A 72,089-nucleotide genomic window follows, 5' to 3' on the forward strand; every position below is an offset into this window, starting at 1 on the left:
CCCCGCTCATCTAATTAATACTGATCTTCATAGATGTTTTTGGAATTCATTGCATATTCTCTTCTTTTTATCTTATTTGATTTTCAGTTGCTTGGGGACAAGCAACAATTTAAGTTTGGTGTTGTGATGAGCGGATAATTTGTACGCTTTTTGGCATTGTTTTTAGTATATTTTTAGCATGTTTTAGTTAGTTTTTAGTATATTTTTATTAGTTTTTATTTAAAATTCACTTTACTATGAGTTTGTGTGTTTTTCTGTGATTTCAGGTATTTTCTGGCTGAAATTGAGGGACCTGAGTAAAAATCTGATTCAGAGACTGAAAAGGACTGCAGATGCTGTTGGATTCTGACCACCCTGCACTCGAAGTGGATTTTCTGGAGCTACAGAAGCCCAATTGGCGCGCTCTTAACGGCGTTGGAAAGTAGATATCCTGGGCTTTCCAGCAATATATAATAGTCGATACTTTGATCGAGATTTGATGGCCCAAACTGGCGTTCCAAATCAGCTCAATACTGCCCGGCGTTAAACGCCAGAACTGGCACAAGAATGGGAGTTAAACGCCCAAACTGGCACAAAAGCTGGCGTTTAACTCCAAGAAGAGTCTCTACATGAAAATGCTTCAATGCTCAGCCCAAGCACATACCAAGTGGGCCCGGAAGTGGATTTTTCTGTCATTTACTCATTTCTGTAAACCTTAGGCTACTAGTTCTTTATAATAAGACCTTTTGCTATTGTATTTTATATCTTTAGATCATTTTTGAATCTTTTGATCACTTCAGATCTCTAGATCATCTTTGGACGTCTAGTTCTTAGATCATTGGGAGGCTGGCCTCACGGCCATGCCTAGACCTTGTTCTTATGTATTTTCAACGGTGGAGTTTCTACACACCATAGATTAAGGTGTGGAGCTCTGCTGTACCTCGAGTATTAATGCAATTACTATTGTTCTTCTATTCAATTCAGCTTGTTCTTATTCCAAGATATTCATTCGCACTCAAGAACTTGATGAATGTGATGATTATGTGACGCTCATCATCATTCTCACTTATGAACGAGTGCCTGACAACCACCTCCGTTCTACAAGCAAACAAGGCTTGAATGTTTATCTCTTGGATTCTTTAATCGGAATCTTCGTGGTATAAGATAGAATTGATGGCGGCATTCAAGAGAATCCGGAAGGTCTAAACCTTGTCTGTGGTATTCTGAGTAGGATTCAATGATTGAATGACTGTGACGAGCTTCAAACTCCTGAAGGCTGGGCGTTAGTGACAGACGCAAAAGAATCAATGGATTCTATTCCAACCTGATTGAGAACCGACAGATGATTAACCGTGCCGTGACAGGGTGCGTTGAACATTTTCACTGAGAGGACGAGACTGTAGCCATTGACAATGGTGATGCCCAACATACAGCTTGCCATGGAAAGGAGTAAGAAAGATTGGATGAAGACAGTAAGAAAGCAGAGAGACGGAAGGGACAAAGCATCTCCATTTGCTTATCTGAAATTCTCACCAATGAATTACATAAGTATCTCTAACTTTATTCTATGTTTTATTCATATATCATTCATAACCATTTGAATCTGCCTGACTAAGATTTACAAGGTGACCATAGCTTGCTTCATACCAACAATCTCCGTGGGATCGACCCTTACTCGCGTAAGGTTTATTACTTGGACGACCCAGTGCACTTGCTGGTTAGTTGTGCGAAGTTGTGATAAAGAGTTGAGATTGTAATGAGCGTACTATGTTGATGGCACCATTGATGATCACAATTTCGTGCACCAGTTAGATATAAAAGGAAAAAGATTCAGCCCTTTGATGAGCGGATAATTTGTACCCTTTTTGGCATTGTTTTTAGTATATTTTTGGTAGTTTTAGTTGAGTTCTTAGTATATTTTTATTAGTTTTTAGCTAAAATTCACTTTTCTGGACCTTACTATGAGTTTGTGTGTTTTTCTGTGATTTCAGGTATTTTCTGGCTGAAATTGAGGGATTTGAGCAAAAATCTGGTTCAGAGACTGAAAATGACTGCAGATGCTGTTGGATTCTGACCTCCCTGCACTCGAAGTGGATTTTCTGGAGCTACAGAAGTCCAATTGGCGCGCTCTTAACGGCGTTGGAAAGTAGACATCCTGGGCTTTCCAGCAATATATGATAGTCCATACTTTGCCCAAGATTTGATGGCCCAAACCGGCGTTCAAAGTCACCTACAGAAATTCCAGCGTTAAACGCCGGAACTGGCACCTAAATGGGAGTTAAACGCCCAAACTGACATAAAAGCTGGCGTTTAACTCCAAGAAGAGTCTCTACACGAAAATGCTTCATTGCTCAGCCCAAGCACACACCAAATGGGCCCGGAAGTAGATTGTTATGTCATTTACTCATCACTGTACACCCTAGGCTACTAGTTCTCTATATATAGGACCTTTTACTATTGTATTTTCATCTTGGTTCTTCTGGCTCCCTCTCTGGGGCCGAAACCAATGATCACTTTTGTTCTTATGTATTTTCAACGGTGGAGTTTCTACACACCATAGATTAAGGTGTGGAGCTCTGCTGTATCTCGAGTATTAATGCAATTACTATTGTTCTTCTATTCAATTCCGCTTGTTCTTTGTCCAAGATATCACTTGTTCTTCAACTTGATGAATGTGATGATCCGTGACACTCATCATCATTCTCACTCATGAACAAGGTGACTGACAACCACTCTTGTTCTACAAGCATATGAGGCTTAGTGAATATCTCTTGGATTCCTGATAACACGATGCATGGTTGATCGCCTGACAAACGAGCCAGCCATTCCGTGAGATCAGAGTCTTCGTGGTATAGGCGAGAACTGATGGCGGCATTTAAGAGAATCCGGAAGGTCTAACCTTGTCTGTGGTATTCTGAGTAGGATTCAATGAATGAATGACTGTGACGTGCTTCAAACTCCTAGCAGGCGGGGCGTTAGTGACAGACGCAAAAGGATCGATGGATTTTATTCCGGCCTGACCGAGAACTGACAGCTGATTAGCCATATGCTCTGACAGAGCATGGGAACATTTTCACTGAGAGGATGGGAGGTAGCCACTGACAACGGTGAAACCCTACATGAGCTTGCCATGGAAAGGAGTAAGAAGGATTGGATGAAGACAGTAGGAAAGCAGAGAGACGGAAGGGAAGGCATCTTCATTCGCTTATCTGAAGCTCTTACCAATGATATACATAAGTATCTCTATCTTTATCTTTATGCTTTATTCGTTTATCACTATACCCATTTGAGTCTGCCTGACTGAGATTTACAAGGTGACCATAGCTTGCTTCATAGCAACAATCTCCGTGGGATCGACGCTTACTCGCGTAAGGTTTATTACTTGGACGACCCAGTGCACTTGCTGGTTAGTTGTGCGAAGTTGTGTTTATGCCATGGTATTGAGCACCAAGTCTTTGGAGCCATTACTAGGGATTATTTCGTGTATTAAAAAAGTATTGATCACAATTTCGTGCACCATAGGCACCATGACCTTCAAGAAGGCTCTGTGTGACTTAGGGTCAAGTGTGAACCTCATGCCTCTCTCTGTAATGGAGAAGCTAGGGATCTTTGAGGTACAAGCTGCAAGAATCTCACTAGAGATGGTAGACAACTCAAGAAAACAAGCTCATGGACTTGTAGAGAATGTTTTGGTAAAAGTTGAAGACCATTACATCCCTACTGATTTCATAGTCCTAGAGACTGGGAAGTGCATGGATGAATCTATCATCCTTGGCAGACCCTTCCTAGCCACAGCAAAGGCTGTGATTGATGTTGATGGAGGTGAACTGATCATTCAAGTGAATGAAAAATCCTATATGTTTAAGGCTCAAGGATATCCCTCTATCACCATGGAGAAGAAGCATGAAGAGCTTCTCTCAAATCAGAGTCAAACAGAGCCCCCACAGTCAAACTCTAAGTTTGGTGTTGGGAGGCCACAACCAAACTCTAAGTTTGGTGTTGAACCCCCACATTCAAACTCTAAGTTTGGTGTTGGGAGGTTCCAACATTGCTCTGAGTATCTGAGAGGCTCCATGAGAGCCCTCTGTCAAGCTACTGACATTAAAGAAGCGCTTGTTGGGAGGCAACCCAATGATATATTTAATCTATTTTCCTTTGCTATTTTATGTTTTTTGTAGGTTGATGATCGTAAGAAGTCACAAAATCAATTGAAAAAGCAAAAACAGAATGAAAAACAGGAAGAAAAATAGCACACCCTGGAGGAAGAACTCACTGGCGTTTAAACGCCAATGAGGGTAGCAGTTGGGCGTTTAACGCCCAGTCTGGCACCATTCTGGGCTTTTAACGCCAGAAAGGGGCACCAGACTAGCGTTAAACGCCAGGAAAGGGCAAGAACCTGGCGTTAAACGCCAGAAATGGGCACCAGCCCGGCGTTTAACGCTAGATTTGGCACAAAACGTGATTTTGATTGCCATTTGGTGCAGGGATGACTTTTCCTTGACACCTAAGGATCTGTGGACCCCACAGGATCCCCACCAACCCCACCACCACTCTCTCTCTTCTTCACCCATTCACCAATCACCTCAATACCTCTTCCCCATAAACCCTTCTTCACTCCTTCATTTTCACACAAACTAAACACCACTTCTCCCCCTCTTGTGACCAATACTTTTTGTTTTCTGAATGTATGCTTAAACAGTGCATATGTCTTTTGAATTTGTTGTTCATGAATGTTAAAATTGTTGGCTCTTGAAAGAATGATGAAAAAGGAGACATGTTACTGAGGATCTGAAAAATCATAAAAATGATTCTTGAAGCAAGAAAAAGCAGTGAATACAAAAAAAAGGGAGGAGAAAAACGAAAAAAAAATGAAAAAAAAGGGAGAAAAAGAAAAAGAAAGAAAAAGAAAGAAATAAAGTTGTGATCCAAGGCAAAAAGAGTGTGCTTAAGAACCCTGGACACCTCTAATTGGGGACTCTAGCAAAGCTGAGTCACAATCTGAAAAGGTTCACCCAATTATGTGTCTGTGGCATGTATGTATCCGGTGGTAATACTGGAAGACAGAGTGCTTTGGGCCACAGCCAAGACTCATAAAGTAGCTGTGTTCAAGAATCATCATACTTAACTAGGAAAATCAATAACACTATCTGGATTCTGAGTTCCTAAAGAAGCCAATCATTCTAAACCTCAGAGGATAAAGTGAGATGCCAAAACTGTTTGGAGGCAAAAAGCTACTAGTCCCGCTCATCTAATTTGGAGCTAAGTTTCATTGATAATTTGGAGTCTATAGTATATTCTCTTCTTTTTATCTTATTTGATTTTCAGTTGCTTGGGGACAAGCAACAATTTAAGTTTGGTGTTGTGATGAGCGGATAATTTGTACCCTTTTTGGCATTGTTTTTAGTATGTTTTTGGTAGTTTTAGTTGAGTTCTTAGTATATTTTTATTAGTTTTTAGCTAAAATTCACTTTTCTGGATTTTACTATGAGTTTGTGTGTTTTTCTGTGATTTCAGGTATTTTCTGGCTGAAATTGAGGGATCTGAGCAAAAATCTGGTTCAGAGACTGAAAAGGACTGCAGATGCTGTTGGATTCTGACCTCCCTGCACTCGAAGTGGATTTTCTGGAGCTACAGAAGCCCAATTGGCGCGCTCTCAACGGCGTTGGAAAGTAGACATCCTGGGCTTTCCAGCAATATATGATAGTCCATACTTTTCCCAAGATTTGATGGCCCAAACCGGCGTTCAAAGTCACCTACAGAAATTCCAGCGTTAAACGCCGGAACTGGCACCTAAATGGGAGTTAAACGCCCAAACTGGCATAAAAGCTGGCGTTTAACTCCAAGAAGAGTCTCTACATGAAAATGCTTCATTGCTCAGTCCAAGCACACACCAAGTGGGCCCGGAAGTAGATTTTTATGTCATTTACTCATCACTGTACACCCTAGGCTACTAGTTTTCTATATATAGGACCTTTTACTATTGTATTTTCATCTTGGTTCTTCTGGCTCCCCCTCTGGGGCCGAAACCAATGATCACTTTTGTTCTTATGTATTTTCAACGGTGGAGTTTCTACACACCATAGATTAAGGTGTGGAGCTCTGCTGTACCTCGAGCATTAATGCAATTACTATTGTTCTTCTATTCAATTCCGCTTGTTCTTTGTCCAAGATATCACTTGTTCTTCAACTTGATGAATGTGATGATCCGTGACACTCATCATCATTCTCACTCATGAACAAGGTGACTGACAACCACTCTTGTTCTACAAGCATATGAGGCTTAGTGAATATCTCTTGAATTTCTGATAACACGATGCATGGTTGATCGCCTGACAACCGAGTGCTCGCCTGACAAACGAGCCAGCCATTCCGTGAGATCAGAGTCTTCGTGGTATAGGCGAGAACTGATGGCGGCATTCAAGAGAATCCGGAAGGTCTAACCTTGTCTGTGGTATTCTGAGTAGGATTCAATGAATGAATGACTGTGACGTGCTTCAAACTCCTAGCAGGCGGGGCGTTAGTGACAGACGCAAAAGGATCGATGGATTTTATTCCGGCCTGACCGAGAACCGACAGCTGATTAGCCATATGCTGTGACAGAGCATGGGAACATTTTCACTGAGAGGATGGGAGGTAGCCACTGACAACGGTGAAACCCTACATGAGCTTGCCATGGAAAGGAGTAAGAAGGATTGGATGAAGACAGTAGGAAAGCAGAGAGACGGAAGGGAAGGCATCTTCATTCGCTTATCTGAAGCTCTTACCAATGATATACATAAGTATCTCTATCTTTATCTTTATGCTTTATTCGTTTATCACTATACCCATTTGAGTCTGCCTGACTGAGATTTACAAGGTGACCATAGCTTGCTTCATAGCAACAATCTCCGTGGGATCGACCCTTACTCGCGTAAGGTTTATTACTTGGACGACCCAGTGCACTTGCTGGTTAGTTGTGCGAAGTTGTGTTTATGCCATGGTATTGAGCACCAAGTCTTTGGAGCCATTACTAGGGATTATTTCGTGTATTAAAAAAGTATTGATCACAATTTCGTGCACCACCCTTTGGGCTCACTCTTCTCTCTTCCGCACTTTTTACAACTTTTCTCTGCTAGGGTTTATTTTCACTCTGAGGAACTAAACCTCCATGGTTAAGGTTAGGAGCTCTATTTATTTTGATAGATTAATATTATTTGTTCTTTTACTCTTTGATTAATACATTGATTTATATTCAAAGATTGATTTCGTTCTTCATCTTAAGGATTATAGCATATTGGAAGATAACTTTTCTCTATTTGAATTCCTTTTGAATCTTGGAAAAGTTATATCACTGAAATTATAGCTTGAAATCAATTTCTCATAATTCTCTAATTATCTGGATTTAATACGATACATGACATATAATCGTCTTATTTTTAAGTTCTTAGGGTTTTGTGTGGTTTATAAACTAGGATTTGAACTTAAACCCTCTAATTAGATTAAGTGATCAAGGAATTGGCAGTTGATTGAGTTAGAAGAGGATTAAATTACCAAGGAATTGGAGTCTAATCATATAAATTTTGCTATGAATTGAATCTTTGCATGATTAAGGTAGAAGACAAGAATTGTAAATCCAGAAATTTAAATATCTCTGACACCTTAACTATATTTATCATATTTCTTTCTTAACCAATTTTAGTTTACTCTTATTTAATTCTCCGTTTTTATGTTATTCGCTATTGAAAACCCTTGATTTTGATTGTCTAACTAAGTAAATCACTCAACCATTGTTGCTTAATCCGTTAATCCTCGTGGGATCGACCCTCACTCACCTGAGGTATTACTTAGTACGACCCGGTGCACTTGCTGGTTCAGTTGTGGAAATTCGAAAAATCTGCACCATCTCCAAGGTCACATAAAGCTCTTTGAATGGTGATTTTTCCAATGGTGCAAGGAATAAAAAAGCTTTCCAAATCCTGTATTTTCTTAGGAAGATCCTGCTGAATAATGGCACTGCATTTCTTAGTAAGCACCATTGTCTCACTCTCTTTCCAATTCCTCTCATTAGTCAACAACTCCTTCATGAACTTGGCATAAAGAAAAATTTTCTCAAGGGCCTCTGCAAAAGGAATGTTGATCTGAAACTTCTTGAATACCTCTAAAAATCTGGAAAATTGCTTGTCTTTGGAGGCCTTCTGAAGTCTTTGAGGATATGGCATTTTAGGCTTGTACTCAGGTGCTTTAGGCAATGCCGGATGTGTCTCAAGATTAATCGGAAAGGGGTTGTCCGGGTGTCTAGAGGGGGCGTGCTCCTCCTTAGTCTTGTCCTCCTCCAGAGCTTCTTTTTCAATTGGCTCCTCACAAACCTTTGCTTCTGAACTTGTTATCTTACCACCTCTCATATCAATAGCCTTACATTCTTCCCTTGGATTAGGCACTGTGTCACTAGGAAGAGTATTAGGAGGCCTCTCAGGTGCTTGCTTACTCAACTGACCCACTTGAATCTCCAAGTTTCTGAGTGAAGCTATGGTCTCCTACATAAAACTATTGAGTATTCTTGGAGAGTTCTACAACTATAGATTCTAAGTCAGATGATTTTTGAGGCTGAGAAGGTGCTTGTTGTGGTTGAGAGGGTCGAAACTGACGGTTGCTGAAGTTGTTCTGATTGAAATTGCCCTGAAAATTATTGCTAAAATTCTGTTGCCTCTGTGCTTTATTTTCCCAACCAAAATTAGGATTAGTCCTCCACCCTGAATTATAAGTCTTAGAGAAAGGATCATTGTTGGGGGGTTTAGAGAAATTGTCCATATAATTGACTTGTTCGGGAGAAAATTGGCTATAATTATAACTCTTACCTTGAGAGAAGCCACCACTCATGTCATAGGATGTATCTTGAGTATTGACGGCTGAGACGTGCATTCCACTCAAGTGTTGAGTAATAATATTAATCTGTTGAGACATGGCCTTATTCTGAAAAAGAATAGCATCCAAAGCATCAATTCCATAACTCCTTTTCTCACAGAGGTCTTCTCAGAAGAATATAGATATTGGTTGTTAGTAACCATCTCAATCAAGTCAAGAGCTTTCTCAGGAGTCTTTTTCATGTGAAGAGACCCGCCTATAGAATTATCTAGAGACATTTTGGCGGCCTCAGTAACTCCATCAAAGAAAATCTATAACTGAATCCAGTCTAGAAACATGTCTGAAGGACATTTTCTGAGCATCATCTTGTACCTCTCCCAAGCTTCATAAAGAGACTTACCCTTTCTCTGCTTGAAAGTCTGAACATCAGTCCTCAGCTTAGTCAGCTTTTGAGGTGAAAAGAACTTAGTTAAGAATCTATTAACTAATTTATCCTAAGTATCCAAGCTCTCCTTGGACTGTGTATCAAGCCATTGCTTGGCTTTGTTCCATACAGCAAATGGAAAGAGAAGTAACCTACAAACATCTAGATGAACTCCATTGGTCTTCACAGTGTCACAGATTTATAGGAAAATAGAGATAAACAGGTTTGGGTCTTCCTGCAAAAGTCTATAAAACTGACAATTCTATTACACCAAAGAGATGAGCCGAGACTTCAACTCCAAATTATTAGCAGCTATAGTAGGTACAACAATGCTATTACCATAGAAGTTGAGGTTAGGAGCAGTGTATGAGCTTGGTGACCTTCTTCGTAGCTCAAGAGCATTAGAAGCATTGAGAACATGAGGATTAACAACATTGTTGTTGTTGTTTGGATCCATAGTAGCTCTGTCAGCTTCCTTCTCAAAATTATCCTTGAGATTTTCAGCGGCTTTTAAGCTCTATCCTGCTATAAATGCCTTCTCAAGGTTCTCTCAGTCTCAGGATCAAAGCCAAGAAGAGGTTTTTAATTCTTGTTTCTACTCATAAATAAACAAATAGAAAACAAGAAAAAGTGAGAATATCTACGTCAGAGTGAAGAGAATTTCTAGTGAGGTACCCTACGTAAAAGAAATAAAACAGAATAAAATAAATACTTAAAGTTGAAAATTTTGAAAATAAATTAAATAATATAGACTATGAATTTCGAAATTAACAAGGAAAATGACTAAAAAATTTCGAAACTACTAAGGGAAACAAGCAAGAAAGTTAACATAATTAAGGAAACACCAAACTTAATTTTAGAAATTAAGAGAAAACTTTTAAACAAATTAAAACTAAATTTTCGAAAACTTAAAGAGAAGAAGTAATTAAAATTAAAACAAAGAACGTCTAATCTAAGTAATCAAACAACGGATAGTTGTCAATCACAGTCAATCTCCAGCAACGGCGCTAAAAGCTTAGTGCGAAATTAGAATACCACAACTGAACTGACAAGTGCACCGGGTCGTACCAAGTAATACCTCAGGTGAGTGAGGGTCGATCCCGTGAGGATTGATGGACCAAGCAACAATTGTTGAATGATTCACTTAGTCAGACAAGCAGACAAGTGTGTTTTGGGGTTCAAAGTGCATTAAACAGTAAATAAGCATTTTAGAAAGCAAGCAGTAAATTGGATGTGAAAGTTTTGTGAGAGAACAGTTAAAGTTTCAGAGATATTTATTTTTTCGGATTAATATTTCTTACCAACTATTTTAATCATGCAAGATCTAATTCATGGCAAACCCTAATTGACTAAATCCTAATTCCTTAGTAATTTAGTCTCCTCTAACCTAATCAACCGCCAATTCCTTGGTCACTCAATATAGATTAAAGGGTTAAATCCAATTCTAGTTTATTAGACACAAATCCTAATTACCCAAATATAAGATTATATGTCACATATCCTGTTAAGTCCAGGTAATTAGTGATTCAGGAGGAATTACTTTCAAACTAGTATTCAAGTGAGTTAACTTTTCCAAGAATCAACAAGAATTTATGTAGAACAAGAGTTATTTTCTAATACACTCAAATTCATAAGATGAAGAACGAAAGTAATCCTTGAATTTAAATCAATACAATAATTAAAATAGAGTGACAATAGTATTAATCTATAGAATAAACAGAGCTCCTAACCTTAACAACGGAGGTTTAGTTGTTCATGACTAAAAAAAAACTAGGGTTCAAAAGTTTGTAGAATGTAGAATGAGGTAAAAGAGAAGAGAGCCCAAAGGGCTAAATCTTTTCCCTTTTATATCTAACCTAAATTGATTTAAAAATAAAATAGAATAATAAATTCAAATCCTAAAAGATTGTGTTTTGAAATAATAATAACCAAAAGAAAATAAAATAAAACTAATTACTAATAAAAAAATCTAAACCGACGGAGCCTTCTTTAAAAATCATATTCGCGCTACTGGCGCTAAACGCTAAACTCGGCATTTAGCGCTACTGAGGTAGAGAGGTTTCTGGTCTTGTTGTCTTCTTGGCGCTAAATGCCAGGTTCGGCATTGAGCGCCGATAGCGTGAGATTCTGGGCGCGCTTTACGAGGTCTTCCGTGCTAAATGACAAGTCGGCCTGTAACATCCCAATTAGCCTAAGCTTTACCTCGCATCGTAAAGGGAAGATTAATCAAGGATTACGACAGTTCTAAGCTCATACATATGATATATAGAAGGAATAATAGTATCTAGAAGCCTGATGAATGATAAGGTTCAAAAACAGGATTTTAAAAGTGCAAAACGAACTAACGAGCATCTAACTTAAGCACAAGGAACATATGTGATATAAACAAAATAATAGTATAATAGTGTAATATCGTGGAAAACTAGCCACGGCTTGTGGAGTTTAAGCCGGCTAGCCAAATATATAGATAAGAGAAATCTAAAGTTTAAAATGGCTTATACAAGTTTTGTTCTCTCTCAAATACAAGCCTCTAGGCCAAAATAAAAATACAAAATTGGGATATATATATATATATATATATATATATATATATATATATATATATATATATATATAACAAATAAATCAAAAGGACTCAACAGGTATCCGGATCCTCCACTTCTGTCACCAACCAAAAAACGCTCTGAGGTGGGTTGCAACCTGCATCTGAGAAACACAATAGAAATATGGTATGAGAACCAGAGGTTCTCAGTATGGTAACAATACCCATTGATGTAGGATATAAGACCCCGGGATGCCAAAGGCAATCCTAGACTTCATATCCATCACAAGATTCAATCTTAAGGCATACTAAAACAAGTAAGCATAATGTGCCAACTTTGACTTAAATAAACCAGGTGATCTATCTTAGGGGATTTCTACTCTAACCAACACCACTGTCCCACAGCCTTCACCAACTGATCCTCCATGCGATCCCATCGCCACCGCCTTCTGAACCTCCTCAATCCCAGTAGAAAACACATGTAATATACAATGCAAGTAAAGCACAAGCAGAAGCATATAAGGCAAATAATTCAGATAGCAAGTAAGCATGTTATTCAATTAGGCAAGCCATTACAAGTAAACAAAGCATACAAACAGTTAGAAAATGCATATGATGAATGCGTGCTCTACTGGCTATGATATCACATTGTTAGATCAACTGCCAACCCGATACATCTCCATGGAGCCGTCGCCCTTCGAATTTCTCTTATGGGAACCCCCGAGATATAGTATTCGGATCACTGTCCATGTAACGGCGCCTGCACGCCCTATAGATCCGAAGGGATGTGATAAACCCATTTGTAAGGTTTATCTTATGCTTCATTTAAGGGATTTTATGACCTTTTACCCACATTTATTCAATGAAATAGCATGGTTTCATGATTGTCTCCCAATTTTTGCTTAAGTGTGAAAACATGCTTTCTAAGTCCTTAATTAGATAAATTTAATTCACCTTTGATTCCACTAGATTCCTTGATGTGTTTCTAAAGTGATTTCAGGTTGAAAAGGCTAGGAATGAATCAAAGGAGTGAGAGGAAAGCATACAAAGGGGAGAAGATCATGAAAAGCCAAAGAATTGAACTCGCCCATGGACGCGCGCGAGCACCAGGCGCTTACCCGCACCTTGCGAATTACGCACGTGTACGCATCGGTGCTGGTATATGATTTTTTAATGAAAACGTGGCCAGCAAATTCAGAAGGGTTGTGGGGCCCAAAATCAACCAACTTTGGCGCCAAAAATGCTATTTAAAGCCAAGGATTGAAAAGTAAAGGGGGATTCCATCATTCACACTCATTAGGATTAGTTTATAGTTAGTTTTAGAGAGAGAAACTCTCACTTCTCTCTAGGATTAGGATTAGGATTAGGTTTAGTTCTTAGATCTAGGTTTTAATTCAAGATATCTTCTACTTCTTCTTCTCAATTCCTTGTTGTTGCAATCATCAATCTTCTATTCTTTTGTTGTAATTTCCTTTATGTTGTTCTCATACTTTGTTGTAGATCTACTCTTGTCTCTTCTACTTTCTTCCAATTTAATTTGAGGTAATTCATAATAATTGTGTTCCTTTTGATTGTTGTTGTTGATTTCTTACATTCAATTGTTGTTAGATCCTACTCTTGTTATCAATTTACTATGCTTTTCCTTTGTTCCTTCCAAGTGTTTGATAAAATGCTTGGTTGGATTTTAGTATAGATTTTGTTCCTCTTGGCCTAGGTAGAGTAATTAGTGACTCTTGAGTTATCTAATTCTTTTGTTGATTGATAATTAGAAGTTGCTAATTGATTTGAATGCCTCTAAAGCTAGTCTTTCCTTTAGGAGTTGATTAGGACTTGAGGAATCAAATTGATTCATCCACTTGACTTTCCTCCATGGTTAGAGGTTAACTAAGTGGTAGCAATGAACAATTTGTGGTCACAATTGAGGAGGATAACTAGGATAGGACTTCTAGTTCTCATATCTTGCCAAGAGCTTTGTTAGTTGTTAGTTTATTTTCTTTGCCATTTATATTTCTTGTCTAAAATCTCAAAAACCCCAAAATATCTCATAACCAATAACAAGGCACTTTATTGTAATTCCTAGGGAGAACGACCCGAGGTTTGAATACTTCGGTTTATAATTTCAGGGGTTTGTACTTGTGACAAACAATCTTTTGTATGAAAGGATTATTGTTGGTTTCGAAACCATACTTGCAACGAGAATCTATTTGTGAAATTCTAGACCACACAAAAAATCCACTCATCAGGATGCGAGCGGGATCTATTGCCACCGACCCCACATCTAAGCACAAGCGAGACGAACCACCGCCCTTACGCCGCCGCCGCTACCTCGACCAGGCAGGATCCAACCTCAGCCACTGCCCGGGCACATAGCGTCTCATAATCTCAGAAAATCATTATTCAGTGGTTTTCAAAAAGCATTTTTCAGTATATAGAGATCCATCACCTCAATCCGAGTCCCCGACTCTTCTCCACCACTGTCCATTCATAACTCAGTTTTCAATTATCAAAAGTTCATCATTTCTTCATCTCACAAATTAATCATCGTTCACCTAACGTCAAACCCTTCTCAGCACACCAGAGACCTAGGCCTCTGTTTTCTAATTTATCGTAAAATAAAGTACTTGAACCCTTAAGTTATACCCCATGTTCTAATAATCAAAAGTAGGCCCAAAAGTCTTAAAATAGTGTTAAAGAAATTTACAACCGTATTGAGAAGGTAAAATAGTTGAAAAACAAGTAAAATTTTGAGAAATAAGACGTGTGCGGCCGCACAAGGGTCTGTGCGTGCGCACACTCCTGAGAGTTTTAAAATGCGTGCGTACGCACAGGTGTAAATTTTTACAAGAATCTCTTCACTCGCACAACCTGTGCCAGCGCCCCCAACAGACATGCCTTCCCAACGTGTGCGTCCACACAGGCCTGTGCGGCCGCACAAGTTGAAGTTTTCCTTAGATATGCGCGCTCACAAGCTGTGCTAGCGCTGCAAACAGAACGCACTTCCCTGCCTGTGCATGCACATAGGTGTGTGCGTCCGCACAGATTAAAATTTTTGTAGGGTGTGCGCTCACACAAGGGTGTGCGTCCGCACATATCAGAAAACATGAAATTCTGCAACTTTACAGAATTTTATATTTTTAACACCAACTTTGAATGATCATAACTCCCTCTATAAATTTCCAAATTTCACAAACTTTATATCGATTAAAAGGATTTTCAAATATCTTTAATTTTAGACAAGTTTCATCAATTTTTGAAAACTGAGGCAAAAGTTATGATCGAATAAAGTTCACCAAAAACCCAATTTTACCAAAAGTTTCCAAATGACCAATTTCCCCAACTATCATATCTCAAAGTAACCAAAACAATACCAAACCATTCCAAACTCCCTTTTTCATCAAAACTTACCCCTTTTATTTAATATTACACTAATCATACCACAATTTCCTTCACATTTCATTATTTCCAACCTCAATTATCACATATACAATATATCCACCACACATCTTATCTCACTACCAATTCTCATAATCTACTCAACCATGCTTCCTATTCATAATTAACAATACTCATCCATCCAAATCCATTATATTTCGGATTTATCATTTAATCACAACAACACTTCAATTCATTATATCTCACCAACACAAACAATCATCAACTTACAATTTCCAAACTTTTCCTATGGGTCACTAGCCTAAGTGTCCATGAATATTATATACTACATAGAGGAAACTGAAACCATACCTTGGCCGATCCCCAATATGCACCAAAACCACAATTGAGTACAAACTAAGCTTTCTAACACAATCCAAGCCACCAAATCAACTCCAACAAGCATCAACTCAACTCCAAAGGCTTCCAAACTCACAATAATCAAGCTATGTACACACAAATTACAACTAATCAACCTAGGGCTTCATATATACACAAAAACCACAAGAGATCAAGTAGGCTCACCTTACCCAAGGATGATTGGGACAAAACCCTATAATAATCAAGTGCTAGAGTATACCTAGATAATCAAAATCACAAGATCCATTCATTCACCATAGCCAAAAATTGAAACTGTAATGGAAGGAAGAACTGGGCAAGAAAATGGAAATCCCTTACCACTTTGTTTAAATGAAATCGAAGAGCTTGACGAGAGCTTCGCATAGCAACTGACGGCACGCGAATCGGAGCTCCGAAAAGTGAGATATGGCTCCAAGAAAAAGATGATGAATAGTAACTAAAACCCTGACCTCTCCGCTCTTCACTCTCACGTTGCTGTTGCTATTGGATGTTATAAGTGGCTGAGTTTGCCACTTAATGGACTTATATAAGGTGGGGCTTGGGCCCAACTTGGGCTCGGTCCAACCTGTTATCGTTTTTAGCCCGTTTGGCCTAACTTTGGGCCAAAACTTTAAAATTAACGCCCGGTTTTCGACTTCTAATATTTTTCTAAGATTTTTGACTGTTTTCACTTTTTCTCGTGCGGTACCGGGCAAACTTGAACTAGTTCAACAGGTTCAACTGCCAGTTCGTGGTTTTTCATGGTTTTTCACAGAAAATATATTTCCTAACTCAGAAAAACCTAATGAGTCCAAAAATCATATTTAAATCCCCAAATTCTCATCCTAACTTTTAGGAACTTAATTTGGGCATTTAAATAATTTCGTCCGCGAAAACTCAGGTTCTTACATCATCCCCTCCTTAAAAAGATTTTTGCCCTCGAAAATCTGAATCATGCGATGTACTCCACGAAGCATCCTACTTTCGACGTTGCCAACCTAACAAGTTGCGAAAGCATCTTGTTCAACATCATCCTATCGTGTCGGTGTTCTCTGTCTCCAACTCCTCCATAGATCAGTTCACTCGGATAGGCAAAAAATGAGTGGATTTGGTTAAGCGATCCACGATCACCCAAGCCGCATCAAATCCCAACCTAGTCCTTGACAAACCGGTCACGAACTCCATCGCGATTCCTTCCCACTTCCATTGAGGAATCTCAAGAGGCTGCATCATTCCTGCCTGCTTTTGATGCTCTATCTTCGCCTTCTGACACGTCAAACATTTGGATACTACTGTAGCTACATCACCTTTCATCTCAGACCACCAGAACATCTTCTTTAAGTCATACTGCATCTTCGCACTTCCGAGATGTATAGGAAGTCCACTGTAGTGAGCCGTCAACAACAAGTCTTGCCTCAATCTCCCAACATCCGGTATGCAAATTCTCCCCTTGTATCTCTGCAATTCTTCACCATCCTTAGTGAAATTCTCACGCCCCTTATCACCAACTGGTTGGAACAATTTTCAAAGCTTCCGTTCATCTTGCTACGCCCTCTGAATCTCCGTCTTAAGAGGGCTTGGAATCTGCAACTAGTTCAAACAAGTTCTTCCGGTAACCTCACCAATGTCCAGCTTAAGATCCACAACTTATCCACTAGCTCCTCTTCCTTGATTCTCATCCAATCATTTGTTAAAGACCTCTGACTCAAAGCGTCTGCGAACACCTTCGCCTTTCCAGGGCGATATCTCATTTTTAAAATTGTAGTCCTTTAAGCAACTCCATCCATATTCTCTAACGCATACTAAGCTCTTCCGGGTCAAGGATGTACTTGAGATTCTTATGATCAGAAAAGACGCTAAACCTCTTTCCATACAAGTAGTGCTTCCAAATCTTCAGTGCAAATACAATCGCCGATAATTCCAAGTCATGAGTTGGGTAGTTGACCTCATTCGGTCTCAGCTGACGCGATGCGTAAGCCACCACGTTCCGGTGTTGTATCAACACGCAACCCAAACCCTTCAAAGAAGCCTTACAATATATTTTGAACGGTTCATGCGGTTCTGGTAAGATTAAAACAGGTGCTGAAGTTAACCTCTGCTTCAAAGTTTGGAAACTCTCTTCACACTCCGATGTCCATACGAATGGCACTTATTTCCTTGTCAATTTTGTCATCGGTAATACAATCCGGGAAAATCCTTCGATAAACCTCTTATAATATCCGGCTCAACCCAAGAAGCTTCTGACTTCCGTCACCGTTGTCGGTCTTTCCCATTCTATCACCGTTTCCACCTTAGAAGGATCTACAGTTATTCCTCCTTTGCTCACCAAGTGACCTAAGAACTTCACTTCCTCCTTCCAAAATTCACACGTCGACAACTTAGCATACAACCTCCGCTGTGTCACTCTGATTATCGTCATTAAGAATCCAAAAATTTTTCTTAAATTAAATACCTATTTGTAGCATCTTTCAAAACCTTTAAAACAAGTTCAATCTAAATGAGTCCTTTGTTAAAACCTTATCAAAAGAGTCAAAAACCGTTTATTTGTAAATCAAACATTTTAAAGCATGATTTTCCTAAATTCATTGAAACCTTTAAATCAAAACCTTTCCATTTAAATCCCTTTTTGTTAAATTAAAATTTAGAAGCCAAAATCACAAGTGAACAAAATCTTAGGACTCACTTTTCCTTTTTAAATTGTATCGTTTGATCAAAAGTGCCAATCTTAGTTTCAAAACCAAATCATTCAAAACAGTTTATTCTAAACCAGATCACTGTTGAGTTTTCTGAAAGGAGTCAAAATAGTTTACTCGAAAGTTGCCTACTTCAAATCATGGTTTTCTTAAATTAAAACTTTTCAAATTGAATCCCTTTCGATTAGAGAAATTGGAAACCATTTTCATGATTGAACAAAATCAGAGAACTCGCTGTTCGTTTAAGCCATGTCTCTTAAATCAAGAGTTTCGACTAATTCTCAAAACCAAATCATTTAAACCAAAGTTTCAAACCGGATTAAAAACCATTCTAAGCCTTAAAACTGCAAAAATCATAGCTAAAAAATGCAAAGGCATTAGTCGATACTTCCGTTGCCACTAGCGCTGAACCGCACCCATCACCTATACAGGGAACCGCCAAGACTTCTAAGCATACTTGGTGACCATTCCGGCACGTCCGCTCTAATCGTTCGTCATCACCAGTTCGACGCTCTCGGCTACCGCCAAAAGAATCTTCCTTCCCCATAGTTTACTCCCACACAACTCTAAGCCCTTGTAGCCTTAACGACGACTTTGCAAAAGATAAAACCAAGCTACACTCATATCTAAGCAATATATGATATTCAAATCATACACTTACCTCTCATCGGAGGATCCGACCCCATCGCATCACGTGCATCAAAAGCAAACACACGGCCTGACTGTTGATTCTGGCCCTCATCTCGTTTCCTCCCATGGCGACAATACTTAGATATATGCCTAGGTTTTCCACAATTATAGCAATGACCATTTCCTTTCGCCTGATGAAACTAAGCTTTGTTGCCCCTTCCGAAGTTCCCTTGACTTTGCAGTTGCTGGGGAGTATGTCCATCTTTCTTGAAGTTCTGTCCCCTTGGTCCGAGGTGATCATCGAGTTCCCAACTAGAATTCCCTCCATGGGTGTTCCTTGACGAGGCTACCGTCCTTGCATATTCCTCAACAAACGTTGCCGTGTCCACCAATTCAGAAAATCTCCTCATCATCAGTGGAGCTACAACACACTTGATGTCTTCTCTCAACCCCACTTCGTATCCGATGCATTTTCATTCCTCGTAAGACTCAGGAGTACCTTGACTTATCCTCGAGAACTTACAGAGTTCCTCAAAATTGCCGGTGTATTCTACTATAGTCGTGAACCTTTGCTTCAGCTGCAAGAGCTCCAATTCTCTGGCCTCCCTTAGTGACTCATGAAAGTACTTTTTGTAGAAAGCCTCCCCGAATAACGCCCAGGTAATGTTCATGTTCTGTTGGTGTAGCAATCGGCGCTCTCCTTGCCACCATTGCTGAGCTCCTCCCACTAGTTGATAAGTCACATATTTCACAAACTTGTCATACGGTACATGATGAGTTAGCAATGCACGCTCCACAGTTTGGAACCAGTTGACCGTTCAGTATGGTTTGTCAAACCATTGAAAACCAGCGGACCAGCTTTCCAAAAAGCAACTAGAGTCCTCAGGACACCACTCAAGCTATCCTCAGCACCTTCTCCATTTTCGTTTCCGCTTCTGGCCGGTTGGATTAACCTCCGCACAGATTGTAAAGTCACAGCAGCATTCACTTCCAATGTGCTTGCCAGGTTCGCCATCACCGCCATGAACTCGACATGGTTATCAGTCGGTTGCTCATTTCTACTCTCTCGTGAACATGCTCGATCTTGTCCGCGAGTGGCTATTGGGTTTTCTATCTACACCAAATAATCGATATCGAGGTGATTAGTCTCAATATCAAAATCCTAATGTTTCAATTACCCCAAACGGGCACTCACAAACAAGCATGCTACGAAATATCACGTAGATAACCTAATAGCATTAAAAAAAAGACACACAGAATATGCAATGAAGCACAATCGGTCCATCCCTTAGGCTCACGAGGACGAACCGCTCTGATACCACTAAATGTAACACCCCAATTAGCCTAAGTTTTACCTCGCGTTGTAAAGCGAAGATTAATCAAGGATTATGACAGTTCTAAGCTCATACATATGATATATAGAAGGAATAATAGTATCTAGAAGCCTGATGAATGATAAGGTTCAAAAACAGAATTTTAAAAGCGCAAAACGAACTAACGAGTGTCTAACTTAAGCACAAGGAACAGATGTGATATAAACAAAATAATAGTATAATAGTGTAATATCGTGGGAAACTAGCCACGGCTCGCGGAGTTTAAGCCGGCTAGCTAAATATATAGATAAGAGAAATCTAAAATTTAAAGTGGCTTATACAAGTTTTGTTCTCTCTCAAATACAAGCTTCTAGGCCAAAATAAAAATACAAAAGTGAGAGATATATATATAAATAAACAAAATAAATCAAAAGGACTCAATAGGTATCCGGATCCTCCGCTTCTGTCACCAACCAAACAACTCACCGAGGTGGGTTGCAACCTGCATCTGAGAAACACAACAGAAATATGGTATGAGAACCGGAGGTTCTCAGTATGATAACAGTGCCCAGTGATGTAGGATATAAGACCCCGGGATGCCAAAGGCAATCCTAGACTTCATATCCATCACAATATTCAATCTTAAGGCATACTAAAACAAGTAAGCATAATGTACCAACTTTGACTTAAATAAACCAGGTGATCTATCTTAGGGGATTTCTACTCTAACTAACAATGCTGTCCCACAGCCTTCACCAACCGATCCTCCATGCGATCCATCGCCACCGCCTTCCAAACCTCCTAAATCCCAGTAAAAAATACAGGTAATATACAATGCGAGTAAAGCACAAGTAGAAGCATATAAGGCAAATAATTCAGATAGCAAGTAAGCATGTTATTCAATTAGACAAGCCATTACAAGTAAACAAAGCATACAAACAGATAGAAAATACATATGATGAATGCGTGCCCTACTGGCTGTGATATCACATTGTCGGTTCAACTGCCAACCCGACACATCTCCATGGAGACGTAGCCCTTCGGATTTCTCTTATGGGAACCCCCGAGATATAGTGCCCGGATCACTGTCCAGGTAACGGCGCCTGCATGCCCTATAGATCTGAAGGGATGCGAGCGGGATCTATTGCCACCGACCTCATATCTAAGCGTAAGCGGGACGAACCACCGCCCTTACGCCGCCACCGCTACCTCGAACAGGCGGGATCCAACCTCAGCCCCTGCCCAGGCGCATAGCGTCTCATAATCTCAGAAAATCATTATTCAGTGGTTTTTAAAAAGCATTTTTCAGTATACAGAGATCCATCACCTCAATCTGAGTCCTCGACTCATCTCCACTACTGTCCATTCATAACTCAGTTTCCAATTATCAAAAGTTCATCATTTCTTCATCTCACATATTAATCATCCTTCACCTAATGTCAAACCCTTCTCAGCACACCAGAAACATAGGCCTCCGTTTTCTAATTTATCGTAAAATTAAGTACTTGAACCCTTAAGTTATACCCCATGTTCTAATACTCAAAACTAGGCCCAAAAGTCTTAAAATAGTGTTAAAGAAACTTACAACTGTGTTGGGAAGATAAAATAGTTGAAAAACAAGTAAAATTTTGAGAAACAGGACGTGTGCGGCCGCACAAGGGTCTGTGCGTGCGCACACTCCTGAGAGTTTTAAAATGCATGCGTATGCACTACGCACAGGTGTAAATTTTTACAAGAATATGTTCACTCACAGAACCTGTGCCAGCGCCCCCAACAAACATGCCTTCCTAACGTGTGCATCCGCACAGCCCTGTGCGGCCGTACAAGTTAAAGTTTTTCCTTAGATATGCGCGCGCACAAGCTGTGCTAGCGCTGCAAATAGAACGCACTTCTCTGCTTGTGTGTGCGCACAGATTAAAATTTTCGCAGGGTATGCGTCCGCACATATCAGAAACCATGAATTCTGCAACTTTGCAGAATTTCAGATTTTTAACACCAACTTTGAATGATCATAACTTCCTCTATAAAATTCCAAATTTCACAAACTTTATATCGATTAAAAGGGTTTTCAAAGATCTTTAATTTTAGAGAAGTTTCATCAATTTTTGAAAACTGAGGCAAAAGTTATGATCGAACAAAGTTCACTAAAAACCCAATTTTACCAAAAGTTTCCAAATGACAAATTTTCCCAACTATCATATCTCAAACTAACCAAAACAATACCAAACCATTCCAAACTCCCTTTTTCATCAAAACTTACCCCTTTTATTCAATATCACACCAATCATAATACAATTTCCTTCACATTTCATTATTTCTAACCTCAATTATCACATATACAATATATCCACCACTCATCATTATCTCACTACCAATTCTCATAATCTACTCAACCATGCTTCCTATTCATAATTAACAATACTCATCCATCCAAATCCATTATATTTCAGATTTATCATTAAATCACAACAACACATCAATTCATTATATCTCACCAACACAAACAATCATCTACAACTTACAATTTCCAAACTTATCCTATGGGTCACTAGCCTAAGTATCCATGATTATTATATACTACATAGAAGAAACCGAAACCATACCTTGGCCGATCCCCAATATGCACCAAAACCCTAATTGAGTGCAAACTAAGCTTTCTAACACAATCCAAGCCACCAAATCAACTCCAACAAGCATCAACTCAACTCCAAAGGCTTTCAAACTCACAATAATCAAGCTATGTACACACAAATTACAACTAATCAACCTTAGGCTTCATATATACACAAAACCACAAGAGATCAAGTAGGCTCACCTTACCCAAGGATGATTGGGACAAAACTCAATAATAATCAAGTGCTAGAGTATACCTAGATAATCAAAATCACAAGATCCATTCATTCAACATAGCCAAAAATCGAAATTGTAATGGAAGGAAGAACTGGGCAAAAAAAAATGGAAATCCCTTACCACTTTGTTTGAATGAAATTGAAGAGCTCGACAAGAGCTTCGCATAGCAACTGACGGCACGCGAATCAGAACTCCAGAGAGTGAGATATGGCTCCAAGAAGAAGATGATGAAAAGTAAATAAAACCCTTACCTTTCCTCTCTTCACTCTCACGTTGCTGCTGCTATTGGGTGTTATAAGTGGCTGAGTTTGCCACTTAATGGACTTATATAAGGTGGCGCTTGGGCCCAACTTGGGCCCGGTTCAACCCGTTGGCATTTTTAGCCCGTTTGACCCAACTTTGGACCAAACTTTTAAAATTAACGCACGGTTTTCGACTTTTAATATTTTTCTAAGGTTTTTGACTGTTTCCACCTTTTCTCGTGCGGTACCGGGCAGACTTGAACCGGTTCAACTGTCGGTTCGTGATTTTTCACGGTTTTTCATAGAAGATACATTTCCTGACTCAGAAAAATCTACTGAGTCTAAAAATTATATTTAAATCCCCAAATTCTCATCCTAACTTTCCAGAACTTACTTTGGGCATTTAAATAATTTCATTCGCGAAAACTCGGGTTCTTACTGTGGCGTTTAGCGGCAGCTCAACAGAGAGCTTGCACGCGGTATGAGGCGATTGGTGCGAAACGCCAGGTAGCGGCGTTTAGCGCCAACGTGGCAGCATCAAATTTCTTCTTTTTTCTTCTGCATGAATTCTGTTAAACTTGTCCAGATTTTTTCTAAAATAATTAAAACTACAATGCGCCTCAAAGTAGCATCCAAATAGGTTTCAAGCACTAATATCTTAATAAAACTCAATAAATTCACATCTAAAATAATAAGAAAATATAGAAAAGATGCTCACGCATTATTTGTCTTCCGTGTAAACTGATGGAGGAGGATATTTTCCATTGCCTTAGGATCTCCGTTAAAGCTTAAGATGTGTGGAATCACCTGGACATTGGCTGAACTAGAGATGATATCTCCATGAACTTCCATAACTGGATCCGGCGTAATACTGATGCTTATGAATATCTCTTCATGGTTGCGCTTTGGTGGATTTGCGGGATCATAATAATGATATGTTCAACGGGGATATAATTTGGAACACTTTTAAGGTTGTATATTTCATGAAGTAAGCAGTCAAGGGTTTTGGAGAAGCTTTTGATTTTGACATAAGTATAAATCATAACACTATTTCTTTCTCTTGGATTCCTTCTCTTGTTTTTGTCGTCAAATTAAATTGTGATGGTAGTATTTTGGTCTATAAAAAAAAAAAGGCTAGGTTTGGTTGTATTCTTCGAGACAATTTGGGTAACTGGATTAACAGGTGCTATTCCTATGGGTACCATTGTTCAGTGTGAGTTGTTTGGTATTTTTTGTGGCCTTCATTTGGCTTGGGACTGTGGGTTTAGAGAAGTAATCTGTGAGATGGATTGTTTTGAGGCGTTCCAGGTAGTTGATCAGAATTTGGGGTGTGATAACTTGACATCATTGAGAAGATCATAAACCTTCATAATAGGAATTGAAAAGTGAGTCTGGCGTTAATTCATCATATTACTAATGCTGTTGCTGATTTTATAGCAAAGCATGCTGCACGACATGCTCTTCCGCATACGGAGTGATTGATGCCTAGGTCAGATTTAGGCAAGATTGTTGCAGATAAGCAAGCCTCTTTCTCTTAGTCTTTTTGTTTGCTGTTTAGGTTTGTTTAGTCACCAAAGAATATTGTCATTTTTTGCCAGGTACTCGATCAACAATAATTTGCACCTATATTTACTAGGATTTTATATACAAAAAACATATAATTTACACCTATATTTATTAAAATTTGTACACATAAATTAATATAGTTTGCATTTACATTTTTCAGAATTTGCACACATAAATCAATATAGTTTATTTAATAAAGACAATTTAGTGTTTATAATGATCAAATAATGGCTAAAAATATTAAAAATTCCTGACTCTCAAGAGTTTTTCTTTCTTTAATTTCGTCTATCTTACTATGATTTTTGTTTTAAACAAATTCAGAATAAAACATTCTTCTCTAGTATTTTTTAAAATAAATAATTTACTAATGTATGTATTTTTAAAGTTATTTATATTTTGTATATCATTATTTATGTCGCTACATTAAAAAACTATAGCATATCTTATTTGCAAATGAAATTCGTTCAAAATAGTATTTTTATATTTTTTGTTTGGAGTGTAAACATGTATTTTGTTACCACTATAAATAAAATAAGAGTTAATTCTTGTCGGATACTGCGTAAATGAAATTATAACAGCTAAATTTTTTTTGGTGAACATAACAGCTAAATTTTAATGTTTATGTATATGGTTCCATTCATTGTAGTTGTACACCAAATTATTTATTTAGTCTCTTTTTCTTACAAATAGCTAATAAAAGATATAATGTAATTGAAAGATGTACTTTTAAAATAAAAAAGTAAAGGCCAACCTAACCCCTATCCATTTTTTCGAAGGTTAAACGAGTGCTAGAAAATAACAAAAAAGACAACTCGATCTCTAACAATATTATTTTAGGACACTACGTACCATCCATTAAAAAATCCAGTATGAAATTCAAACATGTATCATATCAAAATTCAAAACTATTTAACAGTAATAATCCAAATTTCTTTTGTATGAATCAATGCATGTGGAATCATTTATCTCCCACAATACTTTACAAAAATCGTTAATATTCATCTGAGAATAACAAATAGAAATCATATCTCCCTAATGTGAATACAGAAAAAAGTAATAGTCAATAATTAAAGAGTGATTGGTTAGTTGATGCTTCATAACTCATTAGTCATTACAGGTTATAACTAAAATATGAATTCCAGTCAAGAGTCAAATGTGAAATTTTTTATTAACATATATGTACAAAAAGGACCGAAAAGTTAGGTCCCTGGTTACCCTCTTAAGACCACATCTTCCAAAAACATAATGGAACAAGGCACAACATTAAGCTGTTTTGCAACACATGAAGGACCAGTTCAACAAAAGAGGGAAACCACCAAAGAAACCATGGTCAACCCCACCTTTTTAATGTACCCTTAGTATACAGGGATTTGAGTTGTGTGGTTCTCAACCCTGCCCTGACAATTCTAACCAAAGGCTATCATCAATCTTCAACAAGGCACCATGCTCTTTACTGAGTGTTGTTAACCGCATCAATTCCCTTGGGGATAGGCAACAATAGCCTATTGAGTTCCCTTGCAGGATGTGTTTTTGCAGCATCAGCAAGATGTTCTTCGCCATTGCTTTTTCCCCTTCTTCTGAGGCAACTTGAACGGACTCCAACTCTTCCTGCGCTTGGAGGTTTCACAGAAGAGACCGGATGCTAGAGCTTGCTGAAGCCACAGGTCAAATGCCTCTTCATCTTCATCTGTCATCATCTCAGCATCCAAGTCCCATGGGAATCTGCTCGAGTTGCTGCGTTGGCTTTTCTCCAGGCCAACCATGTTTACATGGAAGCTCGGCCGATGAGTGTTGGGCCTACAAGCCATTCCCTGGATAAAATGAATAAGATGTAAGGTATATCAAGTGGTGTTGAAAACATATATCCATCTCAAGGTCCCTTTTCAACCCCTTTTTTTTCTTTTGGTTTTTTTTAAGCCTACGGAAAGCGGACACCATGTCGAAAATTTGTACATTTTGTTTCAATTTTAACACGAGGGTATTCACATGTTACACTCTTCCTCAGATGGCGTGTACTTCCATTGCTAACAAAACAACAATAACCAAAATGTTATATCAATGCAAATCCAATCAAGTGGAACACATAGAAGTTTCTTTGTGCAAGACTATATTATCACACAATCATTGAATTGAAACGACACATCCTACGAAAATATTTTACAAAAAGATGGACTGTAAATGGTAGCCATCCCCATTCACATTCGATTTGTCGGTTCAATCTCCTATTAGCTCATTCAATGATTGTCACTCAACAGTATTGACCAGCCAAGCAAACCATACAAGTACAAATTCCATCAATTCCATTGCTGTATCGTTTTTATTTCCTCTCTATTCTAGCAACTTCAGATAAAGCACCAAAACAGGTAAAGACGCACTACTTGACATCGGGAAATATTTGGTAAAAGTAGACAGACCTGACATATAGCCCATTCTGACACATCAAAAATTTTGCTCTCCGCGCACACAAAAGCACGTGGAATCTCCATCTACAAAGACAAGAACCAAACTTAGAAACTAAATGAAGAGGATCAAACTATCAGCTTTAAGGAACTACCTTTTGAGCCCTGTCAAATACCAAAGACCCTTTATATTCAACCCATCCATCTCCATCCTTGGCTTGGTGAAACTGGCAACAATCCTGGCTCCAATGAAGTAGCAAAAATCAGAGCCAAGCACTATAACGTATAAGGATGAAAAAGGGGGAAAAATCAAACCTGACACCATCTTGCTTTGGCCTTACTCCTGCTGGTGCATACCCAAATATGTGAATTCCCACATTTGGTGCACTGTATACGTCTGGATTCTTCAGAGCGATAATCAGAATTATCCTGTCAAGAATACATATAACATCATTATAGCTAAACAACTCTGGAGCTTGTATGATCAATTGAATTGGTTTTGTTCTAAAAGCGTGCTATATGAGACAGGTGAGTTTTTCATAATAATACAAATCCACTTACACTATTAGTAATAACAGACATTATAAATTTATATAATTTGACTTGGAGACATCTGTTTCTCAATTGTCTACAGCAGCACTTCTTTGACCCACCAGACTATATGATAATGATATCCAATTTTCTTTAGTTGTGGTGTCTGTAACCTAAGAGAGGAATTCATTTTTACTGGGATCTATGAATCTTATGAATGTAAGTGTACTATATCTGGATAAATAAAGGAGAAGCTTGACAAACTGTTCATAATACTAATTGACAAACTAATAAAAAAGTTCTCAGCATTGGTATTCCATGTCCCTGAATTGTTTTTTATTAAACAAAATACACAAATAATAAATAAATAAATCTACCAAACATTCCTGATTTCCACAACCAAAGCTAACAACTAATAAGATTTTTAGACTACATATACACAGAATTCAAGTGCAATACATCAAATTCTATTTTTTTTTTTTCAATAGAAAGTATCTGTAAGTCATTTGATCAACATCTGATTTACCTGGTGTGAACTACCATGAGACTTCTGGCAGACACTTTTTGCCATGGATTCTTCTTTTCTCAATTGCTCATCATAGTCTCTCTTCTTCACAGTATCAGAAAGAACCTGAAAGGTTCATATAAATAGTTAATTGGAGAAACCACTTTGATGGAAATCATTTATGTTTTATATCAAACATGCATTATTTGATTATCTATCTAAGAGGAAGGAACCCTGAACTTACCTCATATGCGCATTGAAGCTTCTTAAACGATTCACTTGCCAATGGACTACCCATATTTTTATCAGGATGCACAAGCATAGCCTATGTCATTGAAAACATAAAAATGAAATGGAATATTCCAATTAACAAATCAGAAATATTTGTAACGTAGTAAACATAACAGAACTTAAGCCAAATTGTGATTCCAGTTCCACATGCATCATATCTTGCTAATATTCAAACGCATCCCGAAGTCTTATACTCTCATTTAATATTTTGACAAGTAAAATAGAGAAAGGATAACAAATACTACACAAATACCTTTTTCCGGTATTCCTTTTTCAGAATCGCTCCGTCAATCTTCTTATGCCGGGGGAATCCAAGGGCTTCATAATGATCCAAACTCTTCAATATCCTTTTCATTTCATCAGCTGAGCTTACTGTTTGCTCTTTGGCAACTTTGTTAGTTGAAAGCTCTTTCTGCTTATCAACAACTGCTGCGGTAATAGCAGGTTTACTTGATGATTTACATGAATGCAAATCCTCGGATTCCTCTGTTGGAATAGAGTATTCACACTCTTCTGAGAAGTCATCTTCCACAACTGTTTCTGATTGCTTCTGCTCTTCAGTATGTGAACTTTCACTCAGATTATCAAACCATTGGAGCAAAAAATTCAACATGTCATTAGAGAGGAAGGCAAGGTTTATTGAGAGAAAAACACCCAGCCATCCCACTCGAACTTGAACACTATATAGAGCATATATAGCTCCAATTAATACCACCAAACGTGCATGATTTAGGGAGAATAAATAACCTGCATATGTATAATTAAAACAATTTCAGGATTAAAGGAGAAAATATCCAATCAGGTCAACAAAAGTAAAAGTTCATCATAGAACATCAACTGAACTACAATTGATGCCAAAGATAACCAAAAACAGACATGCAAACAGAGGAAATGTCAACAAGTAATACAACTGTGTAGAGACAGCAAAATTGGAAAACAAGCCTTGAAATTAGTATACAAATAACAAGTATACATGCATTACAAATACAATATAAAAGTAGGAACCAGGTAACATGCCTAAAATCCTCTTTTATGCATGATAAAAGTACAACACATCAGAAACCAACACAAGAAAATCGTACCTCCAACTACAAGTAATGTTCCTGTTATCCAGATGTTAGCATACATCCACAAAATAAGGATGGCAAAGAGGCCTACGATAAAAAGCCCGGGAGTATAGCCCAAGTATTGAACAGCAACTCCAGCAGCACCCTGAGAAATTCAATTGAACTATGACAAACAATGTACAAAAGTTCCCTGTGCAAAATAACAAATATACTAAAGCAAACAGAAAGCATGCATATGAAAATAGGTTTACATTCATGTTATTCAATATCAATACAATCATCACTGCAGTGCAGCCTACCTCTTAAGCAAGAAGTAAAGCAATGTACAATTACCAGAAGAAACCTAGAAGCTGAAGAGTGTAATTCCCGTTTACCATGCAAAGCCATTTGTTTGTACACTAATATGGTTATATAATGCACTCAAATTAAAGGGTGCAAGAGTTGGTAATCACGAAAATGAATATAACAATGAGTGAATATCGTGGTAGCTACTTAAGACATTGCTTCACAATCTCCAATTCTCCATATTCCATATCTAACATAGTAACTCTTTCTGTCTGATCCAAGAAAAGGATAAATAGTACAGTACTTGAAACCATGAGCTTGGGAAGATAGACAACAATTTATTAGGAAAAGGTAATGCCACCAATGGGCATTTGTTAGTTAGGCCAACTAATCTAGTTCATATAAAAACATAAGTTAAATAATTACATAGGTTTTTAAGTTTTAACTCAAACTAGGTTAACTTATGAATAAATAGAAGTTAATCCATAGCAAAGCAATTAAACCAAATAATAATAATAATAATAATAATAAGGGCTTAGCTAACATGTGCCATTGGGGCACATGATAAGCTTACTATTAATAGAAAGTTTTAAATGTTTTCATTTAATGAATGCAAAACAAATGCATTGAAAACTTAAATTTTTTATATTTTCAAAGAAAGCTTTCTTAATGTGTAAACTTAACATGTGGCCTTAGGGCACAAGATAGATAAACCCTAATAATAATAATTAGACACAACACTAAAGAACGCACATATCTTTCCCTAAAGAAATTGTTAAAGACATCCTCCTATCAGCATAAGCTTTTGGAACAAATGATTTCATAACATGGTATTAAAACTTCTATGACCAAAAAGCCTAGAGTTTGATTCTATTAAAATGGGCATTCATCATTGATAAACAGAGAGTGATGTAGAGTAGGTGTTTATTCTCGTTGAAAGCTTACAGGAGAGAGAGAGAGAGAGAGAGAGAGAGAGAGAGAGAGAGGGAAAATAAGATTATTTCTAATAACTTGAAAGCTGCATTTAACTTCATGAGCTATTTATAGTGCTATGCATGATTCAAACTATAGCTAACTTTCTCTCTCTCCTCTAACTGAATTTCATGCCACCTTAACTAAATGAAACTTCTCAACTCTTCACGAAGCTTCTGACTCATTCTACACATGCTGCATGCATCGCATCGCTTCACAGCCCCCCTCAAACGCATGGGGTAGAGTGCACATCTACCACATGATATTTGTGTCGAAATGAAATAAATGCAGTGACGGGTAGCAGCTTCGTGAATCCATCAACGACATGAGTTTGAGCTGGGAGATGTTGCACTTTGAGTTGTCCTGAGTTGTCTTGAAATGACTATCAAAAAGAACATGCATATACTTGGTGTGAGCATCCAACACTATCTTCTTAGATAGGTGGACTGCACTAAGATTTTCACACTACACTATAGGTGTTGGACAATACACGCCAAATTCAATGAGGAGCAATTGAAGCCAAATGCTTTCAGTAGTAACCAATGCAAGGCTTCAATACTTTGCCTCAATAATAGTGTGCGCTACTGCTTCCCGTTTTCTCAACCACCAAGATAGGAGAATTTTGCCAAAGAAAACCCAGCCACCAGAGATTGATCAATGATCTAGGTCAGTGGGCCAATTTGCATCGCAATAGCCCAAGATGGATAAGTTGTTCGACCTGGTGAAGCAGACACAATGACCAATTGTTCCAACTAAGTGTCGTAGGATCGGGCACACCATATCTGAATGAGGCTTTTCAATTTTTCTCAAATCTCAAGGATTTTGAGTCGTTCTCCTTGTGCTGCAAGCATCTCACCTCTTCATAGATCTTTATTACCCCCCAAAGAAAGAAATTTAGCATCAAAAGGACTAAAAAGAAAAAGGTCTATGCACAATTCCTGTGTCGAAGCCTAAAAGAAGTTTTTGTAAGAGGGGACATGTTAGAGATAACCATTCTTGTGCCTCCTTTTATTAGCTTAAACTTTTGGAATAAGTGGTTTTATGACAGAGATATTAAAACCAATGGCATCAAATAAATTTTAAATATAATGGCATTGACATCTAGACAGGCACAAAGACCCAAAGCTAAGTAACTTTGCTGGAAACCATTGTCAAGTGCACATTTTGCACACCACCCTAAGTGTTATAACATACTCCAAAATTATAAAAGACAAGGTATAATAAAATTCAGCGCCATTCTTGTAGGCTTAACTACAACATTCGTATATGTTTAACACTTTAACATCTATAACTATTGAAATCGAATATTGCATTTGAGGTACCCAGCTAATGTTTAAAATGACTAACAAGGCAATACATTAATCTTAAATCCTCCAATAATGTTCCGTATGAGTTATCACTAAATGAATAAAGTATTAAATGCATTTTAGGTTCTAAAAATTAGTTGCATTAACTTATCAATCAGTACTTTCTTCAAGTATCAGGATTATAATAGTAACGCATTATAAAAGCCCTCACAGCACTGAATGATAAGATGACTGTCACTTCATAACTATACTAAAACTGCTATAACATTAAGTAGATAACAATAACTATTCACAGAACAGCTTAAAAGATAAAGAAACAAACAAACAAACAAATGAACGACAAACACAATCATGGCCCAGAACTGCAAGCAAAAGTGATATAGATAAGTTGAGATAAACACATACCATACTAATAAGAACATAAACTAAGCAATGCATCGAAGTCAAACTAAGGAAGCAGCTCCACATTATAAGCAGAAGAATCACCGATCCGAACTTAACAAACGACTGAAACCCCCTAAGGGCAGAGTCTTTCCAAAATATCAATGATAATTTAAATAAGCTCCAAAATCTGGAGCATCCACTGCACACCAAAGGCCAATGCCGCTCGACAAACATAGCAGTCTTGTCTCTGCCACAAGTCACCGCAGTCCTGACACGCCAGCACGCGTCCTTCTGCAAACGAAGCCATTGCCAACCTTGCTTAAACAACCCTATGTCCTCCATCACTACGTCCTCCTCAGATTTGCTACAAAACAAAAGTCTAGAGAGTCTAAATTACCCCTCTATTAAATTAAATTAAGAAAAACACAGATTCATCATCATCCTCTACCACCATCATCATCGCCGCCACCGCCGCGCCGCCGCCACCACCACCACCACCACTACAGCCACCAAGCCCACAATCACCAATTCATTTTTATTGTTTTGTAAAAAAGAACACAAACAGAAAGGCAAGAGAACGATAGATCTACGGCGGGGCGGACCAGATCTCGGCGGCGGGAGGCAGAGACGCAACGGAGCACCACGCGAATCTACGGAAGGCGACGGCGGCAAAGAGAAGAGGTAGGAGACGTAGGGGAAGAGACAGAGGAGTAGTGGAGGCTGGCAGATGCGGACGGAGGAGGGAGCAAATGACAGAAGCAGAAGCAGAGGAGAGAGGTGGAGGTGAGAGGGAGGCAGAGGCAGATGTGACGCGGATAGTAGAGGGCAGCAGAGGTGGAGGAGGAGGTTAGGATGGCGGCAGTGGTGGAGGAGGAGGTTAGGATGGCGGCAGTGGTGGAGGAAGGGAGGGAGGAGCAACAGAGAGGGAAAGGAAGAAGAGAGACCGAGGAAGGAGAGCGGGCAGGAGAGGGCTAGGTTAACTTGAGGGTTAAAATTGGAATTAACACAACCCCTTTTCCTTTTCATTCCATCGCCCTTCAGAAATCTCATTCTGATTATCCCCCCCCCCCAAGAAAAAAAATTTTAAATAAGAAAACACACACACCTATACACCATGTCCCTCGGACTCCACTCTTTGCAACCTAAGCAGCAGCCGTCGCCACCGCCACCGCCACCGTAATTGCATAAAAAACTTACATCTCAACTTCTCAATCCACACCCTCGTTACTCCTTACCTCAACAACGATAACAACCATTCTGTTTCCCACAACAACAACCGTTTTCATCTCTTCCACTACTCTTCACTCATCCAAACCCCAGGATCCATCTCACTCACCATTAATGTATTACGATTTACGACAGAGGTGGAAGTGGAGAGTTTCTACCTAAGGGGTGCAGCAGCCTGCACTTGTGTACTCCCATGGCGTGCGCGCTATGGCCCTTCATTCGGAATACATCAATCAAGCATTGCATATGACAATCAGGCAGCTGCAGCACACTTGCAGCACCCTAGTCTCGGTCACCCTCTGGTTGCGAAGGGCAGGATACCCTCAACCGTCTGCGCGCAGGAAAAGGTTCAAACTTAAACTCTTGGATTCTCTTTAAGTTCATTGAATCTGAGTTGTGTGGAATTAGATGGCCTACAAGAAGATGAATAAAAGATCATGTCAATTCTTTTCTTGTTTTTCGAAAATTTATTTCAGTTTAATTATTTGTACAATTTGGCTTCAGTGTGTGGTGTGTGATTTGAATGTGCGCCATTTTATTTGCTATTAGGATCATTAGGTTACGTTTTAGATGGAGTTGTTTATTGGAGGGTAAACGAAAATGAGACTTTTTCTTTGGATCTTGTTGATATTATTGTTTGCCTTCAAGATTATTATTTATGTTTTTTCTTTTAAGATGACATTGTTGATTGTTGATTGAAGGGAATAAATTGGACGTAAAATTAGATTCTTCCTTTTATTTATGTTTATGTTTTGAGATTCTAGTTCCAAAATGGAAGGGAAAAAATTAATTAATTTCATAAATTGGCTTGAGTGTGTTAGTGTAACTCATTTGTTGTGTTGTGCTTAGAAAGGTCTTTGATGTTTTTGTTGTTTGCAACTTCAAATTTTTTTTAAAGAATTGTCATGTATTCATTTTTAATTTTCTGTTGTGTCCGTATTTGGTAAGGGAATGGAGACGTCAATGTGTTATTTAGGGAAAGGAGTAGAGATGATGCTTTCTCTATTGTCAGAGATAAAAGAGTGATCCTACATTCTCTTATGTTATGTCATTTACCTTTCATGTGCTTTAAAATTGAGTTCCTAATGAATTAATCTAATACATTTTATTTCTGATAGAATGCTTTCTTTTATATGCCTGGCAGTGATTGATTACCTCCTGCGGTTCTAAAGTCTCATTAAATTGCTAGTGCTCCTTTAAACTATTTTTAGAACTCATCCGAATCTTCACCATGAACTTATAATCTTCCTGCAAATATATCTTTCACATAATCTTTTTTCATTCATATATATAGTAGCGTTTTCTAATCATGTATTAGTCTTTTCCTAAATTACACTTGCCTTTATAAAATTATTGTTAGGAAAAGCCGTCAACCTATTGTTCCTTTCTTATTATCTATCCCATACCTTGATATCATATGCTTTAGTCTCACTATTAGGTAGCATTTGTTTCAAGGTACTAAGACTAGGAAGCTGACCTCAGTATTATGTTTGTTGGGCCGAGGCTAGAACTAAAATTTCAGTCTCGGAGCACAAAATTTCAGTCCCTTCAGTACCCCTAAAAAGTAGGGACACAGGATACTGAAATTTTTGGAGACGGAAACTGAAATTTAACTAATAATTTCTTCCAAAAATACCCTCAAACCAAATTAATAGTTCCAAGATTACCCTGTGCTATTTCTAATTGGGGCTTCCTCAGTTCTTCTCTTCTCCCTCTCTTCTCTAATGCAGTTCACCATCGAAGAGCCCTAGTTGAAGCCAATCCCCTGTCGCTGCCGCCAGTACCACCACCGCATCACCGTCGTCGGACCCACCATGAGCTAAGTTAGTCTCCGTCGCACATTCATCTTTGTAGCCACTGTGTTCGCGTCATTTTTTAATAAGTGTTATCCTCTGCATTCCCCTGTTAGCTTGTCTTCTCTTCTCTATTCGTGTTTGTGTTGTCATTAATGGATTCTCTTCTCCCCGGGTATGCTCTTTCGCAGCTTGTCTTCTTTTGGTGTTTTTGTTTTTGTCGCTGTTTTACCTGAATTTTGTATGCAGTTATATGAATTTGTATTTGAAAAATTCTGTTTCTCTGTTCAAGTTTATACTGTTCCTAATTTTTACTATTGGTTTGTTTATTTACTTGTATGTAGAGTGTGTTCTCCGTATTCAATTTTGTGTTTCATTATATTTTTCAGTGTGTTACTCATTTTGGATTTATTATAACTTCAAAAGATATCAAGTTGTTACCAAAGAGTGAGATGCAGTGATGGAAACGAATTTAAAATGCATTGATGATCCAATTTTATTTCATTGTTGATACAGGACAAATTTGTTTTGATGTGCTTTGCTGTTGCTAGGAATAATTCATCAAAATGCTTGCTACACATGCTATATTACTTTCTTTCATAATTGATGTTTCTTTCTATTTTATTTTGAAAACATCAATGTCTTGTTTTAAGGAATTAGGGTACTGTTTTTTTAATGAGTGCCATTTTCTGTTCACAATTCACACTAAAAATTCCTAACACTTGGTTTTAAGCTGTGAGTTGAAGCTTGATTTTCTGAGGTTACATGATTGAAACATCAGTATCTTGTTTTAAGGAATGAGGGTGTTTTTTTTTTTTTTTTTCATGAGAGACATTTTCTATTCACAATTCAGTAATTCACACTTGAAATTCCTAACACTTGGGTTTTAGTTGTGAGTTGAAGCTTGATTTTCTGAGCCATACAGCATCATCTTGATTTTAATATAGTTATGGGGGGAATGGGACTCAAGGGCATGTTATTTGTTATTGTTATAGCATTAGTCCTTGTAGAAGTAGAAGTAGAAGCATTAGTAGCTATAGATGATAGTACAAGTTGTTAATGGTATTGAAACTTATTTATTTTGGTATTGATGTTATTGAATTGTACAAGTTATTCATGTTACACTTCTTGTTAGGTGAGAATGAACAAATGCACGTGGATTGAGGAAGAAACTGAAGCATTTGTTGGTTTCATAGAGGAGTTTGTTATTAACGGTCTGAAAGCTGATTGTGAACAATTCAGACCAGAAACTTTTGGAACTTAATTATTAGGAACTTTTAGAAACATTTTATAACTTGTTAAGCAAGTCCAAGCTGTTATTATTAGGTGAAACTTACTGGTATTTGCGAATTTATAATGTTGAAGTACTCAATATGTCGATCTCATAGTTTCCTACCATATTACACTATTTTGCAGCCATCTAGTTTAATGCTTTGTGAATTTATGATTTTATGTATTAGCAATAAAATTGTATGATGCTGATGTACTTTGTTCTGAGCATAGCTTCCTCTGATCTAATGCACGCAATAAGAATTAATTAGCTACAATAATGTCCTGTTACACTGAATTTATTTATTAGCAATAAGAAATAATATCCAATGTAGTTGAATTTATTTGGCAAAAGGCAAGCATGGACACACTTATCTTGGAGTCATTTCATTCAATTTATTTGTGCAAGCATGAATCTCCAAAACAGCCAATCTAATTTCATTCAATTTAGACAAAATTTTGCAAAATCATATTGTTCCATGGGTTACTTGAAATCGGATGATGGTTGGGCTTGTTTGTGAGGTCCAAGCGTTCAAAGAAGGTGATCTCCGACTTGTCCTATGTCAGGGAGCTGCCGTCCGAGTTGTACGTTTGGAGGAATGGGGGGTGGTACCTGCAAGATACTCTGGTGCCTAAGTTAGCAAGGGGTTAAGCATGTTTAAATGTATTGGAACTTAAGTATACCTGAGGGTGTCAGTGTATTTATAGGTGATGAGTCAATAACCACTATTGAAGTAGTTCCACTTTTGATGGTGGATAACCATCCCTTTATCTTAGGGTTGTTGAGATCTCTTTTCTAGAAGTGGGTGAGAGATTCTGGGAGGCAGTTACTCACTCAGATAAGTATGAGCTGTCTGCTATCGTCGGACTCGGCCTCTTTGGAAGAGGTCGGATAAGTGGATAAGGCCACTCTTCTTGACTGGGCCTTTTAACTTTGCTGGGCCTGGCCTATGTTTTGGGTCAGGGCATGAACAGTGCCCCTACTCGAGTCCGATCTCTTTATTTTGAGTCGGATTCGAGTATTGGTTGAAGTCGGAGATACTTACGTTGGTATCTTCCTTCCAAGTCGAAAAACTGGCGTGATCTCAGATTTTGAACCGACGTGATTTTGAATTGTCAACTATCACGTCTGTTGGCTTTTCACATTAACACGTGGAGAGCGGTTACATTGGTAACAGCGCACTCTTTTAATGATTGAGTCATTTGACGATTGTTCCCTGGGGTCTTATAAATAGTTTCCCCTATTTTCCTCTTTCTTCTTTTTCGTCTTCCCTTCGAACTTCTTCTCTCTTTTGCGCGCTTTGTTCTTCAAAACATTGGCTTCCCAGTTCTTTGGTGCTAGTTTCGTCTTCATCGACAATCTCCTTTCTTCGAGAAAAGGTTAGTTTCTCACTACCCACACTTTTCTTGACCTTATAATGCTCCTCTTGCCTTTGTTTGATGAATTGCGTGCTTGATGAGAGAGAGATTTCTTGTGTAAGTGGTACGCGAAAACTTGTCTCGCAACAAATTTTCTACCGGCAAGTGCACCAGATTGTCGTCAAGTAAAACTCACTATAGAGTGAGGTCGAATCCCACAGGGATTGGTTGGTTGATCAACTTTAATTGGAGAATTATTCTAGTTGAACTGAATCAGATTGAATTAAGGGTTGCAGAATTTAAATTGGCGGAAAACTTAATGTGCAAGAAATGTAAATAATTGAAGGTAAATGACAGAAATTAAATGGCCGAAAGGAAATTGCAGGTAATTAAAGTGTAGAAGCTTAAATTGCAAGAAATTAAAAGGGAATGGGGTTGTTGAGCATCAAAGTAAATTGCAGAATTGAAAGAATGGGTAAGATCAAAAGTAGGAAAGCTCATTGGGGTCAGGAGAGGTGATAATCCTCCGGATCAAATTTATTTTCATCTCTTCCTCAGTCAATGCATTCATTGATCTCTTTGGCAATCTTAGGTGATTAGATCCCAATTCCTTGGCAATCTAATCTCTCTAAGCATCAACAATTGCCCAATTCCTTGATTTAAGTGCTCATGGAAAGAGATGAAGTTTGGTCACTAATTATACCACACACATTCATAGATCAAAGTATTGGTAGGATTACATGTCACTATATCCATCCAAACCCCAATCTAATCCAATGTGAGAAAGATTTCAAGCATGATTTTGTGATTTCTCTTCCAAGACTATCACAGAACCCAATTACATTCAATTTCTCTTCCAAGACAATTGAATGATTGAATGAAGAACGAAATCTTTCTAGTAGATCAAGAGAAAAGATAGAAGAAGAATAATGAAAACTAATATTGATCCATTGAATTACACAGAGCTCCCTAATCCAATGAAAGATGGTTTAGTTCATCATAGCTCAATTCAAATTACAAAGAAAGAAAAAAATGCAGAAAAGCAGAGCAAAGTACAGAGAAAAATGATTGTGGAATTTCCCCAATTGGGTTTCTGACTTCCTAACCCCCTTTCCTAACTTAAACTCTAAGCTATTTATAAACTTTCTTCAATTGGTCTTCAAGTCTTGGATGTGAGCCTTGGCCTTTTGAAACAGATTCAAGTGGCTCTCCATGGTGTTGAGGATGGACGTTGGTTGTTGGCAAAAAATTGATTTCCGCACAAACTAATCGGCAAGTGAGGTCGATCCTATACGGATTGATGGATCAAGCAATTTTAGTATGGTGATTAGTCTAGTTAAGCTAATATTGATTAATTGTGTGAATTTTGATGAACAGGAAATAAATTGCACGAAATCTAAATTGCTGAATGTAAAATGCCTGAAACTTAAATGGCAAGAAATTAAAATAACTGGAACTTAAAGTGCAAAATATTAAAAGGGTTGAATATTAAATTGCAAGAAATGTAAATAACTGAATTATAGAGTGCAAGAAAGTAAAATTGCAGAATCTAAATTGCATGGAAACTTAAATTGCATGAATATTAAAGGGAATTGGGTATTGGGACTCAGAACAGCAATGGACAATTGTAAATTAGAGTGAAATCAGAGGGATTTAAAATAGAGAAATTCAAAAAAAAAAAATTCATTTGGGATTGGAGATATCATAATCCATCATGAATCAATTGGGTCTCAACTCCTTTCTCAATCATATGAGTAGATCTATGGCGGCTTGAAATTGATTGGATCCCAATTCCTTGGTAATCCAATCTCTCTAATAACAATCAATCTTGCCAATTCCTTGATCTAATGGTCATGAGAAGAGTTAGAGAACATTTTCTTATCCATAAGCCAAACTAACTCTCAAATCTCAATTCTTCCCGAATGGTGTTGATCAAGAGAGTAGTGAAGGATAGAGCTCCGATTCTAATACAAATGATTCCCCTTTCGAGGCTCACACAAGCATTCAATTGAATTAAACCCCCTTTCGGAGTGAGTAATTCACAATCAAAACAGAAGTTATCTAGTAGCTACACAAATGAATTAAGAAGAAGAAGAATTTCATTAATTCATTGAAATTACAATAGAGCTCCTCCCCCTAATGAAATTGTGGTTTAGTTCATCATTGCTCTAGTACAAAAACAGAAAGAAGAGAAAGTGCAGAAAAATGCAGAAAAGGAAAAAAAGTGAAATTGAGTGCAGAGTTTCCCAATTAGGGTCTCTCACTCTCTCAGCTAGCCAGCTCCTAATTAAATCAAATTCTCCTCTATTTATACACATTCCAATTCAGTCTTCATGTACTTTGATTGGGCTTTTTAGCCTTTATTGAAGCAGGGCAGAATGGGTCTTCAGTAGGTTAAGTTGGTACGGTGGGGATGCTTCCCAGGATAACGTAGCGCTCTTGAAAGCAACGGAGCACTCGTTCATCGACGCGTACGCGATGCCCACGCCCACGCGTACACCCACGCCCACGCGTCCCTGGGAAGCGCTCTCTTTGAGAGCGTAGAGCTCGCGCCAAGAATTCAACCCAACACGTACGCGTCACCCACGCGTACGCGTGTATTACAAAACATCACTTCCACGCTGCTGCATCACCCACGCATTTGCGCAACCCATCACAAATGTCACACACACGCGTACGCTCATGCACGCGTACGCGTCGGTGGCAAATCTTCAATCCCAATTTTGAAAGTGTCGGAGGCGCTCGTTAAAAGAGAGCGTATCACTCTTTACTGAAGAGCGTTGATCCCCCACCCTCGAGTATGCGTCACCCACGCGCACGCGTGGATCTTCGAAAATACTTGACGCGCACGCGTCGCTGAAGAGCGTAGCGCTCTTTGAAAGTAAGCATAACGCCAATGGTTATGGTGCAGCAGAACGTAGCGTTCTTCAACGAGCATAGCATTTTTCTCCCCTGCTTCTTCCTTGCATCTTTCCTTCTATCATTAATCAAACAGATGCAATCAAAGTCTTGCCAAAATTATAAGATTTTGCATCATTCATAATAATCAAATAAATCTGGCCTAAATCTCATGATAATGCATAAAATTAACAATGTTTGATTAAATCAAGACAAGCATGAAATTCCAATCCAATAACTTACTTATTGCTCAATAAAGTACATGAAACCTAATAAAAACAAGTAAAAATTGCTAGTAAAATTAGTCTAAGATGACTTGTCATCATTGGTCAATTAACGTTTCTGCTTTGCATTGTGCCCAAAAAATGAGTGCTGCTGCTGGTGACGTTTGCCTCAACGTTGGGGATCCAACGTTATATTCAACGCTGCTGACTTGTGCGTACGCAAGCTGCCTTGTGCGTGCGTACACCTTTAACTTTTTCTACTTGTGCGTACGCACACTAGGTCGTGCGTACGCACACAAGGCATTCTGGGCAACTTGAATTTTGAAGAGCTATCGAAGGCGTTGGACCAAACGTTGGACTGCAAACGTTTCTTCTAACGATGTCACTCGTGCGTACGCACTTTTCTATGTGCTACGCACACTCTCCCCTTTTCTTCTTGTGCGTGCGCACATTATGTTGTGCGTACGCACATATAGCAGACTTCCCAGCCCCAGTTTTTGAATTCTGTCGCGGACGTTTGACCCTGCGTTGGATTGGCAACGTTGCCTCCAACGTTGCATCTTGTGCGTGCACATACTACCTTGTGCGAGCGCACACTTTGCATTTTTCTTCTTGTGCGTACGCACACTAGTGTGCGTACGCACACAAGGCGATTTTCACATTTCCAAAATTAAGCCCCCTTGAAGAAGTTGGAGGTAACGTTGGTGATCCAACGCTCCCTCCAACGTTGGCACCAGCAATATCAGAATGTTGTAGCCTCTTCCTCCAACGTTTGAGGCAACGTTGGTGGTCCAACTTTGGCCACCAACGTTGCTTCTCCTCCTTCTTTTCATGGCCATTCTTCAACTTTCTTCTATGCCTTTTTTCACCTATTATGTGCCACAAAAACCCTAATTACCCAAATATAAGAGGATTATATGTCATGTATCCCGTTAAGTCCAGATAATTAAAAATTTAGGAGAAATTATTTTCAAGCTGTTGTTCAAGTAAAGAGCTTTTCCAAGTTATACAAGAACTCAATTAGAACAAGGGTCATACTTCTATTCCACCCAAATTCATAAGATAAAGAACAAAAACAATTCTTGAATTATAAATCAGTACATGAATTAAAATAGAAAAATAATAGTATTAATCCATACAATAGACAGAGCTCTTGACCTTAACAGAGGAGGTTTAGCAATTCAGAATTGCACACAACTCAAAGTAGCATTCATAGTGGCTAAAATATATTAAATTTTGATTAAACTTAGCAATTCAAGTGCAAATTCACATGGGAAAGACAAAGAAGATGCTCACGCATCAGACCCCTTATTCTACATGAGTTCTTTACGAGTCTTGACCCGGATAGTATTGAGCTACAGCTTGAAAGTAGATCACAGGTTCCAACAAGTTACTTGGGCTATTTAGGATATGTGACATGAAATCTCGTTAGTCAGGGTAATTGAGGTTCCTGTGGCTCCAAGGCTAGAATCAAAGAGCATCATTCTCCGATCTGGAAGATCCGACCTTGTCTGTGCCATTTTGAGTAGGATCAACAGAGATTGAATTGCGTGAGCTTCACCCTCGTTTAGATTGAATGATCAGCGTCCTGGTATTTGGTTTGGACCATGGAGATTAATGACCACGACTCATGGCTTAATCACTTACAGCCTTGCCATTGAATGAATCGCTCATCGTTAAAGTAGTTAGTAAAAAGTATCAATCCGGAAGAACAAGCATCTCCAAGGCCTTAATTGCTTTCGTACTATTGTTTCTACGTTAATTCATTATTGCTTTCTTTATTATTCTATTTTATACGCCTACAACAACCACTACCATTTCTATTCGCCTGACTAAGATCTGCAGAATAACCATAGCTTGCTCAATCCGGTAATCCTCGTGGGATTCGACCCTCACTCACCTGAGGTATTACTTGGACGACCTGGTGCACTTGCAGGTTCAGTTATTGTGCGAGTTCATTTTCCAGAAATACATTTTAGCAATCGCATCACCCATTAATGACGCTCGAGTGGTGATGAAATTCCTTCAGAAATACATTTTTAGCAGATTCAGTGTCCCGAGGACACTGATTAGTGATGGAGGCAGTCATTTTTGTAATAAATAACTCAACTCCATCCTGCACTGTTATAGCGTTCGCCACAAAGTGGCAACCCCCTACCATCCACAAACTAATGGGCAAGTCGAAGTCTCCAATAGAGAGCTCAAAAGAATCCTAGAGAGAACAGTAGGCACCTCTAGGAAGGACTGTGCAAGAAAGCTTGATGATGCCCTTTGGGCGTATAGAACAGCTTTCAAGACCCCTATCGGAATGTCGCCCTACTAGTTGGTCTATGGCAAAGCATGTCATTTACTAGTGTAACTAGAACACAGAGCTTACTGGGCAACCAGATTCCTCAACTTTGATGCCAAAGCTACAGGAGAAAAAAGGTTGCTCCCGCTAAATGAGTTAGATGAATTCCGACAAGCTACATTTAACAGTGCTAAAACTTACAAGGAAAGGGCCAAGAAATGGCACGATAAAAAGATCTCTTCCAGAGTCTTTGAGCCAGAAGGTTTTACGCTTCAATTCCAAACTCAAGCTCTTCCCAGGGAAGCTAAAGTCAAACACATTCAATGCATATCTTTTTCAACAACTTATTTCCAAGAAGAAAACCAAGAAAGGGTTCCAAGGCTTTTGAGCATCAATGATTAGGAGGGTCAAAAATTGGCCTAAAAAGCTCAAACTAAGCTGCTATTCCTAACTATATGCTTCTGGTGTCAAGGTGCTAAGCAAGAAGCTTGAGATTGAACAGTTAAAGTCGTGATCCAAAGCTGAAGAGTACGCTTAAGAACTCTGGGCACCTCTGTCTTGGAATTTAAGCAAAGCTTAATTCGAATCCAAGGGATTCTCCCCAGTCAAGTGCCTGTGACGTTTATGTATCCGGTGGTAATATGGAAAAACAAAACGCTTAGAGTCACAGCTAGGCTCAAAAGGTGCAAAGCGCCAAAGAAGCTGTGTTCAAGAATCAAGAAGAGCTTAAAGAAGAGAATTAATAATGTTATCCAGATTCTAGTTCTGAGAGATGCCAATGCCTCTAAACTTCAAGGGAAGTGAGATGCCAAAATTGTTCAGAAGTAAAGAGCTAATAGCCCCATTAAGTATTTGGAACTGAGCTTCATGAAAAAATCTAAGACTTATTGTATCTATCTCTTTTCTTTAGTCCTAATTTGTTTTTGGTTAATTAAGGACAAGCAATATTTTAAGTTTGGTGATCTGATGAGTGGATATTTTATATACTTTTTTGCACTATTTTCTCAGTGTTTTTAGTATATTTTGTTAAGTTTTATTATGTTTTAGTAGGTTTTAGTGCAAAAATCACTTTTTGGATGCTACTTTGAGTTTTTGTGGTTTTTCTATGATTTTAAATAATTCTTGGGTGAATTTGGCAAGTTTTTACAAAGTCTGATTCATAGGTGAAGAAAGGATAGCAGATGTTGTCAAATCCTGACCTCCGTGTATTCAAATAAGCATTTATAGAGCTACAAAGATCCAATCAACACGTTCTCAACGGTGCTTGAAAGCTAACTTTCAGAGCTTTACAGAAATATAACAATTTATACCTTTCTTTGGAAATGACTGCCCAAACTGGGCGTTGAACGCCCAACTTACCCCCCTTTCTTGCGTTCAAAGCCCCAAGAGGACTAAAGCCAGCGTTGAACGCCCAAGACTGGCGTTCAATGCCACCAAGGGAGCTCAAGGCAGTACATCTTACCCTCTAGTAGGCGTTTAATGCCCACTCCTCCAAGTTGGACGCCAAGCTCAACCCAAACACTCACCAAGTGGGACCAGAAGTGGATTTTCGCACCTTTAGCTTAGTCTATTTTATTTTTTGTAATTTCGAATTATTATTAATATCTTTATAGGTTTAGTATTAGTATAAATAGAAGGAAGATCACCTTTGTTAAAAACTTTTTGATCTTCAGCTTCTCAGAACTTATCTTTTCTATAAATTATGAGTGATTAAACCTCCTAGGTTAAGGATAGGAGCTCTACTCATTCCTATAGATTGATCTTATTACTTTTCTACTTTAATATATGTTTGATTTCATTCTATGGTGTATTTTTGTTCTTCATCTTCATGAATATGAGGTGGAACGACAGTATGACCCCTTATTCTACATGAGTTCTTTACAAGTCCTGACCCGGATAGTATTGAGCTATTGCTTGAAAGTACATCACAGGTTCTAACAAGTTACTTGGGCTAATTGGGATATGTGACATGAAATCTCATTAGTCAGGATAATTGAGGTTCCTGTGGCTCCAAGGCTAGAATCAAATAGCATCATCCTCCATTTTCGGAAGATTCGATCTTGTCTGTGGCGTTTTGAGTAGGATCAACAGAGATTGAATTGCGTGAGCTCCACCCTCGTCCAGATTGAATGATCAGCGTCCTGGTATTTGGTTTGGACCATGGAGATTAATGACCACGACCCATGGCTTAATCACTTACAGCCTTGCCATTGAATGAATCGCTCATCATTAAAGTTGTCAGTAAGAAGTATCAATCCGGAAGAACAAGCATCTCTGAGGCCATAACTACTTTCGTACTATTGTTTCTACGTTAATTAATTATTGCTTTCTTTATTATTCTATTTTATGCGCCTACAACAACCATTACCTTTTCTATTCGCCTGACTAAAATCTGCAGTATAACCACAGCTTTCTCAATCTGGCAATTCTCGTGGGATTCAACCCTTACTCACCTGAGGTATTACTTGGACGACCTGGTGCTCTTGCCGGTTCAGTTGTGCGAGTTCATTTTCTTGCACCACTGGCGTTCCAACTCTTGTGCTCAATGACGCATTTTCTACATCGTATGGATAGAATCTTCTCTCAATCTGGTAAAATGTTGACCTCTGGTATTTTGAACTTGTTGGCATTCAAAACCTAGGAAAGCTTGTTTTTCCTCAATAGTATTGGGATCAATTTCATGTCCATCTCCATCAAGAGTTTCCTTGTGAGGAGTGTCTGAATTGATGATTGATTATATCTCATGGTCAGCCATGGTATCTAGTATGTAAGGTCCCCATAGACAGCATCAAAGATTTGTACTTTTTGCCGAGGTCACGATCTTACGAGATCCTAGGATCCTAACTTAAGCAGCGTTGATACCAGGTCGGGAGAGCGACCTACGAAGACGCTCTGATAATTAAGTCAGCAACATTTTTAGGTGATAGTAGTGAGCAATGTCTTACCTACTGAGTTCTCCTTTTCCCTTTATTACTCCTTCCAAATGTAACTATTAGACATTTACGGTCTTTTATGTACGTTTTAATGTCATGATTTGACAGCTTTATTAGGTAATGATTTTATTCGCCTCAGTGGTATACCTATTAGCCATTAATGAGCTAGTAACGTTCTCATTTAATCGTATTCTTGGTTTACCATTCTTGTCTAGAACACCCTTATTACTCCAAAATTTGATGTTGATGCTTCCTTTTAATTTTGTTTTAAGTTATCCTCCATCTCTATTATTTTATTTTCTTTGATAACAGAAAAAAAAAAGCACATAAAAAGTTGAGAATAATTTGAAATAACATATAATAAGAAAGTGTCGGAGGTTCAAATTCTACTTTGTGTATGCAACAATCTATTGACCAGTAGCAAATCCTTAAATAGAACTCCGATTTGCAACAAATTAGTCTTTAATCTATCGAGTAAAATCGAAAAAACATATAATAAGAAAGTGAAATTATCAGTTAAGGAATTCCAAACATACAAGTTGCAGAAATATTATTACTAATTAAAACACTTATAATCCCACTAAAAAATAACAATCATGTTAGGTGTACATTAAAATCAGTCACTAAAAATAGACATTAGTGTATCTATTTAAATAAAAAATACACATTAAATGTGAATTAAGGCTGTGTTTGTTTCTGAAAATAGGATAAGACAAGACATACATTGAGAACACGATATAAAGGACAGAGACACAGAATTTAATGTTCTTATATTCTATTTAGTGATAAAGTATAATAAATTATGAAAATATAATTTATTCTCATTTTTTTATTCAAAAAAATTGAGAAAAAATACAATAATAAAAAATATAACTATGAAAAATTAAAAAGAATAATGAAATAAAAAACGAAAAATAAGTTATATCTTTTGTTAGTGTCTTTGTGTCATTTCTGTTAAAATAGGCACAAAATACATTAATTCAGTGTCTCTGGATATAATGTTTCTGTCATGTCTTATCTGTCAAACACAATTTTGTATCTCTATGTGTCCCTATCTCAGTGTTTCTTATTCCCTATAAACAATCGCACGCTTTTTATTTTTATTATTGAGATTGTGGTGGTGTTTTTAATAAATGATGTGGAGAGTTGGTATGTTTTTTTTGTATAGATGATCACAAATCTGACCTCTGATTTGTGGTTTTAATTTTTTTAAAAAAAATTTACAAATCTGACCTTTAGATTTATGCTTTAACGTTAAAAAATTTTTGAAATATGTAAATCGGACCCTTCGATTTGGAGAATTTTGATTTTTTTTACTCAAAATTTACCCTCGATTTTTTATCCCTACCCAAAATTGAGGCTCAGATTTCTACTCTATCCAAAATCCGACCCTCAGTTTTCTACCCCTACCCAAATCTGAGCCTCCGATTTGTAGTTTCTAATTTTTAAAAAAAATACGATTTGTAGTTTCTAATTTAAAAAAATAATTATCTCCATATCCATAAAAAATACACCAACTTTTCATAATTATACATAACACACCTCTCCAATCCATTACCAAAAAAATTAACCACAATCGCAGCCTAAATTACATATCTATTTATATAGAAATACATTATTACTGATTTTTTGTAGTTAATTTTAGAGTATAACTCATATTTTTGGTAGCATTTTTGAAAAAATAATTAATCTTTTTACTTGTTAATAGAAAGGAAAATGCAACCATTAGACTCAGTAACTGAAATTGTTATCAAAAACAATAAAATATATAACATATGATTCTGGTTAATTACTAATCATGTTGAAATAAAACCATGACGTGAGAACTCAAATCTCTGCCGACACCTATAGTTCTTACTTCTTAATTATTATTGTGATCTCATTATCTTCACCAAGTGAAACCTGTTAGTTTCTTGAGAAAATGGTGAGAAGTGCCAAAGGTGCAAATATATAATCTACGCGTTGGAATGTCAACCTTACGCGAAGTGAGTGCTTAGCACGTTTTTGTGAATCCAAAATGCCTTAAATACGTGCATAACTCCTCTCATAACAATGCACCAAACATTATTTCACCCAGAAACATGAAGCACCACTATTGTTTTTCCTTGTTCCTTATTTTGGTCATGTTGGAGCTTATCACCATTTCAAGCGTGGCTTATGGTCAAGGAAATGTGTTCAAGAAAACATTGAACTCTTCATCATTACATCGTCCCAAAGCATCGTTGTCAATTGATTACTATCATAGAAAATGCCCCGATGCTGAAGGCATTATCTCACAGAAGGTTTCCGCATGGATTAAGAAGGACCCCACACTGGCCCCTGCCATAATCCGCTTGCACTTCCATGACTGTGCCCTCAGAGTAATCACATAACTTAGTCTCTCTTTATTAATTAATTTCTATGCTCATGCATTATTCATTTATTCCAATTTCAATAGAACAAGAGTTATAACTCAAATGGCATACTCTTTCCATACTCATCTAAGAGATAACGAGTTCGAATCTCCATATCTTTTGATAAAAAAAAATTCAAATTGGACAATATGTTTCAAATGAACAAGTATGCAAAATTTATTTTATTCCAAAATCTATTGAAATAGAGTTAATTATTAATTATTTTGACTGTAATAAGTTCAATTTTTAATAAAATGGCTCTCAAAAGAAAGAAAGAAACAAGAAGATTATTTCAATATAACAAATGTACTATTTTTCTTTTTGATAAGTGATAGATAACAGATGCACTTGATACATATTAGGTAGGAACATTTTGACGAGCAAAAACATAGGAAACTAAATTTTAGTTACTAACATTAGTTAATTCTTTTAATTGAAAAATTCTAATTTTTTGAATGAGTTAGAGTTCAAAATTTATAATTTAAAATTTAGTATTAAATATTTATGATTTAGGATCTAAAATTTTAAATAAATAAAATAATTTTTAAAAAAATTAATGTTGGCTAAAAAAAATTAACTTCTAAACATTGCTCTTCTTTTTTAAAAAAAAAAAGGAAAAACTACCATTTATACCCATGAATTTTGTAAACGCTGACAAAAGTACCCATCAAACAAGAAAACTAACGTTATATCCATGAAAGATAGGTTCTGTGTGACAATAGTACCCAAACCGTAATTTTTTGTTGACTTTTTAATAAAATTTCCAAATTACCCCTTTTATCTTCTTCCCCAAATTTCAAACATTCACCACTCTCACCCTTCAACAATAACGTTACTACCACCACAATCTTCTAGAGGGTTCTGCGGTGACCTCAGAAGCCTAGCCTGAGCAGCAACGGCGGCTGCAATGCGAATATCAGTCCACCAAATAGCATGAAGATACTCTAACAGCAGCTCCTTTTTCTACAGATCGACGGCTGAGCAGTGTTTGGAGTCACCATTGGAAAGGGACCGTCCATGGCCACTGGCCTCTTGTTGGTTTTGGTTGATGAATTCTACTATTTATAGCTTTAGAATAAAAAGAACAACAATATTCAGGTTGAAGAGGTTGAAGAGTTTGAAAAGGGTGTGCTTTCTTAGTATTGTTGTTGCATCCGAAGAAGAAAGAAACAATAAGGGTAATGATGTTAAAGTTGATTTGGATTTAGATTTGGAGAACAAATTAGGATTGGAATAAAGAGAGATGGAGGTTGAGGATAAAAGTTGGAGAAAGACATCAGGTGCTTAGTCTTGAGGGAATGGTGACTAGCGGTGGCAAAGGAAGACAAAGGATGAGGGTTGTGAAATTTAGAATTTGGGGAAGAAGATAAAAGGGATAATTTGGGAATTTTATTAAAAAGTCAACGAAAAATCACGGTTTGAGTACTATTGTCACATGGAACCCATCTTTCATGGATACAACGTTAATTTTCTTGTTTAATGGGTACTTTTGTCAGCGTTCACAAAATTTATAGGTACAAATGGTAGTTTTTCTTAAAAAAAATTAGCCATTTGTGTTTAAAATCTAAAAAAAGATTACTTAAAGTAAAATCACTAAATTTAGAGGATCAAAAACTTATTTTTTTTAAAAAGACTTATAAAAAATCATATCAAAATTTATTCTCTAAAACATTTATAAAGTATGTTTTCTCGTATTTGGTACAGTTTGTCAAATAAAATAAATCTTTCAAAAGCTAATATGTCATTTCTTTTTTAAATGTCCATTTTGCCAAAAATTAAATTTTTGGGAGTCAATAATAGTTTACTACACAAATATATAGGACTTAATCAGTTTTCTTTCTTTGGTAACTCCTTCCTCAAGTATATATACTGCTAACGTAATGATAATGAATCGCTAAAACTTCTATTAGACGTGACATGAATTGTTTGCTTGTTTATTTGATACCTTGCAATTGATCAAAATCTTGCAGGGATGCGATGGATCAATTTTGCTTAACCATAAAGGTAGCGAGAGAAGTGCATTTGAGAGCAGAACCCTCAAAGGTTTTCAATTGATTGATGAAATTAAATCCGAGCTAGAGCGAAGGTGTCCAGAAACAGTCTCTTGCGCCGACATTCTAACTGCCGCTGCAAGAGATGCCACAATTCTAGCCGGGGGACCATTTTGGGAAGTCCCATTCGGCCGCAAAGACGGTCGAACTTCCTTAGCTAGGGAAGCTAGTATGGTCCCCCATGGCCATGAAAACATCACAACCCTTCTTGAATTCTTACAAGGAATTGGCCTAGACATGCTTGATTTGGTTGCTCTCTCAGGCTCACACACAGTTGGGAGGAGCACTTGCCACTCGTTCATGGATAGGCTTTATAACTTTAATGGTAATATATGCTATCATACATAAAGACTCCATTTTATTCACATATGCATATTATATATTTAGATATGTATTTAGATCATTATATCAAACATTGCTATCTTAATAAATATATTAATTTTTTAAACTTTTTTTATAATAAATATAAATGAGTTAGGACTAATTGTGATTGTGCGACATGTAATATATGAACAATTTTTTGCTTGATATTTTTCTCTTATGAAAAATATGTGTATGTGAGAAGAAATATATTTTAGTAAGGAAATCCAAGGAGAAAGTATTACGAAAATATTACACATTTCACGTAATTCTAATAATACAACGCTTATCACTACTACTTTTTTTTTTAATAACAGTTAAGTCTACTTTATTTATTGAACTCAAATTTCTTAAAATCGGATAAGTCGTATATTATATCGGTAAAACTAAAAATTCAAAAGTTTAGAGATTTAATAGAGATTGAATGAATAGAATGTAATAAATAATATATTTATATATAAAATATATTTTTAAAAATATTTTATTATTCAGATTTCCTAAAAAAACCATAGAAAATTTTATCTAATTCACTAATTTTTAACCAATTTGCTTATACTTAATTTTTGGCATGTGAGATGATTTCGATTAATCAAAGTTAGAGAAAAATCTAAAATAGCCCCTGACAATTACCTCAAAAGATAACGAGGTCCTTGACAAAAAAAATACCAACCCGGTCCCTGAGCTTTATTTTTATGGGACGGATTAGTTCCTGTGCAAAAAAAATTAATGTTATTTTTTTTTTGCACAGGGGCTAATCAGTCCTAAAAAAAATTATCAGAGGTCGGGTTGGGTGTTTTTTTTTCTTGAGAACCTCATTGTCTTTTCAAGATAATTGTTAGGAGCCGGGTGGGAGTATTCACTCATCAAGTTATATGGTCAATTTGATCCGATTCTCAAAACTTTAAATGCACCTAAACTTACACTCGTTACAACTTTATTTTATATATATATATATATATATATATATATATAATAAAATTAGTATATTCACGCATATCATATTGTGCCATGTTTAAAATTTGTACATATATTTGTGAACACAGGTACCGGGAAGCCTGATCCGTCATTAAATGTGAATTACTTGATGTTGTTACGGAAAAGGTGCAAAAGGGAGTCGGATTTGGTGTACCTTGATGCCATAACACCAAGGACTTTTGACACAACATATTACACAAACCTTATGAGGAAGGTTGGGTTATTGTCAACAGATCAATCACTCTATTCAGATGCAAGGACTGCTCCTTTTGTTGAAGCATTTGCAACACAGCCTTTCCTTTTCAGAAGCCAGTTTGCAGTGTCAATGGTGAAGCTTGGGAATGTTGGGGTTCTCACTGGGTCAACTGATAAAGGTGAAATCAGAGTGAACTGCAACTATGTCAATGGTGCCTGATTCGATTTGGAACTGGTGTGTGGGAGACCTACTTATGTGTCGTTAAATGGTTCATCTTTTCAATGGTTCTTTTTTCAATAAATAAAATTTTTTTTATATATATTTTTATGTGCAACAATGCAGGAATTTAGTATTCTACGTATTTTAAGTGTTAGTTTGGATTGCTTATTAAAGTAAAAAATATATATTTTTAATAAAAAAAATATATTTTTATTAAATTTTAAATTTGTTTGGATATATTTTTTAAGAAAAGTATTTTTATTTAAAAAATAAAATTTTATATTTTTTTAAAAGCTAATAATATTTTATTTAAAAAAATAAAAACAAAATACATTTTTAGTATTTAAAAACTTTCTTTAAAAATATATCTAAACGTAAAATAATTTTTGCCTACTATAAAAAATTTTTTAAAAAAAGATAAAAGAAAAATAAGTAATTTTTTAAAAAATCATTTGCTAAAAGTTATTGTGAAGTTTATTTTTTTTACTTTGATTGTCTACGGTATTTTCTAACGCGATAAGATAAATACTAATTTGTCGCAAATCTAAGTGTTATTTAAGGATTTGTCGTTGGCTAACAATGTGAATAATGGCCCAATAAAGTAAAAACACATTATACTCCTAAATTATCCACCTAAATTTTAATATTAAAATAATCATCCGCACACCTAGTGAATTGAATATCGGTTGTTCATAATGTTCAAAAAAGTCATTAGTTACCTAACATTATTCTTATTTAAATAGACCAGTAAACTAATTAACCATTGAACCAACCCAAGTTGATTAAGTTTATTTCTATATTATTGTGCTCTAAGTTCAAGCAAATAGCCTTAGAAGCCCAATAATGTTGCTAATAGTTGTTCAATGCATCAAGTTTTTACATTTTAGCAGCTTTTGCACACACGCATGCATTATAAATCAGTATAATGTGCACTCATATTGTATAGAGTCTGATCTGCACATACAAACTGAAAGAGATCATGCACATCTAAGTTCCAAGTTGTAACTCAAATAGTATTAAAATATTAAGGGATGTGAAGTTAAAAAGTGGTATAAAAAGACGTATACTAGTTATTAGGCTATTGATATCTATGTTTAATCCTTAATCAACTTAAGAATTTTATTGTTTGAATAAATATTATAAGATATTTTTTTCTTAAGTATCTTAAGATATGGATGACTCATATCACTACTAATCTTGAAACAATCTATTTATTATAATTATATTATAATATATTATTAAAAAAGAGTTTAAAGTAGTGTTATGATGAATGAAATAACATATAAGATTTTAAATTTTATACAAAATTATCATGTCATTCATTGCAATAAAATAAAAAGTATCTATTTTAAAATTATATTTATTTTATCATGAAAAATAATATTTATATACTCAATTTAACATTAATCTTATAGTTTTACATACTAAATTATCTAAGTCTACAAAAAAATTATAATATAAAAAATATTAATTTATGATTTAAATTCTAATATTACATATTTGAAAAAATATTTTATTTTATGAAATTTTTTTTATCTATCTATCTATCTATCAATTTATTTATAATGTATAACAAAAAATAAAATAATATACCTTAAGAAATCCCAACTTTTTAAGTGTTTTTGCCTTGAGTACTTAATATACTTCTTTGCGATCTACACTCACTATGGTGTATAACAAGTCCCACTCTTAGAGAATCATATTCTAAGTCTCTCAACAAGAAGAGCTATAAAATTCTCCTTTCATACTTGAGTTGAAACAAAGTTTGAAACCTCTAAAAAAAAGTGAATAAATATAATAAAACAGACACGTATATATTTCTTAATTTTGTGTAAAAATTATTTTGAATTATATAAAAATTGATATGAATGTCAAGTATCCTTAAAATACTTGTTGTTATCTGAAAAGATGCTTCATCACACTTATTTATAGCAATTTCCAAGCATTAGAATATTGTTAGGTAGGTATATATTTGAGTCATTTAGTCAAAATTAATTGTTATAGACTTTCTGTCAAAGAAACAATAGATTCTTTTATGTAACAATTGATTATTCAACTAGCTGTTATAAAATTTGAATTTCAAACTAACAATCACTACAACAAACAAGGCCTTTCGCAACGGTCAAAAATCTTTGCTGTAGATTGAAAAACCGTTCCCTAAACTTTAGGCAACGCTTTGGCAACGATTTTTGACCTGTGGTATATGCGGCCGTTGCCAATGCTCAAAGGCAACGGTTTTTTACCTAAGGCAACGGTAACCAAAAAACCGTTGCCAAAGTTATTGGTATAGGCAACGATTTTGAAAAAAAGTTTAAACAATGGTTTCAAACCGTTACTCCAAACGCAACGGTTTTAAACCGTTCTTTTTCATGATACAACGGTTTAAAATCGTACATGAATAGGCAACGGTTTTAAACTGTGGTAGTTTTGTTATCCACAACAGCAACAGTTTTAAAGCAATACTGTTGGTACCATTTTTTGGTAACAGTTTTTGAACCGTTGCTATTTTATAGTTGTCTAAGACAACAGTTTAAAAGCGTTATCATTGGTTTTTTGGACAACGGTTTTAAAACCATTACTATTTTATAGTCATCCAAAACAACGGTTCTAAAGCGTTACCGTTGGTGTCATTTTTTGGCAACGGTTTTAACACCGTTGTCCTTTGTTACTTTTGACAACGGTTTTTTGTAATATATAATTTTTTATTTCCAATAGTAGTTTTCTCGTGAATGAAATTAATTTCATTTTTTTAATTATTTAGAGTCAATAAATAATCTAAACTATTTGAATAAAATCACTAAAGAAAAATAATTGAATATTTTTCATCAAATTTTACTTATAAAAATTGTTGTAAGATCCACAATCACATTCAAAATACCACAATATATATACTATCATGACAACCTCGAACTATATCATCTAATGTTGCAAAAAATATAACAAAGAAGAGTTGAAATAACTAAGTAGCAAATAGATTTATCATCATGTCCGATCCACAAGTTCATGACTTTTACTCTGTAACATTTGCTCTTAAAAGTTTGACCTTAATCAAGTTCGATTTCCCTTTCAACATATTTTTCCTGTAAAAAAAGAAAATAAATAAATAAAACTACACATCTTTAATACTAATAATGTCTACTAAAGTAACAAATTACCAAATTCAATTCACAAATTGGAATTCACAAAACAAAACTAAAGTAACAAATTACCAAATTCAATTCACAAATTGGAATTTAATTAACACAAATTTTTAGAAATTTCGGCAGCATTCTGACAGTAAATAGGACATTTCTGAATTTAAACAAATAGCAAAATCAACCCATATGAATTCTCTAGAATCAAATCAGCACTAATTAGCACTAAAATCAAACGATAGCAAGCGAAAATCGCAATCAGCAGCAATATAAAAATTAGCATAATAAGGCCATCATCATCATTGCTCAACCAAAACAAGGCATGAAATCAGCCATTAACAAGGATAAAACAGCACTCTACAATTTGAAACCGTTCATTCCAGGCATTAGCAGCAACCAAAAAGTTCAACCTAAATCCACTACAAATCAGATATAACTTTCTAACCACCTATAATCCACTAAGCATGCATAACTAAACTGACTAATTTAACAAAAACTAAACAAACTAATTAAACTAAGAAAATGTAAACAGGAAAATAAATTGAGAACCTGCAGAAGAAGCAGAAACAGAAAATGGCAAGAGGAGGGAGAATGGAGGCAGAGCAGTGTCGACCCAGAGGTGGCTACTGGTGGCGCACGGTGGAGGATGAGCACAGAAACAGGGGAACAGTGGCGTTTTTGTTCTGGTTTCGAAGACAGGGAAGGGCAAAAATGGAAGAAGAAGAAGAAAAGAGGAGAAAGGGAAAGAAGGATGTGTTTTCTTCACTATTGTCTCTATACAAAGATACTAATTATATACCATCCCTCTTATTGATTTAATTTATAAGATATTTAATTGAAAAAAAGGGAACAAATTAAAGTAACCTTTGAGTTGAATTTGGTCACGAAATAAAACTAAAGTAACAAATTACCAAATTCAATTCACGAATTGAAATTCAATTAACACAAATTTTTAGAAATTTCGGCAGCATTCTTGCAGTAAATAGGACATTTCTGAATTTAAACAAACAGCAAAATCAACCCATATGAACTCACTAGAATCAAATCAGCACTAAAATCAAACAGAAGCAAGCGAAAATGGCAATCAGCAGCAATATAAAAATTAGCATAATAAGGCCATCATGATCATTGCTCAATCAAAACAAGGCATGAAATAAGCTATTAACAAGGATAAAATAGCACTATACAATTTGAAACCGTTCATTCCAAGCATCAGCAGCAACCAAAAAGTTCAACCTAAATCCACTACAAATTAGATATAACTTCTTAACCACCTATAATCCACTAAGCATGCATAACTAAACTGACTAATTTAACAAAAACTGTACAAACTAATTAAACTAAGAAAATGTAAACAGGAAAAAAATTGAAAACTTGCAAATAGTTTACCTTTCAAAGTATTGTCTATGTTCTCAGCCTCAGTTGGATTAATATAATACTGGTCCTGCTCCTCTATAATATCTCCTTCATTCTCATCCAATTGCTCTTCACCATTAGTCAGGGTTAGTGTTAATCAACATAGTAATCAAGAAAGTGCTTGTGCTTGCTGGTGCCAGCACTGATAACCTTTTTTATTAAATGCAAAGTAAAAGGGATTATTAATTCTCACTAATGACATGGTTGACAAAATTCTTTGCTGTGTTTTGAATTAAATTGTTGATCTTTTGATTGAATGCATGCCATGTCATTGATATTATTTTCTTTATGTTAACACTTTAGACTTGTTGCCTAATCTATCATAATTGTTATTGCAGAACTAAACACTGTTTTAAAATTGTGCTTCTTGTTGTTGTTATTATTGTTATTTAGATAACCATTCTTCTAGAGGATTCATTGAAACATTCAGTTACTCTTTAGCATATGTTGGGTAATTTAGGCAGCACATACATATAATTAATTTTATTTCTTCTTGTGGTCTAAATAAAAATAAAGTGGAATTAGCCCCTGCTATATTTCTATCTAATCTTATAGTCTTCATATACAGATAGTGATATATTATAGTTTTAGATGGAAATAAATTTGCTACAGGGAAACCTAAATGTGGCAGAAGATTAGGAATTCATGATGAGTTTTGCTAACTTCGTATCCCCAAGAAAAAATAAAAAACAATTAGTACAATGATGAGTTTTGCTAACTAGAACTCAAATTAATGAACAATGCACCAATGGTTTTTGAACAATACAAATTTGAACAATGCACAAACGGCCAAATACAAATTTCCCTTTCTATCTAATTAGCCAAATAAAGCCTCAAAACAGTTTTTGAACAATGCACAAACATCACCACTTTCCTTTCTTCTTCTTAAATCCAACAAAAATACCCAACAACCAAAGCCCTAACTAAGCAACAGAAACTCAGAGAAGAACACTTACCACAGATGACAACCCACAAACGGCCGATGCAGTGAAGCAGCAGCAGCAAAGAGACAACCCACAGATGACAACCCTTTTTTATTTTAAAGAGACAAACTACAACAACAACAAAGAATAAAAACATAAGCAATTCATAACCGTAACTGTAATACTAACGTTACTATCACTTTCATGCCTTAAATAAATTGATTTCTCAAAATAAGCAACAAACCATTCAAAGTGAACGAAGTATATAAATAAATCACTCAGAGTTGCAATGAATTATATATAAATGCATTTTTTGAAACTTTAAATAAACTGTTCTAACTAAGTGTAAACTGACAAAGACCAAATAATGGATAACTTTTCTTTAAATGAGAACAACATTTTGAAATAACAAATTGCCAAATCAAAATTAAAATAGCATTGTACCAAAAAGTATTTCAATTGAAACTCTTCTCAAATGCCTTCTATAATTGAGGTCCAAAAAATTATTTTGTTAAAATAATTTGGCCCACTTTTAAACTAAAGGACTTTTAATAAAGTATATTTAAGTCTGTCAATTGAAGGTCTTTTATATAAAATTTAGTTTTGATGAAGTTTCAGAACAGAACCCATGACCAAAATAAAAGTTTTGCTACTTTAAATAACAGACTAACCTAAGCCCCAGGTTCATTTCACAAGTACGCAGTCCAAATTCAAACCAGAACAGAAACTCAGTCAACATTCAACGCTCATCTTGCTCATCTTCACAAATATCACCACTTTCCACAGCCAAAAAAAATACCTAAAAGCCAATCAAACCCTAACTAAGCAATAGAAATCAAAGAAGAAGACCACTTACCACAGATGACAACCCACAAACGGCCAATGCAGTGAAGCAGCAGCAGCGAAGCAGTAGCAGCAGCGAAGCACAATCCACAATCAGCCAAGACAGTGAAGCAGAAGCAGTGAGGTAGAAACAGAACAGGGGAGAAGCAAGGACGCCGTGGAGAAGCAGTGAAGCCTCGGAGAGGGGAGAAGCAGCGACACCGCGGAGAGACTCAGCGATGCCTGGAAGAAGGAGGCAGCGACGCCGGGAAGAATGCAGCGACGATGATGGTGCGACGATGGTGAGTGGCGATTTGGGGCTTCCTGGTGACTTGCGATGATGGTGTGATTTACGGCTTCATGGAGAGCTCCGGTGCGATGACTTCTCTGATTCTGAGGCGTGAGTTAGGGTTTGGTACGTTGGAGGGAGGAAGAGTAGCGTTCTCTTTGGTTTCGAAGAGAAGGAGGGCTTTCTTATTAGTCTTATTTGCTGTTATGTATTCCTTTATTAATTAGGAAAAAATTAATAATCAATAATATATAATATTTATTTTAAAATTATTTTAATTTTATTTCTTTATATTAATATTTATTATATATTTATAATAAAAATATATAATATTCATTATAAATTTATTTTAGTTATATGTGTTAAAAATATAATATTTTTTATATATTTATAATAATATATAATATTTATAATAAATTTATTTTAATTTTATTTTTTTTAAAATAATATTTGTTATTTATTTATAATAATAGTTTTTGAGTATTTTATAAATTCAATATTTATAGAAAAAATAGTTTCAATTTATATAATTATCTGAAATTATTTTTATTAGTATTGTTTAATTTGTATAATTATTTAAATAATATTAGAAAATGGTTATTTCATAAATAATTATTGTAATGGTTGTAAAACCGTTCTTTAAAATAGTAAAAGAGAACAGTTTTATTTTGTTACTATAGCATAATGAAAAAATGAACTTCAACAGCAACACTGTAAAAACCGTTATCTAAGACTATCTAATGGAACAGTTTTAAAGTGTAGCATTTTGGCAACGGTTTTAATGCGTTTCCTTTGTGCAATTCTTTAAACAACAATAAAAAACCGTTGCTTAAAGCTAAATCATGGTAACAGTTATAAAACCGTTCTTTAAAGTAGTCAAACAGAACGGTTTTAATTTGTTGCTAGAAATTGATGAAAAATTGAATTCAACAGTAACACTTTAAAAAACCGTTGTCTAAACCTATCTAAGAGAACAGTTTTAAGGCATTGCAAAATTTGGCGTTGCTAAAGGCCATATTTGTTGTAGTGAATTCATTATTTAAAGCAACAATTGATTGTTTAACTCCAATCGGTTATCAATAATAAGTACTGTTCATACCCTGACCGAGCTCTCCAAACTCGGGAAGTTCGCAGAAGGTCCGACCTCGTCCCAAAGGCCCACGCCTAAGGTCGGACCTCGGACAAATAAAGAAGAAGGCCCATCAAAAGGAACGAAGCCCAAAACCTAAAGGCCGAAAAAGGCCTAGGAAAGGCGGTTCCACAAAAGATAGAGATAAGACTCCCAAAGATAAGATAAGATAAGAATATCTTATCCAGGGAAGATCACGACCAACCACTATAAATACACTGGAGCACCCAGGTATAACTCATACTCTAATTCTACTCAATATCTGCTTGGACCCATGCTAACTTAAGCATCGGAGTGTCATTGCAGGTACAACCCCCAGCCGCTCAGCACACCAAGCTCGGGTCACGGAACCCCTACCTCGGGTCTTGCCAGACGACCGAGCTACACGTTTCAGGTAACCCTCGGAACATTGGCGCCGTTGCCGGGGACCCTGGAAGTCATCCCTTTACCATGGCGGACGACCCTCCCGACAATAACCACGCTACATCAGAACAAGAAGAGGAAATTGACACCGGAGAACGACCGGACAGCCCTCTATCACCACGCACTCCAGGAGGAAACAAACAGAATCGCCCAAAGACATCACTTCCAAACAAAAATCCACAAAATCCCGAAAAAGAAGAGAGCTCAGAAATTCTAGAAGCAGTACGGGCACAGCAAAACCGACTGAAACAACTCGAATAGGACATAAAAAAGCAGAAAGAAACTGAACAAGATTTGAGAAGGGAAGCTCGCAAGCGCAGAGAGTTAGAAGAAAAGCTGCGGAAGATAGAGGCCGAGTTGAAAGACCGGACGGAACGCGGCACCACCCCCGAAAACAACCATGATCCCTTCACGCAAGAGATCATGAAGGAGAAGGTACCGCGAAACTTCAAACCACCTGATATGGATCTCTACGACGGCACCACCGACCCAAGTCACCACCTCAGCAACTTCCGAAGCAGAATGTACCTGGTCGACGCCTCCGACGCGATTCGGTGCAAAGCCTTCCCCACCACTCTCACCAAGTCGGCCATGAAGTGGTTCGACAACCTGCCACCAGGATCAATCTCCAGCTTCGAAGACCTGATGAGCGGATAATTTATACGCTTTTTGGCATTGTTTTTATATAGTTTTTAGTAAGTTTGAGCTACTTTTAGGGATGTTTTCATTAGTTTTTATGTTAAATTCACATTTCTGGACTTTACTATGAGTTTGTGTGTTTTTCTGTGATTTCAGGTAAATTCTGACTGAAATTGAGGGATTTGAGCAAAACTCTGAAAAAGGCTGACAAAAGGACTGCTGATGCTGTTGGATTCTGACCTCCCTGCACTCGAAATGGATTTTCTGGAGCTACAGAACTTCAATTGGCGCGCTCTCAACGGCGTTGGAAAGTAGACATCCAGGGCTTTCCAGCAATATATAATAGTCCATACTTTATTCGAAGAATGACGACGCAAACTGGCGTTGAACGCCAAGTACACGCTCCTTTCTGGAGTTAAACGCCAGAAAAACGTCATAATCCGGAGTTGAACGCCCAAAGCACATCATAACTCGAAATTCAACTCCAAGAGGAGCCTCTGCTCGTGGATAAATCAAGCTCAGCCCAAGCACACACCAAGTGGGCCCCGGAAGTAGATTTATGCATCAATTACTTACTCATGTAAACCCTAGGAGCTAGTTTATTATAAATAGGATGATTTACTAATGTATCAATCATCTTTTGATCTCAGTTTTATTTTATTCTTCATCTTAGGAGATCATTGATCACGTTTAGGGGGCTGGCCATTCGGCCATGCCTGAACCTCTTGCTTATGTATTTTCAACGGTGGAGTTTCTGCACACCATAGATTAAGGGTGTGGAGCTCTGCTGTACCTCAAAGATTAATGAAGTTCTATTTTCTTTTATTCAATTCTCTATCTTATTCTTATTCCAAGATATTCATTCGTACCCAAGAACATGATGAATGTGATGAGCTAATAACTCTCATCATCATTCTCACTTATGAACGCGCGTGATTGACAACCACTTCCGTTCTGCGTGTAACAAGGCTTGAATGTATATCTCTTAGATTCCCCAACAGAATCTTCGTGGTATAAGCTAGATAGATGGCGGCATTCATCTGGATCCGGAAAGTCCAACCTTGTCTGTGGTGTTCCGAGTAGGATCCTGGGAATCCGGAAAGTCTCACCTTGTCTGTGGTATTCCGAGTAGGATTCCGTTCATGAATGACTGTGACGTGCTTCAAACTTTAACCTGCTGGGCGTTAGTGACAAACGCAAAAGAGGGATTCTATTCCAGTAGGAGCGGGAACCAACCGGTGATTGGCCGTACTGTGACAGAGTGCGTGCATAGCTTTCACTGCGAGGATGGGATGTAGCTATCAACCATGGGTGATGCCTCCAGACTGGTTAGCTGTGCGAGTGACAGCCGTGCAGGTTATTTCCCCGAGAGGAATGAAAGTAGCCACAGCTGATAGTGAACCCCTATACAAAGCTTGCCATGGAGAGGAGTAAGAAGGATTGGGTAGAAGGAATAGGAGAGCAGGCGTCCTAGAGCTCTACAGCACCTCCATTCCGCTTATCTGAAATTCCTACCAATGAATCTGCATAAGTATCTCTATCCCTTTTATTATTCCTTTTTATTTATTATTTATTCCAATAACCATCAATCAATTTTATCCTCCTGACTGAGATCTACAAGGTGACCATAGCTTGCTTCATACCAACAATCTCTGTGGATTCGACCCTTACTCACGTAAGGTTATTACTTGGACGACCCAGTACACTTGCTGGTTAGTTGAACGGAGTTGTGATTTCACTCGTGCCAATTTCAATTTCTATATAAGTACTACTCAAAGAATACATTGATCACAATTTCGTCCACCAAGTTTTTGGCGCCGTTGCCGGGGATTGTTCGAGTATGGACAACTGACGGTTCATCTTGTTGCTCAGATTAGGTAATTTTCTTTTCAAAAATCTTTTTCAAAATTTTTCTTTTATTTTTCGTTTTTCCTAACATTATTTTCGAAAAAAAATTAATAAAAATACAAAAAAATTAGAAAATCATAAAAACCAAAAATATTTTATGTTTCTTGTTTGAGTCTTGTGTTAATTTTTAAGTTTGGTGTCAATTGCATGCTTTTAAAATTTTTCTTGCATTTTTTTTCGAAAATCCATGCATTCATAGTGTTCTTCATGATCTTCAAGTTGTTCTTGATAAGTCCTCTTGTTTGATCTTGATGATTTTCTTGTTTTGTGTGTTTATTGTTTTTCATGTGCATTTTTGCATTCATATTTTCCATGCATTAAAGATTTCTAAGTTTGGTGTCTTGCATGTTTTCTTTGCATCAAAAATTTTTCAAAAACATGTTCTTGATGTTCATCATGATCTTCAAAGTGTTCTTGGTGTTCATCTTGACATTCATAGCATTCTTGCATGCATTCATTATTTTGATCTAAAAATTTCATGCATAAAAGTATTTTTGTTGTTTTTCTCTTTCATAATTAAAAATTCAAAAAAATCAAAAATATCTTTTCCTTATTTCCCTCCAAGATTTCGAAATTTTGGGTTGACTTGGTCAAAAAATTTTCAAAATTAGTTGTTTCTTACAAGTCAAGTCAAAATTTCAATTTTAAAAATCTTATCTTTTCAAAATCTTTTTCAAAAATCATATCTTTTTCAAGTCAAGTCAAAAATTTCAATTTTAAAAATCTTATCTTTTCAAAATCTTTTTCAAAAATCATATCTTTTTCATTTTTTTTTATAAATTTCAAAAATTTCAAAAATTATTTTTTACAAGTCAAGTCAAAATTTCAATTTTAAAAATCTTATCTTTTCAAAATCTTTTTCAAAAATCATATCTTTTTCATTTTTTTTTTATAAATTTCGAAAATTTCAAAAATTATTTTTCAAAATATTTTCAAAATCTTTTTCTTATCTTTATATGTAATTTTCGAAAATTAGCTAACAATTAATGTGATTGGTTCAAAAATTTGAAGTTTGTTACTTTCTTGTTAAGAAAGGTTCAATCTTTAAGTTCTAGAATCTTATCTTGTAGTTTCTTGTTAGTTAAGTAATTTTAAAAATTAAATCTTTTTCAAAAATATCTTTTTCTTAAAACTTTTATCTTATCTCTTTATCTTATTCTTTTTAAAATTTTATCTTTTTCAAAATTTGATTTTAAAATATCTTATCTAACTTACTATCTTCTTATCTTTTTCAATTTTGATTTCAAATCTTTTTCAATCAACTAACTAACTTGTTGTTTGTTTCTTATCTTTTTCAAAACTACCTAACTACTTTTCCCTCCTCTATTTTCGAAAATATTTCTTCCCTTTTTCAAAAATTCTTTTTAATTAATTAATTGTTTTAAATTTTAATTTTATTTTATCTCTAATTTTCGAAAATCACTAACTCCTTTTCAAAAATTGTTTTCGAATTCTCTCTTCTCTTTTCTTCCTCTATTTAATTATTTAACACTTCTCTTCACCCCTCTTCATCAAAAATCCGAATCCATTCCTCTTCTTCTACCCCTTTCTTTTTCTACTAACATAAAGGAATCTCTATACTGTGACATAGAGGATTCCTTCTTTCTTTTTTTTGTGTTCCCTTTTCTTTCATATGAGCAGGAACAGGGACAAAGGCACTCTTGTTGAAGTTGATCCAGAACCTGAAAGGACTCTGAAGAGAAAATTAAAAGAAGCTAAATTACAACAATCCAGAAGCAACCTTTTAGAAAATTTCGAACAAGAGGAAGAGATGGCCGAAAATAATAATGATAATGCAAGGAGAATGCTTGGTGACTTCACAAAGCCAACATCCAAGTTTGATGGAAGAAGCATCTCCATTCCTGCCATTGGAGCCAATAACTTTGAGCTTAAGCCTCAACTAGTTGCATTAATGCAACAAAACTGCAAGTTTTATGGACTTCCATCTGAAGATCCTTACCAGTTTTTAACTGAGTTCTTGCAGATCTGTGACACTGTAAAGACAAATGGAGTTAATCCTGAAGTCTACAGACTCTTGCTTTTCCCTTTTGCTGTAAGAGACAGAGCTAGAGTATGGTTGGATTCTCAACCCAAGGATAGCCTGGACTCATGGGATAAGCTTGTCACTGCATTCTTAGATAAATTCTTTCCTCCTCAAAAGCTGAGCAAGCTGAGAGTGGATGTTCAAACCTTCAAACAAAAAGATGGTGAATCCCTCTATGAAGCTTGGGAAAGATACAAGCAGCTGACCAAGAGATGTCCATCTGACATGTTTTCAGAATGGACCATATTAGATATATTCTATTATGGTCTCTCTGAATTTTCGAAAATGTCATTGGACCATTCTGCAGGTGGATCTATTCACCTGAAGAAAACGCCTGAAGAGGCTCAAGAACTCATTGACATGGTTGCAAACAACCAGTTCATGTATACTTCTGAGAGGAATTCCGTGAACAATGGGGTACCTCAGAAGAAAGGAGTTCTTGAAATTGATGCTCTGAATGCCATATTGGCTCAGAACAAAATGTTGACTCAACAGGTCAACATGATCTCTCAGAATCTGAATGGACTGCAACATGCATCCAATAGTACTAGAGAGGTAGCTTCTGAAGAAGCTTATGATCCTGAAAACCCTGCCATGGCAGAGGTTAATTACTTAGGTGAACCCTATGGAAACACCTATAATTCATCATGGAGAAATCATCCGAATTTCTCCTGGAAGGATCAACAAAAACCCCATCAAGGTTTTAACAATGGTGGACGTGCAAGGCTGAATAATAGTAAGCCATATCCATCATCTTCTCAGCAACAGACAGAGAACTCTGAACAAAACAATTCTAATTTAGCCAACATAGTCTCTGATCTGTCAAAGGCCACTTTCAGTTTCATGAATGAAACCAGATCTTCCATTAGAAATCTGGAAGCACAAGTGGGCCAGCTGAGTAAGAAAGTTATTGAAACTCCTCCCAGTATTCTCCCAAGCAATACAGAAGAGAATCCAAAAGGAGAGTGCAAGGCCATTGATTTAATCAAAGTGACCGAATGCACTAGGGAGGAGGAGGACGAAAATCCTAAGGAGAAAGACCTCCTGGGACGTCCTTCAAGCATGAAGGAGTTTCCTATTAAGGATCCAGAGGAATCTGAGGCTCATCTACAGACCATAGAGATCCCATTAAATCTCCTTCTGCCATTCATGAGCTCTGAAGAATATTCATCCTCTGAAGAGGATGAAGATGTGATTGGAGAGCAAGCTGCTCTATATTTAGGAGCTATCATGAAGCTGAATGCCAAACTGTTTGGTAATGAGACTTGGGAAAGTAAACCTCCCTTACTCATTAGTGAACTAGACACTTGGATTCAGAAAACTCTACCTCAAAAGAAACAAGATCCTGGCAAGTTCTTAATACCTTGTACCATTGGCACCATGAGCTTTGAAAAAGCTCTATGTGATCTGGGGTCAGGGATAAATCTTATGCCACTCTCTGTGATGGAGAAGCTGGGAATCATTGAGGTACAACCTGCCTTGTTCTCATTACAACTGGCAGACAAGTCAGTGAGACAAGCTTATGGATTAGTAGAGGACGTGCTAGTAAAGGTTGAAGGCCTTTACATCCCTACTGATTTCATAATCCTAGATACTAGGAAGGAAGATGATGAATGCATCATCCTAGGAAGACCTTTCCTAGCCACAGCAGGAGCTGTGATAGATGTCAACAGAGGTGAGTTAGTCCTTCAATTGAATGGGGACTACCTTGTGTTTCAAGCACATGGCCATCCCTCTATGACAAAAGAGAGTAAGCATGAAGAGCTTCTCTCAGTTCAGAGTCAAGAAGAGCCCACACAGTCAAACTCTAAGTTTGGTGTTGTGAGGCCACAACCAAACTCTAAGTTTGGTGTCCAAACCCCATATCCAAACTCTAAGTTTGGTGTTGGGAATACCACACTTAAATTGACCTGATCACCTTGTGGCTCCATGAGAGCCACTGTCAAGCTATTGACATTAAAGAAGCGCTTGTTGGGAGGCAACCCAATTTTATTCATCTAATTTTATTTTATTTTGTTTCTTTGTTATTTTTGTGTTTTATTAGGTACATGATCATGAGGAGTCACGAAAAAAATCAAAAAAAAAAAAATTAAAAACAGAGTCAAAAACAGAAGAAAAAAATTTTTCACCCTGGAGGCGCACGGGCTGGCGTTCAACGCCCAGAAGGAGCATCTTTCTGGCGTTCAACGCCAGAACAGAGCATCTTTCTGGCGTTGAACGCCCAAAACAAGCAACAACCTGGCGTTTAACGCCAGGATGCGCACACAGAGGACAATCTGGCGCTGAACGCCAGAAACAAGCATGAAACTGGCGTTCAACGCCAGAAACGTGCATAACATGGGCGTTTAACGCCCAGAACTAGCATCAATGGGCGTTTGAACGCCAGAATGATGCATCAAGGCATGTTACATGCCTATATGGTGAAAGAATGGTATTTGTTTTCACCTCAGGATCTGTGGACCCCACAGGATCCTCACCTCAGGATCTGTGGACCCCACAGGATCCCCACCTACCACATTTCTTTTAATCCTAATCACACTCTTCTAATCCAAATCTCATTCTCAATGTCACACTTCCCAAAAACCTTCACCTATCACCTCAATTCCTCTTCCCAATTACCCCATTCACCATTCACATCAACCCCTCTTCCCCATACACCCCACCTACCCCCACTACTTTCAAATTCAATTTCCCACCCTTTCCCACCCAACATGGCCGAACCTATACCCTCCCCCCTCCCTATAAATACCCTTCTTTCTTTTACATTTTCACACAACACAAACCCACATTCTCCCACATAACCGAACCCTCTCTTCTCCCTCTCTACCATATTTTCTTCTTCTTCTTCTACTCTTCTTTTCTTTTTTGCTTGGGGACAAGCAAATTTTAAGTTTGGTGTGGTAAAAAGCCTAAGCTTTTTGATTTTCATTCACCATCAATGGCACCCAAGACCGGAATTTCCTCAAGAAAAGGGAAAGGGAAAGCAAAAGCTTCCACTTCCGAGTCATGGGAGAAAGAGAGATTTATCTCCAAGAGCCATCAAGACCACTTCTATGATGTTGTGGCAAAGAAGAAAGTGATCCCTGAGGTCCCTTTCAAGCTCAAGAAAAATGAGTATCCGGAGATCCGACATGAAATTCAAAGAAGAGGTTGGGAAGTCTTAGCCAACCCCATGCAACAAGTCGGAATTCTCATGGTTCAAGAGTTCTATGCCAATGCATGGATCACTAGAAACCATGACCAAAGTATGAACCCAAGCCCAAAGAATTATCTCACAATGGTTAGGGGGAAATACTTGGATTTCAGTCCGGAGAATGTGAGGTTGGCGTTTCATTTGCCTATGATGCAAGGTGATGAACACCCCTACACTAGAAGGGTCAACTTTGATCAAAGGTTGGACCAAGTCCTTAGGGACATTTGTGTGGAAGGCGCCCAATGGAGAGTTGACTCCAAAGGCAAGCCAGTCCAACTAAGAAGACTGGACCTCAAGCCTGTAGCTAGAGGATGGTTGGAGTTCATTCAAAGATCCATCATCCCCACAAGCAACCGATCTGAAGTTACTGTGGATCGGGCCATCATGGTTCATAGCATCATGATTGGTGAAGAAGTAGAGGTTCATGAAGTCATAGCCAATGAACTCTACAAAATAGCTGACAAACCTTCATACATGGCACGGCTAGCATTCCCTCACCTCATATGCCATCTATGTTATTCAGCCGGAGTTATCATAGATGGAGATGCCTCCATAGAAGAAGACAAGCCCATCACCAAGAAAAGGATGGAGCAAACAAGGGAAGTTCCTCACGGCCCTCAAGGAGAACAAGAGGAAGTGCATCATCAACAAATGCCTCATGGAATGCACTTTCCTCCCAACAACTATTGGGAGCAACTTAGCACCTCCTTGGAAGATTTGAGCCATAATGTGGAACAACTAAGGGTGGAACACCATGAGCACGCCCTCACTCTTCAAGAAATAAGAGAAGATCAAAGAGCAATGAGGGAGGAGCAACAAAGGCAAGGAAGGGACATAGAAGAGTTGAAGAACATCATTGGTCCTTCAAGAAGAAGACGCCACTAGAGGTGGATTCATTCCTTGTTCTTTATTTCTTTCTGTTTTCGGTTTTTAATTATTATGTTTATCTATGTTTTGTGTCTTTATTTCATGATCATTAGTATGTAACCATGCCTTAAAGCCATAAATAAATTCCATTAGTCCTTCACCTCTCTTAAAAGAAAATGTTTTAATTCAAAAGAACAAGAAGTACATAATTTTCGAAATTATTATTGAATTTAGTTTAATTATTTTGATGTGGTGACAATGCTTTTGTTTTCTGAATGAATGAATGAACAGTGCATATGTCTTTGGATCTTGTTGTTTATGAGTGTTAAAATTGTTGGTTCTTGAAAGAATGATGAACAAAGAGAGATGTTATTGATGATCTGAAAAATTTATGGAATTGATTCTTGAAGCAAGAAAAAGCAGTGAAAAAAAAAAAAAAAAAAAAGGAGCAATAGAAAAAGCCAATAGCCCTTAAAACCAAAAGGCAAGGGTAAAAAGGATCCAAGGCTTTGAGCATCAATGGATAGGAGGGCCCAAGGAAATTAAATCCAGGCCTAAGCGGCTAAACCAAGCTGTCCCTAACCATGTGCTTGTGTCATGAAGGTCCAAGTGAAAAGCTTGAGACCGAGTGGTTAAAGTCGTGATCCAAGGCAAAAGAGTGTGCTTAAGAGCTCTGGACACCACTAACTGGGGACTCTAGCAAAGCTGAGTCACAATCTGAAAAGGTTCACCCAGTTATGTGTCTGTGGCATTTATGTATCCGGTGGTAATACTGGAAGACAAAGTGCTTAGGGCCACGGCCAAGACTCAAAAGTAGCTGTGTTCAAGAATCAACATGCTTAACTAGGAAAGTCAATAACACTATCTGAAATTCTAAGTTCCTAAAGATGCCAATCACTCTGAACTTCAAAGGAAAAAGTGAGATGCCAAAACTGTTCAGAAGCAAAAAGCTACAAGTACCGCTCATGTAATTAAATTAATATTCATTGATATTTTGGACTTTATAGTATATTCTCTTCTTTTTATCCTATTTGATTTTCAGTTGCTTGGGGACAAGCAACAATTTAAGTTTGGTGTTGTGATGAGCGGATAATTTATACGCTTTTTGGCATTGTTTTTATATAATTTTTAGTAAGTTTGAGCTACTTTTAGGGATGTTTTCATTAGTTTTTATGTTAAATTCACATTTCTGGACTTTACTATGAGTTTGTGTGTTTTTCTGTGATTTCAGGTAAATTCTGACTGAAATTGAGGGATTTGAGCAAAACTCTGAAAAAGGCTGACAAAAGGACTGCTGATGCTGTTGGATTCTGACCTCCCTGCACTCGAAATGGATTTTCTGGAGCTACAGAACTCCAATTGGCGCGCTCTCAACGGCGTTGGAAAGTAGACATCCAGGGCTTTCCAGCAATATATAATAGTCCATACTTTATTCGAAGAATGACGACGCAAACTGGCGTTGAACGCCAAGTACACGCTCCTTTCTGGAGTTAAACGCCAGAAAAACGTCATAATCCGGAGTTGAACGCCCAAAGCACATCATAACTCGAAATTCAACTCCAAGAGGAGCCTCTGCTCGTGGATAAATCAAGCTCAGCCCAAGCACACACCAAGTGGGCCCCGGAAGTGGATTTATGCATCAATTACTTACTCATGTAAACCCTAGGAGCTAGTTTATTATAAATAGGATGATTTACTAATGTATCAATCATCTTTTGATCTCAGTTTTATTTTATTCTTCATCTTAGGAGATCATTGATCACGTTTAGGGGGCTGGCCATTCGGCCATGCCTGAACCTCTTGCTTATGTATTTTCAACGGTGGAGTTTCTGCACACCATAGATTAAGGGTGTGGAGCTCTGCTGTACCTCAAAGATTAATGAAGTTCTATTTTCTTTTATTCAATTCTCTATCTTATTCTTATTCCAAGATATTCATTCGTACCCAAGAACATGATGAATGTGATGAGCTAATAACTCTCATCATCATTCTCACTTATGAACGCGCGTGATTGACAACCACTTCCGTTCTGCGTGTAACAAGGCTTGAATGTATATCTCTTAGATTCCCCAACAGAATCTTCGTGGTATAAGCTAGATAGATGGCGGCATTCATCTGGATCCAGAAAGTCCAACCTTGTCTGTGGTGTTCCGAGTAGGATCCTGGGAATCCGGAAAGTCTCACCTTGTCTGTGGTATTCCGAGTAGGATTCCGTTCATGAATGACTGTGACGTGCTTCAAACTTTAACCTGCTGGGCGTTAGTGACAAACGCAAAAGAGGGATTCTATTCCAGTAGGAGCGGGAACCAACCGGTGATTGGCCGTACTGTGACAGAGTGCGTGCATAGCTTTCACTGCGAGGATGGGATGTAGCTATCAACCATGGGTGATGCCTCCAGACTGGTTAGCTGTGCGAGTGACAGCCGTGCAGGTTATTTCCCCGAGAGGAATGAAAGTAGCCACAGCTGATAGTGAACCCCTATACAAAGCTTGCCATGGAGAGGAGTAAGAAGGATTGGGTAG

At 37.0% G+C, this 72,089-nt stretch overlaps 2 protein-coding genes across 2 annotated transcripts; one reads left to right on the forward strand and one right to left on the reverse strand.

The window, feature by feature from the left end:
* Nucleotides 1-25,893: 25,893 nt before the first annotated feature.
* On the reverse strand, nucleotides 25,894-33,645 carry LOC130940793 (uncharacterized). Its single transcript, XM_057869032.1, has 9 exons — nucleotides 32,614-33,645; nucleotides 29,660-29,789; nucleotides 28,831-29,324; nucleotides 28,531-28,611; nucleotides 28,308-28,412; nucleotides 27,566-27,679; nucleotides 27,406-27,489; nucleotides 27,266-27,337; nucleotides 25,894-26,662 (listed from the first exon to the last, which is right to left on the reverse strand). The coding sequence occupies exons 1-9, from the start codon at nucleotides 32,932-32,934 to the stop codon at nucleotides 26,390-26,392; spliced, it is 1,674 nt and encodes a 557-aa protein (XP_057725015.1). The 5' UTR covers nucleotides 32,935-33,645; the 3' UTR covers nucleotides 25,894-26,389.
* A 15,008-nt stretch (nucleotides 33,646-48,653) lies between these two features.
* On the forward strand, nucleotides 48,654-52,842 carry LOC130941999 (peroxidase 7-like). The gene is made up of 3 exons (XM_057870662.1): nucleotides 48,654-48,945; nucleotides 50,949-51,354; nucleotides 52,433-52,842. Exons 1-3 carry the CDS (start codon nucleotides 48,667-48,669, stop codon nucleotides 52,777-52,779), a joined length of 1,032 nt encoding a protein of 343 aa, XP_057726645.1. The 5' UTR covers nucleotides 48,654-48,666; the 3' UTR covers nucleotides 52,780-52,842.
* The last annotated feature ends 19,247 nt before the right edge of the window (nucleotides 52,843-72,089 follow it).

Source organism: Arachis stenosperma, chromosome 7, assembly GCF_014773155.1.
Source record: "Arachis stenosperma cultivar V10309 chromosome 7, arast.V10309.gnm1.PFL2, whole genome shotgun sequence".
In the NCBI taxonomy this organism is placed as follows: domain Eukaryota; kingdom Viridiplantae; phylum Streptophyta; class Magnoliopsida; order Fabales; family Fabaceae; genus Arachis; species Arachis stenosperma.

Coding starts and splice junctions, on each gene's coding strand:
- LOC130941999 (XM_057870662.1), top strand. CDS start 48,667: ATGAAGCACCACTATTGTTTTTCCTTGTTCCTTATTTTGGTCATGTTG. Junction 48,946..50,948: donor TCCATGACTGTGCCCTCAGA/GTAATCACATAA, acceptor AAAATCTTGCAG/GGATGCGATGGATCAATTTT. Junction 51,355..52,432: donor TAGGCTTTATAACTTTAATG/GTAATATATGCT, acceptor TTGTGAACACAG/GTACCGGGAAGCCTGATCCG.
- LOC130940793 (XM_057869032.1), bottom strand. CDS start 32,934: ATGGAGGACATAGGGTTGTTTAAGCAAGGTTGGCAATGGCTTCGTTTG. Junction 28,413..28,530: donor AGCTTCAATGCGCATATGAG/GTAAGTTCAGGG, acceptor TGAACCTTTCAG/GTTCTTTCTGATACTGTGAA. Junction 27,338..27,405: donor TATTTGACAGGGCTCAAAAG/GTAGTTCCTTAA, acceptor TTGTCTTTGTAG/ATGGAGATTCCACGTGCTTT.